General features: G+C 40.1%; 7 protein-coding genes and 1 long non-coding RNA gene across 12 annotated transcripts; 1 reads left to right on the forward strand and 7 right to left on the reverse strand.

Moving 5' to 3' along the window:
* Positions 1-649: 649 nt before the first annotated feature.
* On the reverse strand, positions 650-13,743 carry raver1 (ribonucleoprotein, PTB-binding 1). Of its 3 annotated transcripts, XM_084371809.1 has the most exons (15): positions 13,342-13,743; positions 12,260-12,326; positions 9,254-9,723; positions 6,814-7,005; positions 6,595-6,715; positions 6,409-6,509; positions 6,208-6,279; positions 5,793-5,871; positions 5,005-5,207; positions 4,796-4,877; positions 4,533-4,672; positions 4,277-4,348; positions 2,978-3,109; positions 2,687-2,752; positions 650-2,595 (listed from the first exon to the last, which is right to left on the reverse strand). In XM_084371809.1, the coding sequence occupies exons 1-15, from the start codon at positions 13,663-13,665 to the stop codon at positions 2,449-2,451; spliced, it is 2,268 nt and encodes a 755-aa protein (XP_084227935.1). In that variant the 5' UTR covers positions 13,666-13,743; the 3' UTR covers positions 650-2,448. The 3 variants fall into 3 exon arrangements, with proteins under 3 accessions (XP_084227935.1, XP_084227937.1, XP_084227936.1); XM_084371811.1 differs by lacking the exon at positions 6,208-6,279; XM_084371810.1 differs by lacking the exon at positions 6,208-6,279 and having other exon boundaries at positions 5,793-5,874.
* A 1,175-nt stretch (positions 13,744-14,918) lies between these two features.
* On the reverse strand, positions 14,919-26,477 carry tyk2 (tyrosine kinase 2). 2 transcript variants are annotated; one of them, XM_084371454.1, is made up of 24 exons: positions 26,314-26,477; positions 25,623-25,833; positions 25,387-25,510; positions 23,999-24,131; positions 23,709-23,872; positions 22,843-23,221; positions 22,560-22,745; positions 21,447-21,604; positions 21,235-21,352; positions 20,961-21,144; positions 20,736-20,851; positions 20,480-20,653; positions 20,300-20,387; positions 19,938-20,065; positions 19,334-19,469; positions 18,351-18,502; positions 18,101-18,251; positions 17,922-18,013; positions 17,652-17,838; positions 17,168-17,286; positions 16,012-16,184; positions 15,809-15,926; positions 15,598-15,708; positions 14,919-15,510 (listed from the first exon to the last, which is right to left on the reverse strand). In XM_084371454.1, exons 2-24 carry the CDS (start codon positions 25,804-25,806, stop codon positions 15,367-15,369), a joined length of 3,519 nt encoding a protein of 1,172 aa, XP_084227580.1. In that variant the 5' UTR covers positions 25,807-25,833; positions 26,314-26,477; the 3' UTR covers positions 14,919-15,366. The 2 variants fall into 2 exon arrangements, with proteins under 2 accessions (XP_084227580.1, XP_084227579.1); XM_084371453.1 differs by having other exon boundaries at positions 17,922-18,251.
* A 2,487-nt stretch (positions 26,478-28,964) lies between these two features.
* LOC311268276 (hsp90 co-chaperone Cdc37) lies at positions 28,965-34,192 on the reverse strand. The gene is made up of 9 exons (XM_084371825.1): positions 34,113-34,192; positions 33,805-33,927; positions 33,153-33,434; positions 31,513-31,618; positions 31,305-31,420; positions 31,048-31,170; positions 29,979-30,161; positions 29,815-29,886; positions 28,965-29,634 (listed from the first exon to the last, which is right to left on the reverse strand). Exons 2-9 carry the CDS (start codon positions 33,910-33,912, stop codon positions 29,494-29,496), a joined length of 1,131 nt encoding a protein of 376 aa, XP_084227951.1. The 5' UTR covers positions 33,913-33,927; positions 34,113-34,192; the 3' UTR covers positions 28,965-29,493.
* Positions 34,193-34,860: 668 nt separating this feature from the next.
* cmc4 (C-x(9)-C motif containing 4 homolog) lies at positions 34,861-36,535 on the reverse strand. Its single transcript, XM_084370847.1, has 3 exons — positions 36,416-36,535; positions 36,257-36,322; positions 34,861-36,165 (listed from the first exon to the last, which is right to left on the reverse strand). The coding sequence occupies exons 2-3, from the start codon at positions 36,318-36,320 to the stop codon at positions 36,026-36,028; spliced, it is 204 nt and encodes a 67-aa protein (XP_084226973.1). The 5' UTR covers positions 36,321-36,322; positions 36,416-36,535; the 3' UTR covers positions 34,861-36,025.
* Positions 36,536-37,304: 769 nt separating this feature from the next.
* LOC311267949 (transmembrane and immunoglobulin domain-containing protein 1-like) lies at positions 37,305-39,803 on the reverse strand. The gene is made up of 5 exons (XM_084371220.1): positions 39,590-39,803; positions 38,709-38,975; positions 38,190-38,522; positions 37,851-38,105; positions 37,305-37,768 (listed from the first exon to the last, which is right to left on the reverse strand). The coding sequence occupies exons 1-5, from the start codon at positions 39,639-39,641 to the stop codon at positions 37,761-37,763; spliced, it is 915 nt and encodes a 304-aa protein (XP_084227346.1). The 5' UTR covers positions 39,642-39,803; the 3' UTR covers positions 37,305-37,760.
* Positions 39,804-41,640: 1,837 nt separating this feature from the next.
* LOC311268806 (intercellular adhesion molecule 2-like) lies at positions 41,641-47,002 on the reverse strand. Of its 2 annotated transcripts, none has more exons than XM_084372678.1 (5): positions 46,601-47,002; positions 44,520-44,792; positions 44,067-44,402; positions 43,709-43,969; positions 41,641-43,434 (listed from the first exon to the last, which is right to left on the reverse strand). In XM_084372678.1, the coding sequence occupies exons 1-5, from the start codon at positions 46,638-46,640 to the stop codon at positions 43,277-43,279; spliced, it is 1,068 nt and encodes a 355-aa protein (XP_084228804.1). In that variant the 5' UTR covers positions 46,641-47,002; the 3' UTR covers positions 41,641-43,276. The 2 variants fall into 2 exon arrangements, with proteins under 2 accessions (XP_084228804.1, XP_084228805.1); XM_084372679.1 differs by lacking the exon at positions 41,641-43,434 and adding an exon at positions 43,451-43,600.
* A 1,133-nt stretch (positions 47,003-48,135) lies between these two features.
* LOC311268632 (hemicentin-1-like) lies at positions 48,136-60,461 on the reverse strand. The gene is made up of 11 exons (XM_084372375.1): positions 60,260-60,461; positions 58,105-58,380; positions 57,704-58,030; positions 57,071-57,289; positions 56,300-56,527; positions 55,930-56,193; positions 53,681-53,950; positions 53,404-53,592; positions 51,846-52,052; positions 51,375-51,611; positions 48,136-49,420 (listed from the first exon to the last, which is right to left on the reverse strand). The coding sequence occupies exons 1-11, from the start codon at positions 60,315-60,317 to the stop codon at positions 49,218-49,220; spliced, it is 2,478 nt and encodes an 825-aa protein (XP_084228501.1). The 5' UTR covers positions 60,318-60,461; the 3' UTR covers positions 48,136-49,217.
* LOC311268633 lies at positions 56,131-67,697 on the forward strand. Its single transcript, XR_014623990.1, has 3 exons — positions 56,131-56,216; positions 58,890-59,039; positions 66,759-67,697. It is a non-coding gene; the product is annotated as an uncharacterized lncRNA (long non-coding RNA).
* The last annotated feature ends 1,373 nt before the right edge of the window (positions 67,698-69,070 follow it).

A 69,070-nucleotide genomic window follows, 5' to 3' on the forward strand; every position in this document is an offset into this window, starting at 1 on the left:
ATGCTTCTACATGTCAGCAGCAAAGATATGACTTAAACATTTCACTGCTTGAAGATGACTTACATCATCCTGCTCTCAACCACACGTGCAGATTTATTTTGATATTTACTCTTGATAGTTTCTTTACTTTTTAAAGTGATAAATAGGTTCTCTGTGAAAAGACAATTTAAAAAAGGTCCAGTCTGTTAGATTTGGTGGACGTTCTGGGCTGGACTACCGGCTCGCTCTGTAGATTTAAAAGGTAATGGAAACACAATACCCAGTTTCAGGTGATGACACACTAAAAAAAGTTTAATTATGACTATTATACTACATTTCTGCCAATATGATCCAATTAAATCCATACACCGTACCTTTAAGTCTTTGATATTCACCATTTTGTGATGTGGATGGCTACATACTCTACAGGAAAATAAGCCTGAAGAGCAAATTATGCACTCTTAAAGGGGGGGGGGGAAAAGAAAAAATGGCTCCACACAGGTCATCCGGTTCCAAACCCTGAGACCCCTGATGATCAAGAGTGTTGGACAAAACACTAGAGCATGTCCCAAGAAACCAGTTAAATGTTGATGGTAAAATACATCATGAGCTGCAGTCCATAGCTTGTGTTTTGTTTTGTTTTTTTAAAAATGACGACTTTACAATTAGATGAGTTTAAATAACATTTACTTGCTCACATCACACACATACAGAGACAACCATGGCGGTACAGATGAGAAGATAGCAGTCAATCAAAAATGGATGATGGTCAAACAGTACAGCCGCATCTCTTGGTCTATACACAACATGAGCAGTCTGCTGTGGCGCCACTCTCGGTCACATCAGCTTTCAAACGTACAGGCAAACGACAAAAACACGAGAGAGAAGCAGCAAATTCATTCAAAACACCAGACCAGAGGCAGGTATGAGAAAAAGAAAACAAAAGTTTCGGACTCCGAAAAATGATCAAGCTTAACTATATACACAGCAAATAAACACAGAAATGGTAAATGTAGATGGAAGCCAACACAGGGCAGGATGATATTCACAGAGAACACTGTTAAGGCTCGAGTGTAGCTGCATTTCCTAGCAGAAGTCAGAGGTAATGGGTTTTCACAATCAAACTGTCAACCAGATAATTATCCACAAAAAAAAAAAAAAAAATTAAAAAGAACACAGACAGTCATGTCACTGACCAATCACCTGCCAAGAGCTTCCATTAGTACCCCCCCAGACAGATTTAACTCCCACCAGTACTGGAAAACTGAGGACAGGCTGCGTCCATCACTCCAGCTGCCGTCTACTCATCGAGAGGAGTCGAGCCTCTGAGAGAAGAGAGATGGTTAATGTTCCTGTATTCACCATCTGCTGGCAGCTCGAGAGATGGCACACAGCACATGTCCACCGCCCGCACCCACCCAACTCAACTATCGAGGTGTTTTACTTGGACATAAGACATTCAAAATTGACACAGAACTTCACATAAACACAAAAAATATTCAACTCATGGACATATGAGTGAGAGAAGACAAAATGGCATCTTACAGAGGTGAGAACAGGTGAGGGTTGTGACCTGTGCCCTCCAAGTGCATCACTCAACAACCAGTGTAGAGAACAGACCGAACAAGATGGAGGGTGTGGATGACAAGAAACAATGTGGCACAGAATGGTAAAAAAGTTTCACCATCATAAAACACACAGGCAGGTACATACAGCTGTCATTGGTGGATGGAAAGCTGAATGTTAACCAATGAGGAGGCCTGATCCAGAAATAGAGTCAAACAGCAAAATCTACAACCCTGTGGAAGAGAAAACAAGAAATACAACACAAAAACACCATCTCATACAAACTACTGAACTTTTTACATAGATTAAGAAGGCTGTGTAAAAAAAAAAAAAAAAAAAAAAGTAGCGCCTTTGGAATAAAGCTCGTGTTTTAATACTATGCAAGTCCCTTTGCCTGAAATTGTGGACAGCATCACTGTAGTGAGATGTCAACATACAAAGCAGCCTGTGGCTGCCACTGAAAACTGGTCAAACTATCTGTAGCTCTGCTGATACACCACACTCAACACAGGAATTAAAAAAATGCTCAAGAGAAAATACTTCATTTGCTAATTAACCATTTTTTTTCCTCACTGTACAGGTTTTTCAACAGGAAATTAAAAGTCAAATAAAAGAAAAAAAAAAGGGAAAAAGTAAAAACTTAATTTACCAACACACTAAAATCATATATACACACACAAACAGAAAAAAAAACAACCACCAAAAATTCCCATAGAGTGACACAACTGTCCAGATGGCAACAGGCTGCACTCCCCAGCGCCCTCCAGGGGTCACTCACAGGAGTACACAAGAGACAAATCCAAGGACCACCAAGCTCAAGTTCGTTAGAGGAGACCGGAGGAGGTGCCTTTGTGTCCTGGCTGTTGAAATGCTACTCATGCAGCAAGAAGCATTCAGCTGCTTTTAGAAAATACGCTTTCTCTTCAAGTAGGAGTCTGCATAATGGCCACCCAGACCCTGGGAGTGCTGGCCCACATAGCTGCCCTCAGGGCTTGGCTCTGGAGACGGGATCAGGCGGGAGAACACACGCTTGTGGCTACCAATGGGAGTCTGTAATTGGTAAAAACAAATAAAATCAAGCTTGATCTATGAGCAGTACATGTTTATTTAAAGATAAGACTGAAGAAAGTGTCTATATTACCTTCACAGCATTCCCCAGGCCTGGGGGGTAGTTGGCGTTGTGGCTCACAGGAGGCATTCCCACAGCCTGAGGACAAACAACCAACTCTCAGTGACCCAGACTCCTTCTACTGAGGCTCAAGCACTCACAGAGCAACATTAATTATTGAACACGGGCGTATTCTTGGAACCTAACCCTCCACTTTTATATCTTGTAGTGCTACCTTGATGTTTTCGCACTGACAAGTAATCAATAGTTTGAAACCAAAACAGAGGTGGATTTCAAAAAGAAAGTCCAAACCTTGAGGCTTACCCTGTTGAGCTGAGTGTTTGGGAGGCTGCTGTTATTGGAGGCCTCAGGCCCTGAGCTGAAGTAGGACAGGGGTGGACTGGGAGGGTAGCTGAAGTGAGAAAACCTGTCACTGTAGTCGGGGTGGCGTGAGAGCTGCAGAGACAATCAAGTTCACAACTTGTTTAGTATCAGACAGAATGCAAATGATTTGGTATCATCAAGTGTTTTTTGGCTTTAAATGCTGCATTACAGTAAATTAACGACATTTTCTAAACTAAAATGTTTGTTACTTTAACTACTTTCCACATTGAAGATAAATATTTTAAGTATTAGTAGAAATCCCTACAATATTGTTGCAATACTGAGATCAAAGTATTTGGTCAATAATATTGTGAAATTTAATGTTTTTCTTAAAAACAAACCAAAAAAAAGAACATTTACACCATGTTGTCATAGCCAGAAACTGTGATAACGGAAATTTCTTGGTCATTGAATGAGCCAAATACTATAAAACACTTCCATCAGGAAAAGTAAAGTACGCCTAAGATTAGAGTCCAACCAAATACTCTACTACTACTACTACTACTACTACTACTACTACTCTATACTTTTGAGGCCGAGTCTGATAGTAGGGAGTAAAAAATCCTGATGGATAACCTGCCCAACATTTGTTTTTTGTTTTTTTAAATGACTCCTCAAATGTGCTTTACACAAAAAGTACGCAACAGAATACTGAGACAGTAAACTTAATTGTGAATTTAATCATTTTAAATCACTCCAAGCACCCATTTCGGCATTATATTCTCTAAAAAATAAAAGTTTTATAGATCAGTGCATATCGACTAACATATATGCTGATACCGATATATTTGTGATAGGCCAATATCTGCGGATAATAACAGGCCACCTGATATATTAGTCCGGCTCCATCTAAAACTGTGATATTTCATCAAAATCACTTTATTCTACACATCTCCTTGTTTTTCAACGGTTTGCTCTAACCACAGCCTGCCTGTTAAAAAACAATGCTGTGCTCTGCTGGGCAACAGGAAAGCCATGAATGACTAGGCTGGGTGGAGCTTTTGCATAACCACGATTCAGTGAGTCAAGATGAACTATGTGAGGGGGAGGCAGAAGCCACGAAGAGATGGCAAGAGAGTTTCAAAGTAAAAATGCTAATATAATGAAAATATTGATGATGTCTGGCACCAGTGTTTCAGTAATGGATCACAAAAGGAAGCGATACAATATGTTGGTGCATCGATATTTTCTCCTACCCCTAATGCTCACACAGTCTTGAAATGGTTGACTAAACACTACCTGCTGACCGAATCCTGCCAAGGCCCCGGTATCGAGGTTCTCCTGCTGTTCATACAAGTGGGCCAGGGGATCCTGAAGAGAAACACCAGATGGGCATCAGACAGGATCACATCATACAGCCTACTGAATGAGCAGCTGCATTGTAAATTCATCAGGTCACCATCTAGTCAAGCAGAACTAATTAATGTCAAAGGAATAAAACTTCCATAAATAAAACGTCCTTCTACGGACGAAGCAGTGGATATCTGGTGGTTACCTGGTGAAGTGGAGGATATTCTGGGCTGTAGGAGTCCTGGTAGCGCAGGTTGTAGTTTGGCTGTATGCTCTGGTGAGTGTGCTGGTTGGACACATTACTTAGTGTAGGCCTCTTCCTATAGGGGTGAGGCCTGCAGCTTCCTGCAGAAGAATAAAGTCGACAGACATTACATGCTGGAATAAATTTACTCAAGTTGATGCAGCAAACAAGAACAGAATGCCAAGTAGGCAAATTAGAACCACGCAGTGCAAACAGCACCTTACCTGAGGGAAAAACATTGTTGACATTGAGGAAGGCGCCCTGAGGAAGGTTCACATCTTTCGGGGGATCTCCTAGTATGGATACCTGACAGGAGGGGAAAAGGTGACTCATTTTTGCCATAGGAAGAGAAACTCATTTACACTTGGGTAGAAAAGCTGGACAGGAGTAAAACAGGCAGAAAGCATATTATGCAAATTACATGGGTACTCACCCCTTGTGCTGTGAGGCCATCTGCCCCCATCATGCTACCCATCAGGGGCATGGAGATACCCTGCAGGGTGGGAGAGGAAGTCTGGGGGAAGGTGCACGCTGCTGTGGGGGACTCCTGCTCTCTTGCCAGGGCTCTGCCAAGTGGCACTGGCTTTAGGGGGTTTAGAGGATCCGTCTGAAGACCGAGACCTGGGACTACACCACCTGGGGGAATTAGATAGGAGGCATGTTGGTAAATTACAATTAATCAAATATTTAATTTTTAAAGCTTTTAAAAATTCAAGCACTTTCAAGGTACCTAAACCAAAAATGTCATCACATCCAAGTTGCTACTATAATGAAATGCCTAGAGGTACAGAATACTGTATATATACACACACACTACAGAGGACACGTGCATTCTGAGAACAGATGGTTGCCCTCATGACGCCAGGTTTAAGATGGAGCGACTCAGAACAGGAAAAACAACCCCTTTTCATTTTGGCGTTCGTGTCAGTCAATCTAGTCCTCTCCTCGTCAAACAATGCCTACAGACTTCTTTTCAGATGTTAAGATTTTTGGTTTCAATTAGTTGTTATGTAGATTAAATTAAGCATTTTCCAAATTTGAAGACTTTGTAAGAAAGCTAGTTTTACAGCTATGGAGTTCAACACAACATTAGGACTTGTATAGAGAGGACAGCCACAATAAACAAGCAGAGAGGGCTACAGATGTTTAGCATTATAAGCAAAGCAAAGACATGCAGTTTGTGGCTCAAGGAGCTACGGCTGGAGTGGGCGGATGCCAAACCTTGGGGCAGGTCTCCGAGCAGATGGACTCCCTGCTGGCCAGGCAGAGTGGCCAGAGGATTCTCCCCAATGAGTCCTGCCTGCTGGCCAAAAAGAGAGCAGAGTTCAGAGTCACAAGAGGGTCACACAGCCGGCTACGACACTCGAGCAGTGAAAGACTGCTGAACAACACGAGCACACTTAATTAAGGCTTACTCACCACATATGAAATTACGTCCTTACAGGACACTTTTTGTGCACAATGGAGTAGTGCACCTACCACATCACTCAGCACCACTCAAAAGTACACTCCACACACGCACACAAAAACAAACCTCACCCTTTCCTTACCTACGCTGGCATTGCGGTTTTTTAATCACCAATCACATAAAAATGACCACATCACACACTGACAGCCAAACACAAAGATCACTCACACAAGGCACGAGAGGGTTTTCTTTATTGTGCAGCACCTGAGCCCATAGGAGATGATTTCCCAGAAAGGCTTGCTAATAGTTAATAGGGAAAGAGCAGAGAATAGGGGGGAAAGTGTGTGTGAGTAGAAGAGGATGAATCAAAAAACAGGCTGGGTGGTAAGGAGGCACGAGCCAGGGCAAAAGGCAGAAAGGTGCTCATACCTGCTGGGCCTTGGCCTGGTTCTGAAGGAGCATCTGGAGCAGGGCGGCAGAGAGGGCGGGGTTGGCCAGCAGGGGCACTGTGGGGGCTGCCCCGAGGAGGCCTGCACACAAAGAGAACATCAAGATCCACAGCACCAGAACAAATCTTAAATTTAAGCCATTAAGAGCTGGAGAGACCCTCCTCACCTTGTTTGTGTCCCTGTGACAGTGGGTTGAACAGCATCTTGAGGGTGGCAGGGTTGTTGAGGCCCGTAAGTATCTGCATGGCCGTGGGATCAGGGAGGAGACCTTTACCCCTATTCACAGCCTTGAAGGGAGATGCAACAAGACAGCCAATCAGCACAAGTGCAATGACAAACTTAACTGTGGAGATGTGAATAAAGTACATCAGTTTGACTTAAATACCATGGTTTGAGCAGCAATCAACGCAGCCAACATGCTTCTTCCAGGAGGGCCAGGGGCACAGAAGGACACCCTTATGTGTGTCCCACCCAGTAGCCTGCCATCAGTGAGTCGCTGTGCCTCCTCGGCCATCTCAGCTGTGGCAAACTCCAACACCGCAAACCGCCGAAAACTTCCGTCTTGTCCCTGAGCCAACTGTGGAGTGTAAAAAAACAGTGGTTCTAGTCACAAAGACACACAATTACCAGAGTGCCAATAAATACATTACACAGACGCATGGTACAGGCTGCCTGGTTATAGGACTGTGGTTACACCCTGGATGTTCAGCACACCAGAGCTGCAATCATTAGTCAATCAATAGAAAAGAGAATCGATCAAGTCACTTTTCGAGCCAAAAATGTCAAATATTTGATGGTCCCAGCTTTTTAAATGTGCAGATTTGCTGCTTTTTCTTTGTCGGTCATGAAGAGTCTTTGGGTTATGGACTGTTGGTTGGACAAAAGAAGCAATGTGCAGATCGCACTTTGTGAAAAATGCTCATCACAATTTCTGCGAACCCAATTTTTACATTTTATGAATTTATGTATATTATGGACCGAACGATTAATTGTGAAAACAATCTGCAGATTAATCGATAATGAATATAATTGTTTTTCCGCTCACAGCACATGTGAGCACAACATTATCTAAAAGCACATTTATGTTGTAATGTATGTACATTATATAAATACCCTGAAATGAACCAGAATGTAAGCTCAAACCAAATTAAAAGCGATACCGAAAATCTCCCAAAAGAACAAGTTTTGTTTATTAGTAACAGTGATTCCTCTAACAGGTGGCAGGTAGGAAATTCTGTAGCACTGACAGGTTCTCATATAGCAGCCTCTCATTTAAGACGCAGGTAATTAACACTTCCTCCATGTTCTAAAAATTAAATGTCTAATTTTTTTTAAGTCTTTGGGATGTAGCAAAAGAAATTACCGTAAATACTGGGGACTGAAACTCATTTAGAGTTTGGCAAACTTAACTTTACCTACATATTTATATTTCCCCTGAGAAAAGTTCCAGATCAAATCGGAAAACTTTGTAAAAAATACCAAATCATCTCATGTTTACAATTACTAATAGATAAGTACTATTCTGCTGACCATATTGCTTTTAAATTTCCTCTTAAGGCCCTTTACTCATCAGTCACTAGATGTGGCTTCATGATTTAATAACACCAGGTTTCAACATTTCATAAGTGGGCCAGCTGTATCTTGTTAAATCTAGTGCTGGGAAACTACAAAGTTTCCATTAAATCATCACATGATCCTTAATCATCACTGCCTTTGCCACAATCGCTTAAAAACCCTGGAACCAGCAGAAACGTACCACCATGCGTGCTGTGCTAAAAGGACATCCCTCTCTCCCATTCCAGAAAAGCCGACTGAATGACACCACCTGGGGATGTCAGGTGGTCATCACCATAGAAACCAGCAATGCTCATCGCTATAGAAACTTTGAGTGGCCACAGGAAAACTGGGGTAAAGGTGAAAGGTACTGAAAAATCAAATATGGAGAGCAGTTTCTGCCATTTGTAAGCCTTCAGTGTCAACACTGCTATCTAACTATACGACAGACATGGCAGCACCAGCCTGGCAGCACAAACCTGGCATCAGCCAGAGCAAATCAAACATGAGCTCACAGATTCCCAGGCTGTGGCAGCACACAATCTCCGATATCAAAAAGCTCTCTGAAGTTTGGTTAGTATGGCCTTGCGTAGCATAAATCAACAGTGTCTACACACAGACAATGTGTTTACAAAGAGCTGCGACTACAGCTGGGAGGTTGTATTCTGCTTGGAAGTTAATGCTCAAAGAAAAGCACCATCAGGCTGAAAATAATGAGTGGTTTCAAAATTCATTAATTGGCAATTATTTTTTCCTACAGTCAGAAAATGTAAAGAAATCAGTTTTGTTATGATGAAGGACTCCCAGTGGACAATTTTCACATTTGACACTCTGACTAAGGCCTTAAAATACTACTACTACTAATAATAATAATAATAATAATAATAATAATAATAATAATAAGTATATTTATTATAGCTTTATGTCAATACACATTATGTATCTAAGCATTTTGGGATTTCTTCAAAATCACTTCTTAAATGCTAAAACTGCCAACAAAATCAAGTACCGAGATATTTTTTTGATGAAATACCTACATAAATCAATATTGTGACAATATTGTAGGGATGACTATTGGTTCACAAAAAAAGACTGGCTCAGAATACTTGCCAATTAATTTTCTATCGATCAACTAATTGATACATGGAATAAATGTTACAGCTTTAAAGTGGCATCACATTCATTATTCTTGGCATAAAATACAATCTACAAAATGTATTCTTCTAAAAATCATATCAGTTTCACGTGTGTTTGTGTGGGGTGAATTTGACCTGGCAGAAGACCGGTGCATGGGTGTCAGCCAGGGCGTTGCGGAGGTCTTGGGCTGTCAGCAGGCTCGGGGGCAAGCGGTCCACACACAGGCATTTAGAGTGCAGCAGTGGGTACGTGAGGGAGCCCACCTCAGTCCAGTGGACATACAGCATGCGGGAGCCCAGCTGCTTTCCCAGCAGCTCCGACTTGGCCCTGGCAGCAGAGTCCTTCTTCATGTACTCAACAAAGCCGTAGCCCTTGGAATGCCCCGTGGTGGCGCTGTACACCAGAAAGCAGCGCTCCAGGTTACCAAAGGGCCGCACCAGCTCCTCAAACTGCTGCTGGGTGAAAGCACAGGGCAGGTTGGCGATGCACAGCAGAGCGTCTGTTGGCTGCAGCTGCACAGAGATCTCCCTGTCCCGTAGCACATGCTGGTGGAAGTCTTTGATGGCACACTGCGCCTGTTCCCCATTGAGCAGTGTCACAAAGGCTGAGGGAGGAAGAGAGACCAACACAGTTTGGTGTGAAGTGAGGGACTGACATTTGTGCAGTCAGCATTCAGAGAAAGACATTTCCATACACAGCAGGTCACAGGTAGCAAACCTTGGTTGTGACACCGTTTCTCCTTCAGCAGGTCTGATAAAAGACAGCGCTCGTGGCACAATGTCACCACAAACCAGCTTTCATGTCACTGCGATATTCCCCTTATTGAGACTACAATGGTTGTCATAGCAGCTGAAAAGAATCAAAGGCATTTCATCTGACTGAGCATCGTGTTGATGGCTAAAAAGTCACATCTAGACCTGGATGACTTTTAATGTTATTGCTCCTGCTTTATAATGTGTAACAATGTGGACGCCTGTTGTTAAAGTGCAGAAAGGTTTACTAGAGCCCCACAGTGTGCTGCTTCATGTCAAGCAAACATCCTGCTACCCATGTTTTTGAAGGGAAGCAGACAGGGTGAGGGGGTTACAGGTATTTCTGACAGGAAAAAAAAAAAATGTAATATAAACTTTTTTCAAGCCAACTACTTTTTGTATGAAAGCCCCTTTAAAATTTGACTGGTTATCTTCTACAACAGTGTGGTAGACACCGTCGACACCCAGAATTCACCATCTGTCTCATGCAATTTTCTGGCAGTCCATTATTTTGAATCACTTTCTGGTTGAATATTACAGAGCTAGTCAACGTGTAAAAAGCATTTTAAATGCATTCTTTTAAGCCGATGTTTCTGACATATCAGTTCGCCTGATAAATCAGCTTTGACACTTCTAAACGTATGCTGATCTTTCATTCACTTAGACCAACGTAAACAAACAATTCCCCTGAATTAAGACACAGCTCACATTTTAGGTGTACAAGGTTGATTCACCCATTTTGGTACATTAATTGCAGAAAACAGTCGCCTTGATGCATACAAATTGATGACCTAATGTGTCTTGGTGACAAATAAGTTACACCACTTCAACAAAACTGATCAGTAACTGACGACAATATGCATGATGTCCTGAGAATATCACAACTATGTAAAAAGACTGCTGGGGCAGATGCTGATACTGATGTTAGGGAGTGAAAAATTCCAATACTATTTATACTGTAGGTTTAAAGAATATATGCTGTATAAACACATGTCATGCAACGATCCTACAAATGAGGTTATCAAAGACCTGGCACATAGATAACCGTGTAATGGTACCAAAAGTATTGTTTTCTGCATTAAAAAAGGTTTTCATATCAGTGGATAACAGACAAAATATTTGCTGATCCTGATGCATCAGCAGGGCTCAATGAACTACATGTGCTAGACAGATAGATAGATACTTTATCAGAATCAGAATACTTTATTAATCCCGGGGGAGATTAATATTATTATTGATCTCGAGGGAAATTCAAGGTCTCCAGTAGCATACAAATAGCGCTTTGCTTGCAGCAAGCATTTTTCTTGCACTCCGGCCATATAATTTCACCCCCTAAAACTAATACTAGTAGATAAGTTTCAACATGGGTGAAAAAATAAAATCTCACTGGAAATTTTTTTAGGATAACCTTTCTTACTGACAAACTTTCACAGCAGCTTATCGTCTCCACTAGAACTGCCAGAGTTAGCACAGTATTGTGCACAACACTGATTCAGTCACACCCCCACACAGCTTTAACACATACCAGCACAATAGAGACATAATTAGTGTAATTTACTTAAAGGCAGGGGTGCACTGATATATCAGCTGAACTTCGGTATTGGCCAATAACCACCTAGTTGACTACCATCGACATACAAGATGAAATCGACCGATAGCTGTTGTGTCACATCAGCTTGGCACTGGCACATTCATGAGCTACTAGCTCACGACATCCCTGCCTAAAGCTTGTAAAGCTACGCATCTGCTGAAATATTCTTATCAATGAGTGGGTAGGGTTTTGAAGCAACTTTACTTAAAAATAGTAAAGGTTACAATAAAGTTTGTTTCATGAATTTGTACGACAGTGTAGTGTAGGGCTGATAAAACTACATTCATTTAATTTATTTTGATCATCAGGATTTCTTTGTTTCTCTGGCACAACGTAGGGAATAAAATGAAATAAAAAACATCAGTATTGGCCAAGATATTCATAACCACTGCATCCCTAGTGAAGGACAGATAGTCACCACTGGTGATGAAATACTGGCGCACATAAGTGTAGGTGCAAAATTTTAATGAAAAAAGGGCTCCAGGAGCTTGTGTTCAGCATTTTCTTTAGAGTCAGGAACACTTTACTTCTCATGAACACAGCCATTCAGTTTGTGAAGCAATTCGTCCTTATCAGTTAGACTTAAGCCGATAGTGAAATCCAGACACCTCGAGTTGTTAAGAACCTTGGAAAAGAACCTTTTCATGAACAAAGCCCTTCAGATTGTAAAAGCAATGTGTCCTCAAGATTGTTGCAAACAGTGAACTGCTCTAAATGCAGACAACTTGAGTTGTTAATGCACCTTTCGATTGTGTTTGCCAAAATGACTAACATGACGGACGAGCAGTTAGACCCACCTGTGCCCTTGTATTTGTCAACAAAGCAGTACTTCAAGTCATAGTTTCCCAACAGCTCATGGACCTCCTGTGGGGAAAAAAAGGAAAAGACATTAATTACATCCACACACTAATATTCATCCTCGCATTGCATTGAAACCCTTTAGTATAATACACAAAACATTTAATTTTAACTTTGCCTTTATTTGATCATGGATTGCTTAATTGTAAATCTGGGTAATCACGTAATTAACTAATTAATGTCCACTGGGAAACTCGCAACAAGTGCACCTGCGGAGGGGTGAGGGGTGAATAACGGACTCATTGTTGCCGGAGAAATTGTTCTGCGCTGCTTTTGACATTCACAAACAAATGGCGATGCTGTCTAGCATTTTCTGAAACGTTTTGTCTCCACACCTTCCACCTTTTGTTATATTGCAACTCACATCTCGAACTGCCACTACGCACCCCCCACCCCTCAGTGTGAACAATGGTACCGCCCGCAGGCCCAGCGCTCCCACGAGTCAGGCACGTTCCCAAAAAATGTGGCATCATGAGTAAATCACTGCCTTGTTGATACAACCGCAAAAAAGACAACAGATGGACTCGTGAAAAAGCTCCAGTGCACCTGTAAAACTTAATTAGAGAGTATAATCACTGACAGTTTTGGCTCGGAGGCTTGAATACTGAATAAAACACGAATATCAAAGCGAGACAAACCGCTACCTTCGAGGCCGGACTCGCAGGTCATACAGGCCACAGATGACCATTATTGACAGTTATCTGTCCACCTGACAGTTAACCTAAACCGCGTTTGTCGGCGAGCCCAGAAAAAATAAAAACACAATACTAGTGGTGCTCGATAGCACCCAAAGGACCGCGTGTTGGCTTTTAGTTAAAACAGTTGTACTTTGTTTAAAAAAAAGGCAAAACATTGCATCAACCGAAGTCTGAGGCAGCTAACGAGTTAAATGGCTAGCAGGCTAGCATAGGTTGCATGGCAGGCATAACGGAGCTAGGCTAAGGTTAGCCAAACGGACCAATCAATCAATCAATCATCCAACGATATAAACCTCCAATCGGTTAGTACTTCTTACTCATACCTGGTTGCTAACGTCGGAGGGCAGATTTTTTATGATAATCTTTCTACGGTTGTAAAACTCCCGTCGAGTTCTCTCTAAGCGGCTCTCTATCTCTTCGGGGCTCAGTGATGTCAAGTCCTCGTCGACCCTCCGCTGACACTCGCGTTCCGATGTTGAGTCCTCTTCTCCGGGTTCGAGTTCGGGGTGCCGGCGGTCTCCGGGCATCCAGTTTTCGTGATCGGCACCGAGGTCGTAGTTCTCGTGAAGCGGGCGAGAGGCGAAACTGAGTCCGGTGTCTGTGCTTTCATCTCTGGCAGCTGTGCTAACAGACACGGCGGCCGCCATCACTCGGTTTGGTGGAAGTTTTGTCGGTCTGGATACTCACTGCGATTTGAGCAGTTTAAACAATACACACATGGCCCCAGCGCCGCTTCTCATTGGACGAGAGGGGGACGCATTCTCCATGACTACGACGTAATGGAGCGTGGGGGCGGGGCCACGGCTGTTTTCTCTGTATTCTACTACAAACTGGATTTAAATGGTACAGACTTCTCAGCGTGGCCTTAAAAACAGTGGGGGGCAGAGACATATACCTTATTTCAGGGGTTCCCCAGTTAATATGACAACAGCCAAGTAAAAAAAATAAAAAATAAAAAAACACGCTATTAAAAAGACAGTTGTACAGTTTTTTTAACCTATGCTATAAGCAAGTTGGATTTGATATAAAGATTTTGACTATTCAGATGATTAAATGGCTATTAATTATTATTTGATAACATCAACATCAGAATCAGACACTAGATGAATTAGATAGACATAGGGCACACGTACACATCTATAAATGCATCCAGCCATATGCATAACTTTAGTAATCATGTTTGTGTTGGTTTTGAATTATAAGATTATAAGATATGTGTATTTATTTGGATATGTGCTACTTTCATAGCTTTGTATGATAAAGTCCCAGCCTTTCAGTCCTTTCTATTGGAATAAAATAATAAAAGAATCACAAATCTGATTATGTATATATTATTTTTCTTGTCATGGCCTTGGATGTAGAGGGGCTGATGTTGTTGTGAAGTTACAGAAATCCTAAACTGGACTGTGGTAGCCTGTCTCAGCTGACTGATCAGTCTGTGCTGTTACTAAAGAATACAGAGACTCTGGTGTCTTTGGCAGTGGAGCATGCCTGATCCTCCAGGTCCAGAAAGGGACTCAAGGGGCCAGTAACAAAGCTATAAAAGCTGCTTGTTTATTGCTCAATGGAGACAGTAAGTCTGATGTTCCCACAATGCATAACAGCATCATAGTATGTAAGCAGTCTCCACCAATGGTAGCAATACTGGGCATGTCCAGTGATACATTCCTCATATTAGCCTTTAGCCTTTCCTTCAAACACATGGTGAGATGCTTGCAGCAGATCTGCTGTATTGACAGTGTGGTCGGTCGAATAATTTAGTCCAATTTTGGCACAGCAGTGTTCTTGTTGATGTTTGCCGTTCCCTGCACCAAGATCATGGATGCTTTAATTGTCTACAACTGGACCGGTGTGGTGAAGTCCATGTCCAAAAACATTTATATACTTTTTCATGAAAGAGTATGTTAGAAATGGTTTATTAGATTTTATATTTGTTTCTTTTGGTTTATACAAAATCAACATATAGTCAGAAAATTTACAAAACTTAAACATTAAGTGAAACATAGTAATCCCCCAACCTTACAGAAATTCTTAATACTTACTGTGATATATGTAAATCTATACTTTTTTATAAGACGAAAGCTGACACTGACTGCTTAAGGTACCACCATTCTTCTCATCAGCCAAGACAAAAATGCACTGATTGAGTTTATCATTGTATTAATATCACATATTAGAGGATAGCAGTGTGCTTATGTTAAAAACAAACCAGAAGTATAAAGACATCTATGTAAATGGAGGCAGCAGGCATTGCACAGCAGCAGACACATTACTGGCTATACTGTGATATAAGGTTGCCATGGTAGCAAAATGATGACATGTAGACAAGTAGATCTTCAGAGTGTTGATCAGCAGATCTGAGCCAAAGAAAAGTTTATATTAGAGTGCCAGTCAAATGTTCGGCGAATACCCTCGAACTTCTCAATGAGGGATCTGAATGTTGGTCGTTGTTTCGGATCTGCAGCCCAACACTGCTCCATTAACATCCTCACCTGTTGGTAAAAGAACAAAGAAATTATAAAAAATATCAGGCTGCTCATTACGCCACAAAGGGGCAATTCTTTTGCATGCTATGTTACCTCATGCGGGCAGTCTTTGGGACAAGTCAAACGCTTATTTCTCTCCAGCAGTTTAATGAGTACCATCACAGTCATCTGTCCCTGGGTTTCCTCCATCATTTCACCGAACTTCTACAAAAAGGACCACAGAAGAGTACACTGTACATTTAACTCTCTCACATGAGAATATATGCAGTTTTGAGCTTGTTATAAGAGGCCAGCAATGACGTACTGTTGGTGGGTTTTTGCGCGGGTCACAGCGCGTCAGGATCTCATACAACGTAACGCCAAAGGACCAAACGTCAGAGGAGAAGGAAAATTTACTCTCCTTCAAGCATTCAATGGCGTACCTATGCAGTACAAAAAACACAATTTAGTGGCTAAAGTCAACAAACAAAGCATTGAATCACACTGTAAAGTGCTGCATGAACTCACCAGAACACCGGGCTGTCCCCATGCTCACGGACACGGTAGTAGATCTCGCCTTCAGGGATGTATTTCGTCAGGCCAAAGTCTCCAATCTTTACCAAATTGTCACTGTCCACTAAGACATTGCGGGCAGCGAGGTCTCGATGGACGTATCTCTTTGAGTGCAGGTACTCCATACCCTTTAAAAGAGAACAACAGAAGTAAAAGATGGATACAATTACTAACGGGGCAATATGTGGATTTAAAGTTTCACTTTTAAATTTCAAATGTCAATTTGATGTAAATTTCAGGAATGTCTACTCCTGTAGCAAATTAGTTTGAGCCATGTTAGCAGCATATATTACTATTGCTACTGTGGCTTAGTACGCTCTGAAGGTTGCATGCCAGTGACTGTTGTCAGACTTCTGGCCCACTGTATTCAGGGCACGTTTCTCTATGTTCTTTTATGTTTTGTACAATGCCTTGCTTTAAAACCAATTGCCCTTCAGGGACAAAACAAAGTTGAAGTTGATGGCTCTAGGGATGACAATGTCTGTCTGTCTGAAATGTAATGAATTTTGGCACACAGTAGTTATAATCGTAATACCATATGTGATTCTATCTTTTCATCTAAACCTCAATTTGTCCATTACGTTCCCACCAGCCTTATCTGTACTTTGAGTTTAGTGCTGAATGTTTGAATGATAACACGCAAAACTAAGATTATGAATGTGGTAAATATCATATCTGCAAATCATCAGCATGTTAGCGTTGTCATTGTGAGCCTGTTAGCATGCCAACAATAACATTTACAGTACAGCCTCACAGAGCTACTAGCAGCTGTACAGTCCTCTAATATTAGAAGCATATTATAAACAAAAAAAGTTGTGGCAAACAACAGCGTGATGAGTGATTACTTCCTGGTAGACATTTTTCTGAGAGAAAACACAGTGTAACATAACGCGACTACAATTAAACCACTCAACGCAAACAAGAATTAATGGCAATACCCAGAACAAGATGAAATGATGGCTGAATGTGATCGACTATCTATTTAAGGCAATATCAAGTACTTGGAACTTTTCACACAACCTCCCACTGGATTACAGTTTACACACTGCACCAGGAATATTGAGGAAATCAAGTGGAAATGTACATGATGAGCACAAACTACAGAACTCACCTCACAGATCTGCTGAGCGAACATCAGGCACTGGGGCATGCTCAGTTTACGTTTTGGAAGGTAATCCTTCAGACTCCCCTTAGGAAGATACTCCATTATCAGCTGCACCACTTGTCCTCCTGTCAATGGAAAGTGCAACAGTGCTTTAATCCTCCTACTTCCATTGCTTTTTAAAGGCAAGAAGTACCCGTTGCCTATCCCGGTGGTTAAGGCACTGTGGTGATCAGCATGCTGTGTGTTGAAAACTCAAAATATTGACATACAATGGAAACCGTCTCGCACTCGAATAGTCCCGTCTCGAATAGATTTTCAATATTTACAGAAAAACAGCAGGGATCAAAAATCAATTCCCTGAATCATCCACTGAGCACTGCAGGCTAAAAGAGTGTATTGAGCGAGCTCTCCTTTGAACATGCAGACACTGCATGTTGACATTTTTTCAATGAACATATCTGAAGCAGACAGATGACAGCTGAGGACTCACCCAGTTCAGTACAACAGCCCTTGTACTTGACAATGTTGCTGTGATAAAGCGACTTCAGGATATCAATCTCCTTCATCCAGCTCTCCACATTACCACCCTCCTGTTTCAAAGCCTTCACTGCCACAGGTTCTCCTGTGCGATCGTTGGCCGGATCATACAAGTAGAGAGTCACCTTTCCGAAGTGACCCTGGAGACAGAACAATGAGCAGTGCATCACTTTAACATACAGGAATAAAGAAAACGCTGTGGTGATGTGGTATTAGAACTCACCTCTCCTAAATCTTTCATCCATTTCAGGTAGCGTTTATGAAACATGCTAGGGTCTTTGACAGGGAGAGTTTCACTTGGAGATATATCAGGATCTGTGTGCAGAAAAAAAAACACTATTAAAAAGGCACCAAGGGAGGTTGAAGGAAATACAGAAACTAAGGAGAGCAAGCAAAACCCACTTTTGATCATGATTTCAGTGAGCTTTCCGAGCACAGTGTGGAACGAAGGCCTCTCCGCAGGCTCGTAAGTCAAACACATGCTGATGAAGCTGGCCAGCTCCTGGGAGGATGGTTCAGCTAAACGGCCCATTTGCTGATAGAAGCACTCTTTCTGTTTGGGCCAAAAGGTTCTGGTGTTACAATTTGAAGTCAGAAGGATCAACTAGGAAGGTGCAGCCTGTGGCTATTGGAAGATAAATAAAGGGCCTACCTCAGACAATGTGCTGCCACTCATGGGAAGATCTCCGTTGTTGCAGATTTCGAGCAGCGTTGCTCCAAAGCTCCACTGGTCAGAAGTATTGCCAATGGATTCACCTCTGTCAACACACTCAGGCGCAATCCATGGGATACGCTCAAGACGCTCTGTAGTGCAGAATAGTAATAATAAAAAAGACAGGTTACATCTATTTAAAGCAATCAGCCTTTTGAAGAGAAACTCCATATAACAGCAGAATTTAATTCGATAGTCTAAAACCTGAATCAAATTACTTGTATGTGTACACATACAGCCAATAATGATTCTGAAAGTTTGATAAAACTGAACAAATGCTGCACATTATTGCTCTAATTTTACAGCTTTTCCAGCGTAATTCAAGTCTCTAGGAGCCCCCTCCCGAGATCTAAATCTAATCTAAATTGGTTCGGAAATATGTTATTCAAAACCTTTTTTTAAGCCAAGTCTTCACTGTAGCCAGTAAGCTGAAAAGCGTCAGCACGCACCCCATCTGAAGTGGGTGCACGAGCTCTACCATTTGTTGAGAGTGTAAAAAACACATTTTCAAATCAATTTGGGATCCCAGGGCTCCTAAAGACTACACAGGAGAATGAAGTATGAAAAAATAGTATTTTTATTTTTCGGGATCTTTATTTAAATTAAAATTGTACTACAACATAAAAGTACCTACAAAGAGTCTACAAAGTAGTTTTTTATGTATATTCAATGTTAGCAGCTGCAAAAAAAGGTTTTTTCTTTTGCTCATAGACTTCAGTATGTTGGACAGCCTTAAATGACAAATTGTGAGATAAAACAGCAAAACAACAGGAAGAAGAAGTGGTCGGGTTTTAGGTTTCCTGTTTCCTAAATCTGATTAAAATAAGGCAGAACTGCACAAAAACACAGCTAACCTGAGGCTGACTGAGGTTGGAGACCTTCTTGTATGATGACTTTAATTAACGTTTGTGTAGAGTACTAACCTTCCCGTGAAAGGACACTCAGAGCGATTCCTGGGTCGCTCAGCTTGACAAAAGGAGTGGTACCAGGCTCCAGACCGCGCCTCGCCACCAGAATGTTCTTGGCGCAGACGTTTCCATGAACAAGCCGACTGGTCTCCTACAATGACAAAAACGGTCCTGGCATTAACTTTTGAGGTCGTTCAAATAAGTTGAACCCATGTGATTAAATCTCCTGGTCATCAGGCAAAAATATGCTTCCCTTGCAGCACTTATCTTAAAGTTTGTTCAGATAATAAGATAATTTAACTTCCTGCCTGCAGCTCTGAATCAAAGCTTGGCGTCCAGTTCAAAAGCTGCACTTCCTGATTTAGTGAAATGGAAGGCTTTACCCAGAGGCGGAAAGCAGTCGATTGTAAATGTATTACTCACTTACACTGTGCTGTGTTTAAGTGGACACACGACAGGTGAATAATATAATGTAGTCATATCCTGTAATCCTGTAATAAACTGGGGAAGTTTCATGTTGATATCTATTAGTCTATACGTTTTTATTATTCAGCTGTCAAAGGTGAACTGAGAATTATGATAAGTGACACACAAGAAACAGAGTAGTGTTTGAACTCACAAGGTAACTCAGGGCACTGGCAAGTTGCTTTGCAACAATGAATTTCCACTGTGGAGTCACTGATGCCTTTTCTTTGTGAAGGAAAACATCCAAAGGCCCAAACTCCACAAATTCTTCTACCATGATGTCTGTAAAGGTAGAAACAAGTCTGAGAGGTCCAGTCTGTGCTAAAGCCAACAGTAAAAATGTAAACACGTAGCACACTCTTTGAAACAGAACTTGCTTCATGGTTTACTTGGTATTCAAATCATGAATTTGACTATAAACACACATCATGTGTGATGGGGAAGTACAGAACAAGGAAGTCACACACCTAAGAGAAGAAGTGTGTTTGAGGAGACTGAACATGTTGGTGCTCTTACTTTCAGATCCTTTGACTGACACGCCGTGTACAAACACCAGGTGGCTGTGGGATACCTGGCTCATGAGACTGGCAGTTTCAAAAAACGCCTGAAAAAGACAAAAGGAAGGAATGTTGAAAGGGTGCCACAGTTTTTCTTTCGAGTGTTGGTGACCGTTAATGCAAAGATTACGAGGCTTACTAGTGCAATATCTTTGTGGCTTTGGTCTAGACTCTTGAGAACCACTGCGATCTCCCTGCAGTTGTCAGAGTTGTTGTTGTTGCACTTGTCGTCCTCGTTGCCGTTTCCTTCACCTTTCACCCTCAGACGTCCCAAGTAGATGTTAGTTCTGGTCCCACGGCCCAAATGCTGCCCCTGCTCATAAACACAACACCCACTGGTCAGTCACAGAGCTGAGAACACAAAGCTTGTCAGGTGGGAACCGATGGCAAGTCACCTTTTTGATTTCTCCGTCCTTGATCTGGTGGAAGCGAAGGGTCATGTTCACGGACAGTGGGTCAGTCTGAACACCATGATCGACACCATGCCTCTTCACCAGAAGGTTGGATTTCTCTACATAATACGGACAAAACCCATGTCAGGAAATAATTAACCCCAAAAGCAGAAAACTTCAAACCACACTAGAGGATTTTGGCAGTATACATGTCCGGTAAACACAAACCTGATTGCCTTGGCAAACAGCACTTTTTGATTGTAAAGCTTTCCGAACCAGACTTGAGTACAAACGTCTTGAGGCTGTCTGTGAGCTCCTTCAAACTGGAGAATTCTTTGTCCCAGCCTTCCAGACAGAACTTCGAACCCTTGTACTGAATCCGAAACTGCTTGTGGCTTAGCGCCGATCCATTCTATGATGTACATACAAACACAGTAGCTGAAAATTTTCATCATGACCACACTGCAATAATTTCCAGAGAGGAGGGTGGTTGTCGACTTACCTCATTTTTGCTCAGGACAGCTAGGATGATGCGGTGATAGTCGAGAGCACTCCAACGTACGAGGAAAGCTCCCTCCTCCGCTGCCATCTTTTTCAGCATCAGTGGCACAAAATCATCTCTGGAGAAACACACCAGAGTTGTGATATAACACACCATGTTTCTCCATAGCTTATTTGTGTCTGTATGTGCATCTCTAAGGGGAGAAAACTCACTGCATAGGTCCATGCAGTCCATTTGCTTCACTCAGTAAGACCCTTGGGGGAGCCACTTCATGACAAACATAGTGGTGGGCGTCTGCAGTCAGCCGATAGTACCCATCTAGGAGGGAGACGAAGGAACGGGCCTCCTGGCTGGATTTCATCTGAACCTCCTACATACACACACAGAAACACCACTATTTTACGCAGAGCTCCCACCTACAGACACATGCAAATTCAAAACATCATACAATGCCTGAAGCTGCCAAAACCCAAAGCTCTTATAGTCAAACACATATAGAATTGGAGAATATATGTGAATCAGGGGCATCCATGCATACTGTACAATATGAACACTTTAAAGCATCTATAAGGACCTTTTATTATTGTTGATTCTGACGGCCCCTGTGGACAAAAGCGGTACTAGCCCAACCGCCTTCTGTCATAAAGATCTTGATCTGGCTGGTGTGTTGATCTTAAATATGCTATGAAGCCCCTGTCGGTGCCCAAGTGCTTTGCTGTACAAAGCAATGTTTTTTTAAACCCATCCCGAGAGATAAAGTGTCTATTTGTGGCTATGTAGAAACAATGACAGCGATATGATGATGGTGAAACTAAGTAAACTTTGTAAACATGTAATTCTACAGCTAACAGATTTGGTTGCTCGGTAATAGCAATTTTGGTGAGCTAACGCTGATGTTATCAACATTCCTTAGTAACGTTATGTCTTCATAATAACAACCAACAGCAAAAAAGTAGCTTGGTAGCAAGGCCAACATATAATGTTAAGTTGTGAGTCGGATGTTACGAGCAGCTTCTCCTCAATTCATCGTCAGCACTCCACCATAAAAAATACTTATAATAAAGAATAATTATAAAGAAATAGCTGACCTTCTCACTGATTGTCTTGTTTGCTTTTGTAGGTTGTATAGAGGCATCAGTATTAAAGACTGAGGCTGTTTTGTAACCAGTTAAAAGTTCCTTCTAGTGCGTTTAAAGACTGACCGATCCGATCAATAGCATGAGTAATAAACAGTAAATCAATAGGACTAATGTACCACAAGCACATTTACCAAATGAATTAATGTACTGCAGCTTTTATATAAAAGGGTAAACAAGCACTCTCACCATGCAGTGATTGTCCTGAGTGCTAATGCACACATTAGCTCCAGTAATGGCTATGTGAGTTATTTCAGGGAAATCACAGAAGGAGGTCCATTCACTGGGAGTGTTCTCATTCGGTTGGCTGGACGGTTGCTTTACTCTCCTCATGTAGTTCTGAGGGTCATTCCTGATGTAAGAGTTGGCCTGGGCCTAGGTGAAGAGACAGAAAGAAGAAATAGTCCTCACTAGCAGAATAACAACATGCCACAGAATGAGACCATGAGAAGCTTGACATTTTTTGACAAACCTTCTGAACAGACACCGCCCTCCACTGAATCCCGTTGGTTCCGGACACCCTTATTTCATGTGTGGCGGGAGCTATGTAGCTGTCTTTCGAGACGCCCTGCGCATGAGTGGTGTTGGAGTAAGAGCTACTCACAACCCCGTCCTTTCTCTGTTCCATGTGGGAAACAAGGAACGTCTCTATGCCAAAACGTGGCGCCAAGTGTTCGAGAGTTGAGATGTACTTATACATGATCTCGTGGGAGCCCAGCCGCCCTTTGGCCACAGTGTGCTGCTGGAAGGTCTTTACAAATTCTGCAAACACTCGTCGGATCCGGAGTTTTGTCAGGAAGTTGTCTTCATAAATGAGTTTGGCAAAAGACTTTGGAATGCAGCGTATGAAGCTGGAAAAAAAAAATATTATAATGTTAACCGGATCCTGTGTTTAAATTAGATTTGAAGAAGCTTTGATGATCCAAAGGGGATCCTGGATTATCACAGTAGCAGAAAATAGGACAGAAATAACAGTAAAAGCAACATATGCATCGTCAGAACATATTCTTTGTGGACAAATTTACAGATTCGGGTACAATTAGTCACGTACTGAGCAGTACAGACGATTAAAAATTCATATCTAAAATTACATATGCCTCCACTTAGTAGGGCTGGAATTATTGATTATTTTCACTACTGAATATGTTATCAATTAATCTGTTAGTGGTTTGGTCTATGAAATGTCAAACATTGTGAAAATGTGCATAGTGAAATGCCCGAGTTCCCGGGACATTACTTTACGCAACCTTCTATTCTCTTGAAAAGCAGTTCCTCTGACTCAGTTCCAGGCAATTTGGGTGGAAATGTTGCTTAATTCACTCCTTCCAGAGTAGTTACCTGACTTTTTTGGTAACATCTTGTAAGGTTTTGCCTGTTCGTAGTGCCTGGTGTGAGAGGTGAAGCACAGCCATCCCCAAGCTCTCGTTTTTGAAGCGACTAAGCTCCTCCTCCGACTCGATGTCTTCCATCTGCACTACTTCGTTCACAAATTCATATTTAGCCTTTGGGAGACACAGGAAACAAACAGATTAGGTACTTAACTACTGTGAACACAACAAATAAATGTGCATTTACTTAATACTCAGTAAACCATAGGGTAAGGGGTTAGGTTAAAGTTAAATACGAACCTGGGCGAATAAGTACTCCAAGGATGTGACTTCCAGCAGGGGAGAACCCCCCTGAGCTGTCCCCGATTTGTGAGCATAACGGGATACAGATGGCTCCTTCTCAGTTAGTCCGTGCCAATTCCGAAAGTAAAACCTAGTTACAAAGACACCAGACAACCGACGTGAAAATCCTCACTGTGTTTCATCCTCCCTGCCAGAGTCGGAGTATTTTGTAATTTGCATTTTGCCTGGCAGAAAAAATTATGATGGATTTTGTAACAAAACAATACATCAAGAGTTTGTATTTGTGTATTCTAAGTACTTAAAATACATCATTTAATATGTTTTTCTCAAAGAAGACACATTTTTATCCCCAAGTTTAAACTGTACAACAATCAGCTTTCAGACATTTTCTACTGACCCTGAAAATTCGGGTGAAGCTTTTTAGTCCACAATACATTTCTGGAGCTTCACAGCAAAACAGCGTCATTCTTCTCATAAACAACAAGTAGATGGGGACTTGTTTTAAGACATAAAAACACTCTATGCAACTCATCTGGCGTAACCCCGAGTCTCCTAAGAAGCCCTGAGATCCCAAAATGATTGGTTTAGATGTCATTTACACCCCTTTTTAAGCCAAAATCTTCTCTGTAGCTGCTAAGCTAAAGGCGTTAGCACCCTGGACCCGCTGTATCTATCCATTTTATGCATTTTCGTTTGTGTTGGGGTTTTTTTAGATTTAAAAAAAATCCCCACAGCTTCAGCTGTTCGGTAAAATGCTATTTTTGCTGTGACGCTCCAGAAATGTTTAGTGGATTGCAAAACTTCCCACTGACTTTCCATCGGCATGAGGGAGTAGACACTGACTGAAAAGTGTTCCTTAAAGTCAAACACATATTGAGGCTACTAAATGCCTTAAATGTGATAACATCAGCTTGTGCAGAATTTATTTTCAAATTACAAATTCCTTTATTTTAATGAAAGATATTTTTTCATACCAGTTTATTGTATTTTATTTTTATAATATTTATTAGGGCGACAGATGGGGCTTTTTTCAGGCTGGTACCTAGTATTTCCTTTTTCTTTTACTCTATACTTCCTCTCCACTACATTTATTTGATACATTTAGTCACTGGTTACTTGGCAGATTCAGATTGTTCAGTGTTTATAGGCTATTAATTGTGATGTGTTACCAATAAGGAAATTGTAAAAATTGTGTGAGAGGATGTTGCATCAGATCCAAAGTAGCACATTTTTAGATTAGTTTTTTTTTTTTTAATCTGCAATCTGACAGAAAAAACACCAATACTGATAATTGGAAAATGCTGAATATTGGTAATATTTATGAGCAGGTATTTGTATTTCTCTGTGCTTTAATAATACAGTATTATAACAACACACCGACTGACCTCATACTGTAGTAAACGACGAGGCTGGAGTTTTTCTCTGGACTGAAAACATGGTTCGGACTGTACCAGCAGCGTGTCAGCGGGTTGTACAGAGCAAACAACACATGGCACAGAGGACTTATCCCTGGGGAGCAAACACTGAGGTTACAAACACATTTGCCACCACCCACAACAAAATCAACTCCACTAAAACCTTTTGAGTTTAGGTCTGCGTGGGTGTGTTTGGTCACTCTCACCTAAAGTGTTTGCAGCTGAGATGCACAGCTCCTCAGCTGTGACTTCACCATTTTTGTGGGACAGATACCTCTCCCCTTCCTTGGTCCAGAAGAGGTAGACATGGATGCCCTGACCCTGAGGAGGCTCGGGCTGGTCTGGGAATGACCCCTGCCTTGAACGTGACGACCAGCCACTTCTAGACATGATGGGGGGGGGGGGTCAGGCAAAACTCTGACACACACACACACACACACACACACACACACACACACAGAAAGCATATGACTGTCAGGTTATGGAATCACGCAACATTACGCATGAAGGCCTACGTAAAAACAAACGTAACAACACCTTGCGCTTCTCGCAAACATTCGGTATTTCTCATTTTTACACGATGATTACTTAAGAAAAATAACTTTGTGGGTGAAGAATTGACGTAAATATACTGAAGCAACTTAAAACAAGTGACGTTATCAACGGACGTCAGGCCTTCCGGGGATTACACCATGTTTACGTTACACAATACATCGCAAAACAGAAACGCACGTCTGTGATTCACCGCATATAAATGTGTGTAAGACGCACGGAATGGCTCTAAACACGAGTCCTCGTATGTGTTTCAGTGTATCGGACGCCATGGAGAGAAAACACGTTACATAAACAAACATTGCTGGAGGAATACCCCTAAACTGTGACTCTCGTGAATCTTACCGTTTAACGACGACTTTTTTTTTGAAGATGTAGATTAAAAACCTGTCACGCAGAGATGAACCGACAGGCAAGCCTCATAATGAGCGTATTTCCCCTTCGCCCACACTCTCAGCTCTTCTTGAGAGACACGACCGACTGCTGCTGGCTGCTGCTTCCCGAAACCAACACGGTCACTCCCTCCTGCACACGCACGTATACACGGGCTGACCTTTCAAAATAAACGTCGAAGACCGAAGATGGTAAAAAAGTGATGAAAATAATTTGCACGTACACTACAGACTCAACTATGCAATGTATCACTGGTGTTTTGGAGGATTAAAAGAAAAAATATTTTTAGTTTATTCTCATATTTTATTTATATCTCAATCTGCAATCCCACATTAGGGATTTTAATTTGTGAGTAAAGAAAATTATGTAGAGGTTAGATGATTTGAACGGTCAGGATAACAATTATTTGATCGTTATTAACAATATTTTTTGCAATAAAGCACAAAGCAAACTTGAACACAGCATATTATAGGTCAAAGCAGCTACACCAACTACAGTCAACAACAGCAGGAAGACGAAGAGGAAAAGGAATTCCCCAGACTCCCTTAGAAAATCACTCAATTTTGCGAGTTGTTGAGTAAGGAAAAACTTTTCAAACTTTTTGAAGAGTTGTTTCTGACAAGTTCTTTATTATTTGCGCATTCTTGTAAATTCGGCATATGTCATAGCCTCGTGTTAGGTGCTGCAGCCCCCTCAGCACCCGAAATTACCGCATCAATGATTTTGTGTTAACATATTACTTTGGTAAGTAAAGTCACCCTTATGAATAGAACTTGCGTAAAAGTCTTATAGTATCTGATTTTAAATGATCAAAAGTACGAGTAAAAGTAAATAATGCATATATTTATATGTATGTACACACTGTACATTATGGGTCAACCGATTATCAACCTTATCAAGTCCGACATTCAGCATTTTTCCAGTTATCAGAATCACTCAAGTTTTTTTTAATCCAAGTGTCGAGTAGCAAAAAATGGAAATACAGGAAATTATTCAAGTAAATGTACTTAGTTACATTTCATCACCGCTCACATCGAAAATAAAATTCACAAACACAAAAGTTAATGCAATGTAATTCACCTGAGTAAATGTTATGATTTATATCTGCAAATATTACCTCCCTCCATTTGTTTAACAGTTACTAGTTTCTGTGCAGATGATTGTTATTATACAGCTATATTTAAAAAAAACTATCATACAATTATAAAATTGTTATAAATACTCAACATACACTGTAAAAGGGCATAATGCGAACTGGACATTCTGCACGAGTACTTTTTACATCCTGGCTAAGTTTCGTTATGACAGCACTGGTTTTTACACGTTGGCATCGGTAGTTTCACGCGAATAGAGGATCGGAGTACTTCTTTTCACAACTGAATGTTTATCATCCATCATAAATCATACATATATGAAGATATATACAGATACATATTAACAAAACTTACCTCCGTGGCCCCTGGCATGAAATGCTGGCTGGCTGGGTGGTGGTGGTGGAACTGCACGTGGGTGGTGTCCCTCCTGTGTCGTATTCTCAGTGTGAGGGTGTTTCATTTTGATTGAACATTTGTGGCCATCGGTTCAATGAATTCTCCCTTTTTTTCTAAACACATTGAATTTGTGTTGTGGAAACTGCATCAACAACTTTTACTATCAACAACCACCCTTTGACTTGATGTATGATGAAAATCACAGGGGTGATTAACAATAAAACACTTAAATGGGACGGGGTCATCATTCATTTATGATGTTCACTGGTTATTTTCTGTCTATAGAGAGGTTGAGCTGCCCTTCATTATTCAGTTTGTTTGCAATGTGAGGTTGCCTTGTTATTAGAGTCAGAGGCTTCCAGTCCTCATCATTTTAATACCCTCACACAAAAGCTTGGTGGAAAGTTTCCCATAGCCTCTGGCAGTATATAGTCTTTCTAAGATAGATAATGCCTTTGTATGAGTTGTTTCACCCAATAGTTGTTTATTTGTATAAAGTCAGATCTCACATCAGGCAATTTTCCAACCAACTCAACCCCCCTCCTTCAAAATAAAAGCATGGGAAGTGAAAGTAAAGCATCTAACCATACATTCAGGTGTGTGTCACATCACCTTAAAGGGCCCCATGATAGCAATCGCTCACATGACCTGCATGGACCCTTTTATCCACTGGGATTCTAGTTTAGATCAAAGATATCAGTCATCCCCAAACACTTCAAAGCTCACCCGTAGGACTCTTATTTCCATTTATATGCTTGAGGTTGGGCCATGTAAATTTACTGTATAAGTGGTGCAAGTGTGAGAACTCATCCTCAGGCCAAAATCGATGGGTTTTAATGCTTAGATGGAGAGATATCTATTTTCCCACAGGACACCTGAATGTCTATGTGGAGCAACTGTCACTTGTAAATACCAAATGCTTCATTAGAAACCCCCTGCGTAGATGCACCAGCTTCATATTAAAAAGCAGTCATTACCATGGCTAAAGGTCTCACGAATGGAACATTTTCCTGTGATTCTGTTATGACTCACATTTTTGACCTGTAACCGTATCATCTGAAGAGCATCTCACCCACACAGTGAGTTTTTAGACATAACCACAACACCCTGGTCTCGAGTTTTTGGATATAATTCCACCTTTAGTTAAGCAAGTTTGTAGAAAATGTCACTTTTGGGGGAATAACCATCTGATACATTGGCTGATTAAGGCCAAGAAAGTCAAACAAAATCTTAAATTTGGAAATGACAAGAAAAAATCATTGTATGCACAACGGGAAAATGTATAGAATGTTGTATAGAAGGTTTTTCCACCATACAACAGCAAAACCAGACAAGCATGTGTGCACGTACACACTCGCACAAACTGACAGGTGTATACAGGTAAATGTAAGAAGACAGCTTTAGTGATGTCCAAACAAATAAAAGACCTTAACACAAGCAGCAGTTTCTTTTCCAAGCAGGAATTACTGATGCATCGCAGTTGTGCAGCAAGGTAAAAGCTAATCCCTTAAGTCTCGGCTAAATATTTTAGAGAAGTTACTTCATTGTTCCTTGATTGGTAAACTAGTCATACACATAGTGGAGTTGCAATATAGCGGGTAAGTACATTTGCAGAAACAACAATTCATTTGATCAATGTTGGTCATTCCTTCTTAGTTTCTTCCTCCCCCTGTTTCACTTCTTCATAGGTACTATCTTCCTCTTTTTCATCTCCATCATCCGTCTTGGAGTTGGGGACCCAGAGACCCGACTCGATGCACCTTTTCATGTGAGCCTTCGCCTCCTAAATCGTGCAAAACAACGACATTTATTTACAGCCCCAAAGAAGAACAAAAATACACGTGAATCAGATAACTACACATTTTCGTAAATGAAATATGAGTCCCAGCAGATTCAATTGGTTTAAAGAGACTGCTGTTTATTGGAAACAGATAAAAACAAAACTGTAAACAAAGAAACCTACCGTTGGATCCATTTTGCTAATAACTTCTTGTAACATTCCAATGTCCTTGTCATCGAAGCATTTCTGCATCTCCTGCAAATTAGAAGAAATTTTGTGAGGGATTTTTTACTAACAAGAGAAGATAAAGGAGAGTACTGACGCTTCATGAAAACAGCAGAACTTACAGCTGGCAGGGACTCGTACACGTCAACAGGATCGAGCCCTCCTGGTCCCAAACGCTTTTGTCGCTCCTCCTCCTCATATTCCTTCATGGCCTTTTCTATGCGGATCTTCGCCCTGCCCCGAACCCGCTCCTTAAATGATTCCAGCTCGTCATTGAAAGCATCCTGGTACTGCTGATCTGCGGTCTGTGAGAGGACACATCATTTGGTGAGTTTGGGGCTATACCATTAAGCATTAATTGAACATTTCAGTGAATATTTGCATTTACTAGAGCGTTTCCAACAGATCCATTCATTCATTACATTCAACTCAAACATCATAGTCACGATAAAAATTAATACAAAGACAACAAGATCACAAGTTATTTCCTCATATGTGAAAATTAACAATTGTAGGGATGCACCGATTGTGAAATTCTAGGCCGGTACCTTTGTTTAAAATAACAATTTGGCTGATAGCCATGTTGTTTATTTTGTTTTTGTTATTTAAAACCCTGTTTGTACCAAATAAAAAAATAAATCTTCATTATAAAGAAGTGACTGAACTGTTTTAAAGTCATTCACTCCTTAATTACACAATCTTTGAAATAGCACAAATTCAATCAAACAAATTTATGGAAAAACCTTCAATCTAACCTTCTTTCACATGAAAAAGATTCTTTCCGTTTTCAAAACTGCTTCAAAAGCCTTTTTAGCCCGCTTTTAACCACCTACTCAGTGAGAAAAAAATGTCAGTATTATCACAGCCTTACAAACTGGCAGGATGTCACGAGCCAGTAGCATGGCATGAATGTGCAAGCACAAATTTGATCTGACATAACAGATAAATGTCGGCCACTGCCATTGGTGAATGTCATCTTACTTGCCGATTGGGTGATAGCAGTCAACAAAGTGAATATCTTCTGATACCGATGTTTGTCTGATTAATCAATGCATCCCTAACCAAATGCATATCAAATGCTGTTTTTGTAAGAATAATTTGCCTTGTACTTCTGATTCTAAGGAAACAAAAATAGTGTTTAGTTCATCTGTTTCTATTTAGATTTTGCAGCATCCAAACGCAGTTAGTCACCTTAATCTTGGCAAAGAATTGACGAAAGCAGCCGCGGGGGTCCACCTTGAGGCTTTTTGCCAACTCTAGAATGAACTGCATGACGATGGTCTGATGAGCCACTTGTTCCATCAATGCGTGTTTCTAAAAAAAAAAGAGAAGAATTTCTTGAGAAATATACAAATTTTAAAAAAGTAGAGAAGTTGTGGCAAATAAAGAGGATCCCTGAGTTATAGCCCATAAAATGCATGCAATGTATGGAATGTAATAGTGTTTACCTCCTCAACTTCAAGGTCAATGCACATGATGACCAGGTAGTTGGCAGTCTCTTCACATACTAGATGAGGGTTGTCAGAGAGGTACTTTTGGCTGTCATCCCAACGTCGCATCATGCCTACAGTACAGACAGCAATGAAGGTCAATCTCTACTTTCACTTCCTTTACCCTCTAACATACAGTAAATAACAAGTTGTCAGCTATCCTTACCGAAATGTTTGATTTGCTTCTCATTTTTCTCCACAAAGGTTTTATGCTTTTTCTCCTTCTCTTCTTCAGTCTCCTCAGAAGAATCAGGGATGACATTAACAATGCTCTGTGGAGGACAGGAGTGGCAGAGAATAATTATTACAGACTATGTCTCAAGGCCCGTAGAGAATGTCATTTCAGACATCACTGAAAATGAGGGGCTGATAAGAAGAAGTAATTAGTATGGGAAAAATTGAGAAGAATCTTTGGGTTACATTTCAAGATAATTAGTCTGTGTATTAATGTGTGACCCACTGCTATTCCTCCAGTCACATACCCATTTTCAAGTCATCACTTTTGTATAATAATTGATACAATAATTCCATGTGGCAGCCAAAACATGCAGTGGTGCCATTAAATACAACAGTGGCACTAGCCACCTTTCTACATAATTAGCTTGAGGCAAGCAAAAAACAGTCCTTATCATGATAGAAAGTAATGCTACTTCTGAGAGGACTAGATACACACCAATGCACTGTTATTCTGCTATTGAGAATGTGTAACTTGCAAGACATCACTTTTATACCTTTGAGAATCATTAAGGTCCACCCAGAAAAAAACATAAGCCCAAATTTAGGGCTATAAAAGGGCTTCATATTTTAATATCCAACAAATTCCAAACCAAAATAAACCAAAACCAACAGTAAATGTATCTGAGCATGTATTGATTTACAGCAAAAGCCCAATGAAGCTTATTCCTCAGTGCCACAGAACTCCGTCATCTAAAACACACTGAACACAACGAGTAGTTTATTCCTCTCAGTCGTGTAAACACAAAACTGCCTCCCTGAGTATGCTCAGTAATGTCTGTCAAACACAAAGCTTCTGTCCAGTGATCACAGGGATACAGCATTGTAAACTGACAATGTTCACTGTAAAGAAGAAATATGTTGCTCAACTGAACAGTGTAGCTTATTCAAGCAGTTTTAAGACAAAAAAGGAGTTCTATGCAGAAAAGGAATAAGCTATATCAGTCTCTGCGTACACCAATTTTACTTGGGTTTATACATGTTTGTGTATAATAACTGTATTTGTGTTCTATGCTTTGCTGTGTGGCATGAAGGAGTTACAAAATTTCATTTCGTTAGGCACACCAGTGCTGTTGAATTCTGTTATAGTGCTGCGTTGTATTACAGCAGGTGAAAACTATCACCCTGCGATACAGATTCAAATGGCAGTCTTGTTTGTCACGTTAAGTTTACAACAAGCGGTGCTGGATTTGTGAGGCTGATATTGATATTGATATTGATATTTGGGAGTCGAACATATTGGAAATATCAGCAAATGCTAATTTCTAAATAAACACCTAACATACTCGAACAACCTTGATGTGGATCTGTTAATAATGTATGACCACAGCACATACTAAGTGGGACACTTCACAATGCAAAAATCCACTTGACAGTGCTCTCTGGTGATGAAGACAAACATAATTTGGCATGTTTGGCCTGACCGATGTGTAGTCTTCCACTAAGGTGTACCAGTAACCGAGGCAACATCATTCACTGTTGCATAGTGTGAGGTATATTGCTCTCTTGCCCTACAAACACTCTCACTCTTTGAGTGTGGGTCCAGAGACCATCATTTTGAAGCAGCCTCACCTTGCTGAAACCATCCTTGCTGAGCGTATCTACATTCCATGGCATCTTCTTCTCATCCCGGTTGTGCTCATCCACCTTCTTCTCCCAGTCCCGCTCCTCTTTTTTCAGTTTCTTCTCATCAGCCTGGGCTTTGGTCAGCTCTGCTTTGGCATCATCCGATTTTGAAATGGACAGCTCTTGAACTTTCTTCTGTGCCTCTGCAACCTTACGCTTGCATTCACGCAGTGTCTTATTCATTTCTTCACCTCTTTTGTTAAAGTCTTCCATCCGCTCCACACGTGCCTGAAGTACAGGTAACACAACATCTGTCACTCACAACCACAGACATAAGCGATTCATTCATGTCCACCATCGTCTTTAATCATGTATCAATAGGTTTCGGGCTATCTGAAATACATTTGGTATTACAAAGTATTTTACTATAGTGGAGCTATACACTCTACCACTTGTTTTCTCAGATGTGGAGCTACTTACAAAACACTAAAGAAGTTGTAAGTTCTTAGATACTCGAATATAATCATTTGTAAATGTTTTCAGCACCAAAGTGAGCACAGGAAACGTTTAGCTGCTAGCTAAAGCTAACGCCTGCAGTGTAATCAGTGCACCACATATAACGTTGAACATCTTTAAATCTTGAGCCTTAAATGTGTACCTGGTGTCTCCATCTGAAGAGGCTGGGTGTGTCGATGTTTGGGTGGGTGTCATCTTCATCGTCAGACACCTCAATGTGGTCCCACACGCTGTAGTCTATCCCGGACATTATGCCACCTAGAACCTAACGTAAACAACGTTAGCTTGGAATATGTCTCTAAGGCTAAGTTAGTGGGCTAAACGAAGCTAACCCGAATCCTCAATCAAAAAAGCATACAACACAAGAACAGTGTTTGTTTCAGAAATGCGTATTTGTGTTCTCTGCAGCGGATGGCTGAGTTTAACCGGGACAAACTCGGGTAAACCTACCTAGCGTGTGCTAGCATGAGACCGCTACAGAATTCTAGAAAGATTTGCTGCTGCAAGTTTCCGCTTGACGTCAGTACGTCACTGCGTCACACAGACGTACGACGCCGGAAGCGCGAAAAGACGAGCTTTGCCTTCGTATCAAAAATAAAAGTTCATTCTCTATCTTTGTAAATTATTTTATTTTATTTTTTATTTCTTCTTCTTTGATAACATCGTTTTAATTTACTTATTGTTATTAATTAATATATCTTCACTTTTATATGTTTTGAGGAGTTTTTTTTGTTTTCAAAAACCTCCCTGGCATATGTTTATATGCTTTGCTTATGTGCCAATGCAGTATTACAAATACAGTTCTCGATTCTCAAACAATTGTACTCCTTCATACAAGAAACGGCTGTATTGAAAACATTTTCTCTGTTGATTCTATTTTTGGTTTTTTTGTTTACTTATTAGACAGAGAAGGGAATAAAATAAAAACAATCACTTATGCTTTTAAAGTTAATGATGAATGCATATCTACATCCAAATACATTTGTTACACTCAAGGATACATTTATGAAAATGGGGGGACTTGCCCTCGAACTTCTCCAGCATGCAATAGTAAAAACTGATCATACTTTGTATGTGTAAAGTCTTATCAGCCATTAATGTAATGAGTGAAAAATAAGTGAAAAGGAAAAGGAAATTTGGCTCTTTATTATTATTATTTTTCTTATTGAATGTTATTTGGAAATGTGGATGTTGAAAAAGATATTTTGAGGACAACACAATGACATACAAATGATTTTACAGTCAATAGGCTCAACATCAGTCCAGCAATCCAGAGCTTCTTTATAGACAATAAGCTGCCTGAGTTTGACATACAGCAATCACACAGATAACTTCTCAGTAAAAGAGACTGTACCAGTTTATTCAGAAACAACACATTCAGCAGTAATATGGTGAATGCCAATTCAGACAAACTGCTTCCTGCTCATGATGATTTGCACTTGTGGTATTTTTTTTAAAATTCCATTTCCTTTCCTGTGAAGCTCTGTAAAAACATTTTTTTTCCCCCAAAAAAAACAGTTTATTCAGCATTTTTTCAAATAGCAAACTGCCGTTTCTATTGTTTCACACATCTCATCGTATTTCCAAGCAGCAAACTTTAACAGGGAGAAAATAAATAAACATAAAATATGTTTGAGATCTGAAAACAAAAGCTGAAATGGCTCAATTATTATCTCCAATCACAAATTCAATGTATCACTCAATTAACTTTTTATTTGATCATATAATTTTACCCTTTGCATATACAAATTAGTCTCTTACAAACTGCCACCAGGTCACCAGACTTGTCCAGCCACAACAGTGGAGCTGTACACACATTCACACAGTCCTCAGTGTACAGTCTCTGGGTCTAATCGGCCACAAATAACTGCAATCATCTCTGTAGGTTTACCATAGAAGAGCAAGGGCTTTCACAGAACATGATTGTCTCTGAAGCTGGGTGCTGACATGCACAAACATGTGCCTCATACCTGATAACAGGGTGTGGACTCTGACATAAAAGCGGCAGTGAAAAAATCAGTTGAACTTCCCTTGAAGAAATAATACATTTGAAAGGTGACTGTGCCTGAGAGGTGTGACATTGAGACTTGTGATTAAAAACATTTATATTTGTCTCACTCCATTTACTGTGGGTGTGTCTGCTCCAGGTAATATCTGCAACCACATGTTTGTCTGGTATGAGAAAGGCTTATTCAAATTTAAATAATAAAGATAAATAAATCCTAGTTTAAGGCGTTTGTACACATTATAATCTTCCAAATTTTGTACAAACAACTCAGTCCACTGCACAACTGCAAAAGTGTTACAGTTAATAAAACACAATGTTTCAACCATTACTCCTATCTTCAGCATCCCACAGGGAGCTATGTGTTGCTTTTGTTATCCTCCCTGGGTTTTGAGTCCTTGAATCCGGAGCAGCAGACGGAGTTCCCGGCGGCTGTCTCGCAGCACCGCCGCATGTCCCTGATCACATCCTCACACATGCTCTCCACGTATTTGTTAGCTGCAGGAAGGGGACGAGGTTAGCTATAACGATAATGCGACACTTATTTCAGCAACATAAAATGTCATTAAAACTGTTGGGTTTCATGTACCTTGTAAACACATCTGAATTGCACATGCTTGTTTTTGACACGGGTCTTTCTGTTGCTTTGGCATACCTGGAAGGGAACAGACAGGGACAGTGTTCACAAGCTGTCCACTCAGAAAAGACACATCAGGTAACCACAGAGGACCCGACACCTGACGCCCACCTTTATCAGCCGAGCAGGCGGTGAGGTGGTTTTTGTGCTGCGGTCTTAAATGTAACGTCGTTTACTAATGCTAGCCGCCAATGCTAATGCTAATTCTACTTCCGCCTGCGGCTGAAGGGCAAATGTTTTGATCACGTGACGTGCGGCCAGCGAATCAAATGGTGCCTCAAAGAGCGCAACAGCGACATCTGGTGGTGGAAGGTCAGTATGACACAGGCGGTCAAATGAAACAATAAATGGCACAAATTGTTAAAAAAAAAAGTGTTTGTTTTTGTTATTACTATTTATTCCAGTGTTAATGTTTTCTTAAAGGGGCACTGTGTAGTTCTGGAAAAGTATTTCAAACTCAGAATTGTAATATTTAAAATATTAATGACAGAATAATACAAATACATGTATTTTTTCCACAACTTAATAAACAAGCTGTTCTCAGAGGAGAATAACATCCCCAGAAAGCTGTTTCAAGCTGGAGACGTGGCAGGGTCCGCCAAATGTAGACAAAATGAATTAATGTTAATTGTTTATTTATTTTAAGCATAAGAAATCAATCAGTGAAGATCTTTTGTTTCTGATTAAAATTTCTTCCCAAAACACTACATAGTGCACCTTTAAAGGACAAGTTCACCCAGCTTTACAGCAAAATGGTGTTGCAGCATTCTCCTAAACAAATGTAAAAGCAACAACCAATAAAAAAGAAAGATAAAAGAAAAACATAAGATCCATACATTTCCGGTTGCTTTTTTAAAAAAAGTTTTGTCCCCATCTACTTCAGCTTTTTATGAGATACTGCAACTCTGTTTTGCTACGAACCTCCAGAAATGCTTTTTGGACTACGAAACTTCACTTGATTCTCCATCGGCAAGGGGATGAGAAGATAACAGCCACGATATTAAAATGTTTCATTTTTACTTTTATTCATAAAGATAAGCAAATCAAGAAACGGTTCATATTTACAATAATGGACTGCTGATCTTCAACATTCGGTATTAAAATTTGTACATTAATGATAATGTAGTCATCATTGCTATATCCAGACGAGCTACGCGTTTGCTATGTTACAAGGTAAAATAAGTCTAGCAAAAATATACATTAGATACAGGATATCACATGGACAGCATACAAAGTGATCTATATCCCTAACCCCAAATCTACAATCTATCAGTTACCAAACATCGTATATTCAGATCTTTTAAAAAAAAATTAGATCTAATTCTGCCTGATAGCAAGATCCTCATAAATATCTGCTGAATGTCTTTTCTGTCTCCAAAGCTGCAACAGAAAAATCCCCTTAGTTGAGTTTTCCTTGTTTGTGTGGTCATCTGATCCCATCTGAAGATCTCATGTTTCAAACACCTAAATAAAAGCAAAAGAAGAGCAGATTAGGTTGCAGTTTAGCTTGCAGCTTGCACATGCACACTTCACAGATCCCTTTTACCTTTGGTATTGGCCTTGACAATGAACTGCTTGCTCTTCTTCTCCAGTGTATTGGAGGCGGTGCAGGTGTAGGTCCCTGGCAGCAGTGAGGAGAAGGTAAGAACTGCTTCATCCTCCATCGTCTCCTGAGTGGGATGGGAGGATTGCCAGCTGTAAACAGGTGTAGGGTTTCCTGTGGCAGTGCAGTTCAAGGTAATCTCAGTGCCTTCTATAAGCTCCAAAGCTTCTGGTTCAGGACTGAGGAACGTTGGGGGAACTAGAGGTAAAGATCACAGGGATTAGATCTACCATCATCATTGCATTATCTCTTTTTAAGATTGCGAATACCTTCGTGACTTACAGTACACAGAGGCATTAAGAGGCTCGGAGGTCACAGTAGGAGGTGGTTGTGGTCCCTCTGGTCCGAGCTCCAGCACTGCTACACACCTGTACTGTGCTCCATTCTCTGCTTTGGTTGGTGTGACGACGAGGATGGAGGACACTTGGACAGGCGAGGAAGATGTGAGGTCAGAGAAGGAGTGGTTGTAAACCTCGGTTTGCCCTCTGTACCACCTCAAGGTGAGGTACTGAACAGGAGCAATATTCTGAACCTCGCAGAGCAGCTGGTACTCTTTTCCTTCCACCATGGGGCCGGTGTGGTTCACGGGCCTGATGGAGACGCTATCTGGGGTTTCTAAACGGATAATAAACAAGTTCAAGTCATTAACCCGGTTCACGTGCCATCCATTTCTATAATGTGTCTCATAATTAAATCATGATCATCATGATCATAAATCACCATCATCATTAAACAATTCCCCTCGTGGATAATAAAGTATTTCTGATTCTGATTCTGATCTGATGACAGGAGTTGACTCACTGTAGAGGACGAGGTTGAGTTTCTCCTCACACTGCCTCGGAGCTGTGAAAAACACACCATAGCAGATAGGCTCCTCTATCCAGTCGATGAGACTGTCCACCTTCCACTGGACAGACAGGTCCTGTTGGGTATGTGAAGCACTGATGGCCGATTCCCAGCCAAGGACTCGCACGGGCCGAGCGGCCTCACAGCTGACCGACACCGGCTCCCCGAAGCCCACCACGACCCTGGAGGGCTTGAGGATCAGGGAGCAACCTTCTCCTGACACTGAGACATACAGGACAGCAGCAGCCATCATCATTACAGCCAGTTTCATCACCACCAACCTCTTGTAGCACTTTCATACAACAGAAACAAGCAGGCTGTATGTACCTGTTATGTAACTCTGTTACAACACACACAGGACAATCACAAGTAGCAAATCAGTAATTCTGCCTAATATTTCTGAAATACACACATGTAGCCTCACCTATGACTGAGTCTGTAGCTGTCTTGTTCATTATTTATTTCTACATTATGGCAACAAAACGTGCACTTTGTATGCCTATTTAATCTTCACAGAGTTAGACCTACAGTTCAACTGAAAACAAGCCATAATTAAGTATATAACGTTGCTACTTAGACACAAATACGCATATTTCAAGGCTACAAGGAGCTTTATCCCACACAACTCTGCAAGGAAAGTTTTTAAAGGAAAATCAAACCAATGCTTTACTTGTTGCACGGATGGTCGTTCACATCTACGCTCACATTATCACCGATTACAGGTCACAGTTAGCCTTCGTTTCGTTTATCACCACTTTCCAAAGAAAATGACTGCACCAAACATCAGCTATTATCCCAACAAGTGCGAGAAAAACATGTTGCCTTCAGCGGCTTACCTGAGTAAAACATGCACAGCGTCAGGATCCACTGGAGAAAGTTGTTTCCCATGTTATTTTCCTGCACCGAGCCGTCGATTAAGGGGCGAGAGAAAAGAAAAATTCCAACTTGGACAAGCTTGGCTACTCTGCAGGGAACTATGTTGGAACAAAAGGGCCTCCTTCATCCCAGCTGACTTTGGGGGTGGGGGGTAAAAGGGAAAGAGGGAAATTTAACAGGTGGCAGGCCTCAGAAAAACACAGGCCGAGCCTCTGAACTGAACTGCAGTGATCTTTCAGCAGGAAATGACATGCCAGCAAACACCACAGTGAGGTCTCACCAGCGCTTTACTGTGGAAATAATACTGTGTTTTGGATATAAAGTTAATACATACATTGCCTCTTTTCAATGTCCTCTTCATTAGAGCCAAATGTAGTCCAAAAAAAGAAGCAACCAATAGATTATTTATATTAATTGAGATGCCTTACAATAACCATCAATAATAAGAGGCACATTTATAGTTAATTAAACTTTAGGTAAGAGTTATTTCACTGTTGATAAACATTGAAATGCTTTATAAACCCTTACCTTATAATAATATAACCCTTATACATTTTGTTGTATAGTTGCAACTAATGTTTATAAAATGTTGCAAGTGGTTAATAAATACTGTGTTTCCTCTATAAACATTATTTGGGTTTATAAACCTTTACAGTTGCTTCATAAAGCATTTTATTGTTGACAGTGTAATCACTATTAACAAAACTTTAATTAAAGGTGCAATATGTTACTGAAAACAAATGGAGTAACTGCTAACTGCTGCTCGGTGTAGCTGCTTAACTAGTTAGCTAAGTTAGCCGTGCAGCTAGCAGTTCAGATTGGGAGCACGGAGCAGCCAGGGGTGGGTTGCTGTTTATACTGCTAGCACAGGAGCTTTGGCCCAGGACAGGCTGGGGTTAGCTGGTTAGCGTGCTAACTTCAGTAGAAAACCCTGTAAAACAATACAGCCTCGACATTAAAACTGCACGCACCTTTAATTCTAGATCAAGTTCAGATCATAAAACTACCTCTGTAGCCCAAACTTTCTTTTCTTTTCTTTCTAATCTGAGAATAACCTCTGACCATTGTACACTTCCTCTGAATGAGGACATAAATCTGAACTAGACTTTATTATTTATGATATCAAGGGGGTGATCTGATGACTTTTTTTAATGCTCCTCACATTCCAGCCTTAGGTGTGTCCATGTTACTTTCAAACCAACCATTTCATCTGTTGTCTTGTTCTCTGGCTGTGAGCAAAAGCCTGTTTTCACTTCTGCTTGCATGCTTGTCTCCTATTGCTTGTGAACTCCATGCTTTGTGAGATCCCAGCAGGGCAGGAGGAGTATTGGTGTTGTGCAGCATGTAGCTTGTAAGCCCCACACTGTGACCAGAATGCTACACAGCATATCCGCTCTGACCGCAACTGCAGTGCGAGAGAGCAAGTAATCGGATGCTTTTTCTGTGTATTTATGGAGAACACAGCTGGGAATCTCAATGCAGATTGCAGTACATGCTCACTTCACTTTGGATATGCTGCTCCTTCATGCTCTCTGGAGAAATATGTTTCAAGCTTGTGTGTCTATAATAATAACTTTTTTTTTTTTTTTTTTTTAACTCCATGACAAATTGAGCAATATCCACTCTGCCAGGTCGCTATAGCAACACAGTCAGAGCATACACAAACAGTGCTTTCTGGCGAAATCCTGTAGCAGGAATGACAGGGACTGAACATAAAGAACATGGTCCCAGGAAAAAAAAAGGTCCATATTGGCAGGATAACAAATTCTCTCCTTTACATTCACGTTGTTCAGCACTAATTAGTATGGCAGTCTCAGCACTGTATAAGACGGATTGAATGAGAGAGAGGGAGAAAGAGAGAGAGGTCCAAAGGGTTGACAAAGAGTGGCAGTGAAACACAGTAATGAAAGACACTGGTTTGACTTTGCCTCAATCAGTATTCTGCCTCAGGATGTCACTGACAGAGAACTTGGCTGATGTATACGCACACAAACACATTAACACAACAAACTGTCAGTCTAACACATGATTTTTAATGTCTCGTTCATGTGGTTCCACAAAAGCAACTGATTGCCTTATGAGATGAAGGCACATTTCAGAAATGGCATGATCAGTGCAAAAATAATTCAACATTTCAGAGCTTTATCAGTGCATACATACATCTTAACAAATACAGAACATGAAATGAGCTTTATCTATGAATAAAATGAATGATAACAATAAAAAACCTCACTGTCAACATTATGCGCCATTGCATAAAAAGCACCCTCAAATCATTACTCTAGCTGTATTGTAATGTCTGGAAAAATGTGGTAAAACTAAAAAATTACAAAATATACCTGAGCAATCATGTTTTGCCTTAAAATTCGGTCTTTGAAGCTATGGCTGAAAAAAAAAGATCAGCAACAAGGTAACAATGGCTGCTGACAGTTAAGTTGTACCGCTCCTTTAATCAATGACTTACAATCAGACAGTTAAAGTAATAAAAATTTTCCCAGAGGGAAGCTACTGGCCCACTACCACAGGCACACCCAAAGCACAGATGAGCTAAAACAAAAACATTGTCCTTACTTTGTTTTAAAATTAAAACTTCTTAAGCATGTGGTTGACAGCACACTTAATGAACAATAATTGGGCATTCATTGACATTTTTTTTTAAAAAGTATAAAAGTGTAGTGTAGTTCACTTTGGCTTTTAATAGTTCAGAGTGTTCAGTCTTTTGGTTTCTGAATGATTTCTGCATTGGTTAAGAATACAGCTCTGTTTTAATTGCAACCATAACATCTGTGATCTGTCTCAACTTAGAAAATACCCCTTTTCCATGTTAAAATGTCATCACCATTGAGTCACTGCTCTGACTCAATGGTGGAATAAACTTCCCACCGGTGTATACAAATTTAAAAGTAATTTGATTCAATCAGTGCGTTTACATGCAGCTAAGTAACGAGGGTTTGATTTAGCTCTTCACATTCATGTATGTGCAGGATAAGGACTTCAGAAAGTGAAAGTATTACTGTGATAGCAGAGTGCTATGATTAAAGCAGAGATAACTACTATTCACAATAATACCATCAAAACTGAAACTAACACTGGGCTACTTTTAATATCCTGACACATTCATGATCCGAGGAACAGCTGTGCTGTCTGCTTGTCCTCTTACTGTGCTGTCCTGCTGCTCTGAGACACATGCACACCCATGCACACCCACACGCACTCGCACACACACACACACACACACAGAAAAAATAATATGGAAGCAGTATTATTTCAACATCTGAAATAGGTGAGTCATGCTTCCAAAATAATGTCAGGGGTAGAACAGATACTGAGCAGCTGCATGTATATGAAGATCTACAGTTTTCATGTCATTTAAAGTAACCTGATTTCTTGAGTGCATGTAAATGCACTGTTTGTTAATATAACAAAGCTCATTAGTGGAGTTTTAAAGACAGCTGATAGGATAATGCGTTCTTAACACCACAGCGACCAAGAATTAGCAGAAGTACACCAAATCGCGCATGCAGAAGAGACCATGCCCCCAGAAGAAGAGACAAGAAACTGATACGTCTCTCCAAGCACATAAAACATTAAAAAGAATCACTGTCATTGTCAAGGCATGCAAAAGTGTATTAAAGAAAAAGTCAGGCTCATACAACTCCTGATGAGGTAGGCAATCCTCTCTGATAGTTGCTTTTGCTGCAAGAAAAGGTGCCTTCAGGTGTCACAAAAAAAAATCCGGCAACGAAGAGCACGGCTCCAACGAACGTAAATCCTCCGACCAAGCCTGCAAAGGTGGTTCGATCCCCTGTGAGAGACGGGAGTTTTGTTACATTCTCTCTGTCATCTGCTCAAAACTTCTGGTCTTTAAACAGAGGAGATTCTCTTTTTGTAATAAACTACACATCCCAGAGTAAAGATTGAAACAAAAAAGAGAGCCATTAAAATCCCAGCAGTGGTCCCAGGCTGACTACCTGGTGGAGAATAACAGCATGAAGGAATTATAGAATAATTAACACTGGAAGACAATGAAGGAGTGGAAAAAGCTCAGAAATATAATTAATTTAGTAACAATATCTTACTTTTAACTTCGATGACAGTGAAACGTTTGGTCGCGGTGCCTTGACCATTCCACGTAGTGCAGTTATAGGACCCTGGAATCTGGAGGGTAGGGCTCAGAATTGGTTGATTCAGCTTCTGATCCTTGTTCGCCTTTCGTACAGAGTCTGGGACATCCCAGCGATATTTCGGCATTGGGTTTGCTTTAGTAGTGCAATTTAAGCTCATTTTGCTACCAGCTGAAATTTCCACAATCTCATCTGACTTGGTGAAGACTGGAGGGTCTGAAGAAGTACAAAGAATATGAAGAAACAGTATTAAATGTGAAACATATCCAATCTCATCTGTGATGGTTACATTAAGATGGCATTAAAAACTTACACAGTACAGTCACTTCATGTGGCATTGATTTGACCGAGGCAGGATGTGGTGCTGTTGACATAAAGTTCAGCTCGGCCTCACACCAGATCCGAGTTCCATCATCATCTCTATGGGCCTTCAGCTCAAAGACAGACGATACATTGATCGGAGTGGATGCACTGATGTCGTCTGACTCATATCTCTGCGTAAAGCTAATATGTTTTCCCCTGTGCCAGTGCACAGTGAGGTTGCGTACCGGTGCAACATTAAAAATGTTACACTGCATGCTATATCCTTTGCCCTCTGCCATGAGGCCCATTTCACTCAGCTGAGACATAGACACAGTGTCCGGCATTTCTGTGTAAAAAAAAAAGTGAAAAAAGTGTTTGACCAAAATCATCCCAACACCAGTAGTATTGAATAATCAAAGAGGGTCTGCTTGGCAACCTTAGATACATTTGAAGTGCTGCTTACTGTAAACGGTGACTGGTAAGTATTCGTAACACTGATCCTTGGGGACGTTGACGTAGCATTGTGGGTTAAATTTCCAGTCTGTAACAGACTCGATGTTTAAGGTAACAGAAGAGACCCGACGTGTAAGTGGTACGCTTCCGATTGAAGACTCCCAGCCCATTCCTGTTATGTCCTTGGATGGTGAGCTGCAGTTGGCTGAAAAGGGGTCTCCAAATCTCACCACAACACTGGAAGGGCTCAGCTCAACAGAACAGGTAGAACTCACAGCTTTTCCTAGAAGTAAACAGTACGTATTAGAGCGTACAGTACAAACAGCCATGAACAACACAGTGTTTTAGACAGCATTGTTGTGCACAGTCTGGATTTTGACCCAGCAAAGGCACATGGGACACTTTGAATGGGAGTGGTCACCAGTTAAAAAAAAAGCAGTACTGGCTGGTCAGTTACAGCTGGATGATATGAAATAAACCTTAGTAACAATGTAAATGCATGTTTTTTAACTATAAAACTGTATAAATGCTAATTTCAGGCGCTTAAAGGGACCAAAATCAAATATGCATGTTTTTTGTCTTACCAGAAGTGCTATTTATCTATCTCAATTGTTTTTGTGTGAGTTGCAAAGTTTAGGGAATCTTGTCCAGAGAGGTGTTTACCTTCTCTCAAATATAATTAAACTAAACTAAACCCTTAGATTGTAGTGCTCAAAGCACCAAAAAAAAAAAACATATTTGAAAAACTCAACAACAATGTCTCTTTGTAGAACTCCTGACAGTTGCTGCAAGATCAGTGGTTATCAGAACTGATAAAACAAAAGTTACTATTTTTATGTGGTGTTGTGTTGAGGTTTGTTTACCACTGATATAGATCTATGCCATCCACAGACCTTAACCTACTCTGCTGGGTGGCACTGCAGGAAACACAAATTGTCAGGGGAACAGACTTCGACACAACATCATAACTTATATCGCGTCAATAACGGGGAATTGTAACTGTGTGCGTTGGAGGATATGTAAGTTCACAAGCTTGTAAGCACATGTGGATGAATCATTAATATTTCTTGCATTGCATTCGGCTCACATTCACACAGAATTGTTCTGTTAATGAAATAACATGTTTTTGTTAGAAATGCTTCATCTAAGTCTCATGTGTGGATCAGAATTACAATTAAAAGTTCTGGTGGACCCCAGGAGATTTTCAAATTTCAAATTAGAGCAGCGTCATTCTTGAGTTTGGGAATGGCTGCTCAGGATAATGCACATATTCTTGTGAGAAGTTGCATCTAGGAATCATTATCTCTGCAAATCACTGTGCAGGAGGAACCAAGAGTCTACTCATGGATGAGAGGCTAGGCAACTAAGCTTGCTATCATTACAGCTCGGCTGAGCAGGACCCTTTAACATTTCCATCCCGTGCTATTGCGGACACTAGCCTCTCATCCATGACTAGATGCTCGCCTCCTTCTGATGCAGTTAGCAGTTATTGTTCGGTAGAAAGATATTAGATCCTACATAAAACTGCTCACAACATGTAAAGTCTGTGGATTAATCTTGAGGAAATGAGTCATGATTTCTGGAAAGAGGCTCCTCAAGCCGAGATCTGGTTACATTATAGTCAAGAGAGGACTACGGCTCCATGTATCTCCAGAGCTCAGCAACTCACACCAAAACAATGCAGACGGATGAATAGCACAGAAATATGTATTTTTGATTTTGGAGTGAACTGTCCCTTTAAATAAATCAAAAAATCCTTACACCTGTTTAAAATGAATACAGAAACAATATCCAGAAGTGTCTGTAAAATTACACAGATTTGACAGTAAAACAAACTGTAGGAAACTTGTGAACTTTTGGATAATAACTTAAAAGTTTACACATGAGATGTAAGACATGTTTGACAGAAACCTGCGGTGGTTTATAAAAAAGCAAACATTAGATCATCAGATTAATGTTTAGCCAACAAAGGGCGTAGTCCACCGTGAGCAGTCGCAGCTGTAACTTTCACACTATCATAGGCCAGCGAGACACACATGCAAAGTTAATGTAGATCAATAAGATATAGCGAACACGACAGAAAGGAGTTACCTGTCCACGCCATGAAGACGCTCAAAATGAAGAACCGCATGTTGATTTCACCAGCGTGTCCAACCTGCAACTTTCTCACTGAATTCAGAAGCAAAACCGGTTCTGTTGACACATGAGTCGCTGTAGATACGTGCGCTTTCTGACTTCTCACGAGTCACTTTGAGTCCATAGAAAGTCCCGAAAGCAAAACTAGTCCTGTGGTGCGTTTTATGTTCCTCGGAAAATCCCCCCACGCGCTTCGCAGCGGAGCTGGGTGGATGTAAACAGCCTGCTACACACCTTTTATGAGAGATGAGGCGGGGCTGCACTGAAGCGAGGGTAGTATTAAAGGAATAGCTCGGTATTTTTTTCTGCTTTCTTGCTAAAATACCACTCATTTTACTCGTAAGGTAGCCGGCAGTCTGTTAGCTTAGCTCACCGTGAAGATTGGAGAAGGGAGACCAGTTGCCAGGCAACCAGTGGAGACTACAGGAAGTAGATCCTCCAGGAAGTAGATCCTCTTAAATCAACATTTCTGCATCAAAATGTGTTAAAAACGACCGTGCCTTTTGTTATATATGTTGTCGAGTTGTGAATTAAGATCATCCCAAAGGTTTCCAACGTTCAAACCCAGAGAAATCCTGATTTTATTCAAGGTAACGGTCTGTTTCATTTACCTGTTGCTTGAACTTCTGGGAGAGAGTCGCAGTGAGGGAAGGAAGCTGGTGAAATCTCATGTGAACACAACTTTAAAACATTTCCTCGTCTGTGAGCGTTTCTGCCAGACTGCTTAGATTTGCATCAGCAATGGTGGTTGCTACAGACGTGGGAAGTAACTAAGTACAAATACTTAAGTAGATTCTTCATGTATCTGTACTTTACTTTTGACACTTTTTATGTTCTCCCTACATTTGAGTTTTACTCCTTACATTTTCAAAACAGGCTCATTACTTTAGTCTAACTTTAGTTAGAAGTTGAATCAATCCTACTTTTACCAGTCTTTTTTTACACATCTGTACTCTTACTTGAGTAAAGAATGCGTATGCGCATGCATTGCCACCTCTGGTCGTTTAACAATGAGGACAGCAACTCCCATGATCCCATGCTGCTTAGGTCTTTTGTTTTGGTTAAGAGACACAGTCACACAGAGTAACATAAACTGCATACTTTGCATTTAACTCCCTGCCGTCAAGCAAATTCACATATCGCTGGCAGACTAGTCTTTGAATGTTTTCACTGCCTAGCAACATTAACTCTACAGCCACACATATTTCGTACGACCCTACTCTCCTCGTGCTCCAAAAGTCACATCTGGCAATTCAAATATCCGAAAGCAAAGTACAAAGTTGGCCTAGTTCTTGAGTACTTTAAATAACTGCAACGATATACAGTATATGGATGCAACATTTATTTCGATTGTCGTTGATCTGAAGTGGATATAAGCAGCCGTACAGTTGTTTGAAAACACAACAAAATCAGTCTTATTAGTTCTGATCATACATCAGTGCATGCCAGATATATTCTGATCTATTAGATTTCAATAATGAAGCAATCTGTTTGAAAAGCCATATTTTTAATATTAAAATAGTTTCAATACAGTCACAAATATTTACAGCCTTATTCACAAACGTGTTGCAATGTTCTCATGTCATTTATCACAGGTAGGATTTCATCTCTACTCGCTCATTCCAACATTTTCAACGTTTATATACCTGCAGTCCATTTTCAATACTAAATTGTTCCATCTTTACTTTTTCTCATAAATAAATATAAATGTCTTGCATTTACATAAAATATTATCCTGAATATACAGTTTGATAGGCATTAGGCAATAATGCCTGCAGTCATTCATACAAAAGCATTTAACTGTTGGACAAGACAATTTGTCCCATAGGGCCAGAGCCTGACACAGTATGGCACAACAAAGGCCCAGGCACAGAGAGGGCTACAAAATCAAGTGCAGAGTGGCTTACAAGCACTATAGTGAAGGGACAATGGGCTCAATGAAAAATGTGCACAAGCAATGGTGTCCACTAATAGAGCAATACTGGTCTCCTTTTTCACAGATTTAATGTCACACCTTCAGAGAGGCAGACAGGCATTTAAATCACATCAGGCTCACTTCTTATATGCTAAAGTCATGATCGCTTTGTAAAATAATTACATACAGAAATCTAAGTTTGAGTGAATATTAGGGGGCACAGTTCTTTTAAACAAGCATCATTGAATCCAAGGACAACAAAAACATTCATAATCATAACAAACTCCCTTTGTGCTCATAAAAAAAATATCAAAACAGTTTTTATGGCAGGTCAGAGCCAAAGTGTCCTTGCTCCTCCTCTTCTTTCTGTCCAGTGAAAAGCGGGCAAATCCAGTAGTAAATATACGATTGTACATCTCAAGCCAAAGGTTGCTCATTTTTTAATTACATTACTCCATGTGTGCTAAAATACTATTATATGTGAGAAAATAGACGACTGAGTGTGTAATGTTTGGCGGAAAAATCAGATTTCCAAACAGTCCGGCCAGCTGGTGGAGTGGTATTCAGGCTTTTAAACACTGTAGTTTGTGTTGGCAGAGAGATGCAGCTCATTCAGAGTGGTCAGCTATCCATCCTGTGCTATCAACACATGTACTGCTAAGACAGTTTGGTCATAGGAAACTGCATGTCCCAGCCGTTGTGAGCCACGTTGCCATTGTGCGTGCTGAGTTTGGCGTTTTTAAGATTATACCGGCGCATCTTGGTGTTCTTGTAGTAGATGGAGTAGATGAAGAGGAAGACGATGGAGATGGCAACAACAGCGACAGCCACAAATCCAGCTATGAGGGGAAGGTAGTCCTCTGTAATGAAACCAAACAGGAGACATATTAATGCTTAAGCATTTCAAAATAAATGGCTATAAATACAAATGTAACTGCCATGGATCAAATTTAGTCATTGCTGCCAGGGACTCGTGCTTGTCCAGGATTTCAAAGTAAGGCATATGCTTCCTGTCATAATCAATAATAAGTTATGAATATCTGAAAAAAACTTGATGCAGGGATATTGTAAACCCCAGGTTCAAGGTGATTTATTTGTCATTATAAAACAAAAGGTTGCATGACGAAATCAAATTTTGTAACTCAAAATAACAAACATCTGACATATCTAGTTATTAGGCCATATAAATAAACACATAGGCTTTGCACCTAATATTAATATAAACACCATGACTTATGAACTAGAGTGAGATTATTGGAAAGTTTTTTGCAAAGCAATCTTTCTTTGCATATTTTCCACGATGTAAAAATGGCTATTTTAGCTGCTCATGCATTTTAAAATGTGGTTGAGTGAAACCACCTGCATCCTTTGCTTCTGTTTTTCAGCTTGTACACACTTTACAAATAGGATGTAGGTGCATGAACATTATGAAAAGGTTGTTAATTATCAACTTTGATCGACATCTGACCTACCCTTAAAGGTCCAATTTGTAAGATAGTTGATCGCTGAGTCTTAGTCTGAACTCATCAAATACCGACACTTAGGGTTGGCAAGTCGGGCCAACCACCAACCCAAAGCATCAGTATTTGGCGAGTTGGGAATGAGACTCAACTACTACAAAGTGGACCTTTAAGAGCCGTCCATACCAAGAACAATAACTAAAAATACATAGTTCTTAAAACCATCCTAACTCAAGTAGAGTCCACTAAAAAGTATAACCACAGTGGCAAATGATATCATTAGGATCACTTTCAAAGCGATTTGATGAACACTAGAAACACTGACAGCCAATCAAAATCCATCTGAATTTACAGGGTGTCACATTCATGACTTATTAAACCGCTCATGTAACATAATATTAGGCTGTAAATTACACATTAAAAAATGTTGTTTTACCTGAGAGATAATGCCAAATGGGGTCTCTGAAGTGTGTTTTGTCTTTACTGATGTCCTCTTTGACGATCGCCAGGATAATTAATGTCGACTCGTACAAAAACTATAAATAAAGTTTGTCTTCAAACAACGACAACTCTTGTAACAGAGTGTTGGATTCTCCTAACTCCTCTCATCATTGAAGAATTTCTTGCACCCATATCTTTCTGGTTTTCTTTTTGTTTCTCAGCGCACAGTCATCGCTATCTACTTTCCTAAACGACTGACACAGCTCACATCGTTATCACAGGAAACACAGGCTAATTGCATTTGTATAATTATTGTGAAAACAAGGAAGCCGGTCTCATAATAACATCTGACAACAGAAGACGTGTTATTGTATAAAGAAGCTTGATATTTTCAACAAACCATACCAGAAGCTCCAAACATTTCACCGGCCTTCTGCCTTTTTGTGTCTGTCTTTGTGCGCAAACAGTGTAGTATGATAACGCTCAGAGACAATCACACAGAGATATTTTAAATACATTTATATGGCTGGAGAGAATCCTTCGCTCTGCTACACTGTTGATCATTTTCTGTCAACTTAAATTCACTAATGCGTCTCTTTATGTATTTGGTCTGATAAAGGGTTATAGATCACAGTGACACAGAGAAACTGTGCAGGGAATTACTAAATATAATAATTTGCAGATGTTAAAAACCTCAATCGAAAGTAGAAAAACATTCTAAGCAACAGAAACCCATTAAAATTCCTATACAGTTTGTATATGGGGAGAAGACTGGAATATGTATTTATTAGCCTTCAACTCTTCTGCCAGACATCTGGTTTCACTGAGGCACTTTATATATTTAGGAAAAAAAGATCTATTACATGTTTTAATAGAAAGGCCTGCATGTTTTCTTAAACAGAGTGTTGTTTACCTTCTAGAACCACTTTGACAACATGGTTGACTGCGCCGATATCATTGCTGGCGCTGCAGTTGTATAAACCCGCCTCAGTCACATTGAGAATCTTTCCAGGCACACGACCGTCTCGGCTGTCGAGCCACTGGATATTTGGAGGTGGGTTTCCATCAGCTTCACAGACAAGCTGCTCGGGATAACCTCTGAACAATGGGATTGATTCTGGAAGTTTTGTGGTATTAATGCTGGGCTTATCTGTTGAGAAATGATGGCAAATAGAGCAAAATGAGTATACTAATATGATAGTTAAGCGTTTTAAACTTTGTCCTGCATTTTTTCTTACTTAAAATAACAAGCTCCTGTGCACTACTGTTTTGAAAGTGTAAATGAAGTAATATCGTGATTGCCATGAAATGTCCATCATCACTTAGATCCTACAGTGCTGTCTTAATCATGACTACTGAGCAGTGATTGTAAATGTGATCTCACAGTTGACAGTGATGTTGATGGGACTGGACATCTTGTTTGTTCCATTAAGTCCAAGCCGCAACACAGCTTCGCATTTGATCTCCGCTCCGTTGTGTGTTTTGTTCAGAATGACCGTGATGGTCGTCGATACGTTCAACGGGGATCGAGTAACATTGATGTCACAGTCTGTGTTGTTCATGGGAAAGCAGCCAGTCACTTGCATTGTGTCTGATGGAAGAAAATGCAAAGTAAGAAAAAGACAATTCAAAACATTCTTCTGTTGTCTGTCACACTCTGTTCTGTCAACATGTCAACAGTGAAGTCTTATTTTACTTTAAACCACTTCTGGACTGAAAATAGACACTAAAACTTCTTACGGGTGCCAAAACTTTTGTAAAATTCGCTGTATTATATATTATGAGCCAGTAGAGACAGCGCTCAACCAAGTCCCACCCATCCTGGAGGGAAAAACAATTCATCGCTCTCCATTGACTTTGTGTTGCGTCAAAGTTCTGTCCGCTAACAAACAACAAAAAATGTCTAAAAGCTGATGTGTGATGGGATGAGTGGATACAGGAAATGTCATCAGCAGGAAGAATGGGAAAACTGTGGGATCCTTACAGTCAGTACGCTAACTTGTGTTTGCAGCGAGCATTTTGATTTAGAGCTGCAAAATACTTGTATCGTGTTGGTAAGAGTGTGAATTTTGCAGGTGGTGTGTTCAAGAAGCCACAAAAACCACCTGATTTTCTGATTGTTACAGTGTCTCAAAAGGAAACACAAACACTGATGCAAAAAAGAGATAAGTTGGTGAGAACCAGGGTTGAGAACCAGAAAAACTGTATCACTTTAACACATCTCACAGAACACAGCAGTCATAAAAATGTATTTCTACCAATCATGTTGGCTGTTTAATGAGCAATATATGATTAAAAAAAAGGAAATTACGCATTGCATCATTAGGATAACTGATGGTTATTGAAATTAACTTCAAATGTTCCACAATTTAACTAATCTACAGTATATCATCTCAATAAATGAACTGTGTAATATCTGTGGTCATTAAAGGTATAATTTGTAAAACATAGGCCATAATTTGAAGGTAGCTCCAACAACATTTATGTTTTACGTTTAATTAGGAAAATAGAAGTCAGAGTGTTTCATTACTTGAAATTTTGTGAGTTTATTTTGCTCATTAACGTCACTAATAGATGCCATGTGTCTGCCAGCTGGAACAACGGGTTGCTATCGGACTGTCGCCTCTTGCTGGTACAAAGTTGTATTACAGGGCAGAGTGGGCCGGGCCTAGCCAGTTAGCATGCTAACTTCAGTACACATCTCTGCAACACAGTACACAGACGTCTTTGACATATCGTTCACGCTCTTTTGATAATATAAGTTCATTTTGTGAATGTTTTTAACTAAAGTTCTGGCCATATCTTACATATTGCTCCTTTAATTTTGTGATTGTAAGTTTTAATTTGTCCTGCATAATGGTTCCACCTCATGATTATTAATTTATGTAAGCACATGTCTGTATTGTTGTGGACTACAAGGTTGACAAGCTCTTGTAGATTACCTTCACTTATGTTTCCCCACTTTTGATCGTCCTCATCTGATTTGAGGGTTGTATTCCCTAGGTACCACCGCACAGTGAGGTTTCTTGCAGGAGCAACGTTGGTAATGTCACACTGCAACTTGAACTTTTTGTCCTCCTCCACTGAGCTTGCGTTACCCACAAGGAGGATGGAGACACTGTCTGGTTTTTCTGGAGAGAAGTGTAAAAGAATCAGACATTTGGAAACACATTTAAAGTTGATGACGGTGAAAGTATGAAATAAATTAGCAATACGTACTGTAGAGAGTGAAGTCTAAATGTTTCTTGCATGTTCCTATCCCATCAAACGTCCCAGTACAAGCGGGCCTTGGGTCCCAGTCTTTTTGGGTGTCAGGAGTCCAAGTTGCACTCTCAGTTCTGGTGCCATGTGGAACCTCCCAGTATGGTCCTTTTCTTACGTTGCTGGATGCGTTGGCGTCTGACTTGCATTCGGCTGTCTCGGCGCTTTCTTCATATTGTATCACCATCCTGTCTGGACTCATTACGACGGGGCATTCTTTCGAAGCGTCTGTGGAACGTAGAGTGGGGGTGAGACATGTTATTCCAGTCCAAGTCACACACATCCATCATCTTAACACAACATTTCCACATCCAGCTCTCTGGTGAAACACTGCTGAACAAAAGCTGTGTGGCAGGAGGCAACAGGAAAAGGCTCAGGAAGGATATACCCCTCCCCGAGGAAAGTCTGCACTTACTGCCCACCATTCTTTGTGCTGGACCTTACAGCAACATACATATCAGTGAGATGTGTCACATTCCACCCAGCTTATTATTTATACCTAATATAAAGTGTAACAGTAATCCTAACAAAAAGATACTGTTTTATCATAAAACCATAGGTAACATTAGGTAATTTTCCAACTTATAAAACACACATACACAGGTATGATAGACAATAAATTAACTTTATGTTTTCTAGCGTCAAAAATTCAAATGTGTTAATCACCTTAATTTTTTTTAACCTATTGTGTGTATTACACGTTTCTAAATCTAAAAATATACTCCATATACTGAGACACACTTTGTTTTACATTAGTTCAAGTCTTTTTTTTGTGAATACACAGTTCCCTCTCAGTTCATCAGTATTCACAGTATTATCATGTGTGTGTAATATTCAGTTCATTACAAGCCTCCTCTTAACTTTTCTAACTTATCTCCTCGTCACAGAGCAGGCTACAGAAACAGACCCAAACAATCAACACACAACACTTTTCTCTCAGCCAAATCGAGACATGGACACAAAAGACATCATGAGCTCTGTAAGTAACCGTTAGCTCAACTAAGTGGCACAACTTACTCGACTGTGTCCCGTTAGAAAGCGACAGCAGCTCTAAAGTAAAAAGGACTGAAAGGAGACGAAGAGGGTTTAAATAATCCATTGGAGGGAAGTCTTCGAGGGTTTTTTTCCCAACAGTTGTCGGTCGTTTTCTGCGACAGTGAGCTTCTCTGTGGTTTCTGACGCTTCCCCTCAGCTGAATGGGACGAGCCAGCGGCGACTTGTTGACTTTTTTTGGGGAGGAAAGCTAAGCTAAGCTAAGCTAAGCTAAGGCTGCAGCACCGGAGAGGAAACTCGAAACAACCCTCCCCCTAACACTGGGTAGTGGGCACACACACACACACACACACACACACACACACACACACACCCTGTGTCTATAAATGGCGATGGAGGTACTGTAGCATAACAGCATTATGATAAATACATTGTTTACCACTGACAAATATAAGCTAACGCCCTTGTATGTAAAGCAGACTTCAGAATTAGCTACTTCAGAGCTTACAGGTTTTTTTTTCACAAAAATAAAAAATAATGTGGTTTCTTGACGCAAAGTCTAACAGTGTTTAACTTTAGCTTTTAAAGGGTTTGTAAATATTACAAAACAGCTCAGTACAAAACAAATACTAAGATCATATGCTAAGCCATGCTAACAGCTCTGTGATGCTGTACTGTCTGTGCTAAAATGCTAACATGTTAGCAGACTTGTTTACCATGTTTACAATCTTAAAAATCCAACATTTGCTAATATATATATATATATATATATATATATATATATATATATATATATATATATATATATTGTGTGTGTGTATACTGTGTACTGTGTTGGGCACAGCGAGACAGCAGTGCTTTGAGCTAAGTGCTAACATTAGGTTTAGCGTTTAGCAGACTTCTTTACCATGTTCATCTTAGTTAAGTGTGCTAACATGCTAATATTTGCTAATTTGCAAGAATGAATGCAATATGTTTTGAAAGTATTCAGATATTTCAGTCTTCTTGACCAACCAACATCATCTATATAGCCAAAGCCATGTGACTAGCATGGCTGACAAACAAAGAGCTGGCATACATTATATAATAAAAATAATACAGTTGACATTGTTATGTAATGTAAAGAGCAGGCTACCAATCATAGAGAAGCTCTGATTTATTTAATAAGCCTATTGCATTACACTAAAGTAGTAGATACATGATATTGACCTTACCTTTTACAGTGACTCTGACTGTTTTAGAGACATTTCCTCTGTCATTCCAGGCATGACATGTGTAGGAGCCCATGTTGTAAGCATTGGCATTGCGGATGAGCAGACGGGACACTCCATCTTCATTTGTTTCCATCACATTGGAAACCCGGAAATAAGTCCAGGAATAATTTGGTCGTGGGTTGCCCATGGAGGAGCACTTAAACCCCACAGTAGAACCAACATCGACTTCAGAGTCTTCAAGCTCAAGTATCTGCGATGGAGGGTCTAGAGACACCATTTTAAACAATGTAAGTCAGAGAGAAAGCAAATGCTCCAGTTTAACAACTCGTGCTAATTATAGGTATTTAAAATATTCATCAAAATAACTTACATAGGACAGTAATCTCGACTGTGTGCGTGACACTTGACCGACTGTTTGAAGCCGTGATCAGGTACTGCCCTGCATCACTTCTCGTCAGTAATTTAGGAAGATCCTCCACCTCGTCTTCTTTAGACCAGGTGATCTTAGGTGTAGGATAACCCACAGCAAAGCAGGTAAGATTGTGAGGAGCGTTCTCAGATGCAGTGTAATTGCTTGGGCATGTCAACTCTGGTCCATCTGAAAGCACAAAAACACTTTAGACTTACAGGGGAGTAAATATACATCACCCAGCCAGTAGTGGTAGAATGAAACCAAGTACAATCACTCAAGTGCAGTACTGAAGTACAATTTGAGATACTTGTATTTTACATGGATATTTCTATTTCATGTTACTTTGTATGTAAACTCTCTTGCACTTAAGAGGCAAATGTTGTCATTTTTACTTCACTATATCTATCAGATTAATACAGTATAATGTATTATTACATTTTTTAATAGTAGCCAAAAATGTGTTAAAATTAGCATCACTGCAACTGACTACAGCAGTAAAATGCTTCTTACACATTAATGCATAAGTAATGATATAAATATATATGAATAAAAATTAACTTAAATACAATTTCAATCATCTCCATGTTCTGTGTCCACAGCACTACATTTTAGAGCCAAATATTGTACATTTGGCTTCACTTATTTTTTTGATAACTTTAGTTATCACTGAAGAATTCCAGAAACAAAATGTTTTCGTTGTTTGTATTGAAGACTGAATGTGATACTCACACACTACGTTAACCTGGAGGACCTTTTCAACATAGGAAAAGCCCTCAGCTTGTACAGTGTAATTCCCTTTATCATCCCTCTTCAGTGGGACGGTCGAGTTTGTCAGCCGTCCATCTTTCCGCCAACTGACAAAAGGAGGGGGATTTCCTGTCGCACTGCAAAGCGTCTCCAAAGTATCCCCCTCCAGTAGCTCAGCAGAACACTCTAAATCCGGTCCAACTAAACAGAAACATGTAAAGCAATGATTTATGATATTTTACTTTTATTTAACAGATGAAAAGCAACTCTGACAGAAATTAGACAAGAGAACTGACTGAAATATGTGTTTTCCCCTTTAAGACGTACGGTCAATACCCAAAAACTAGTTCAACTTAGTATAGTAAAAAATAAGGCCATACAGCTTTTACTTTCATTAGCAATTAATCGGATGATTATTTTCTCAATTATTGGTTTATCTGAAACTGTCACAATTACACAAATTAAATAACAACTGTTGAGGCTCTAGTAAAAACAGAAATAGAAAAATGTAAATGTAATTCCAAACTCCAACATAACAGATTGATAAAACTTTAAACAACCTAAATATGGCATTAAGGACCATTTCACATAGGTGACTGCTCATGATATACTTACAGTGAACTGTAATTTGATACTCTCGAGAAGATACATTCAATTGTGGCCCTTCTGGCCCCAGGTCCAAATGTGCCTCGCATCTGAATGTTACTCCGTTGTCTTTTCTTGACGGCTTAAAGTTGTAGACAGATGACTGATTCACCGGTGGCTTACTGGTATTGTTAAAAGTGTCTGTATGCACTATTGTATCTTCTTTGTACCACCTTACACTGAGATTCTGAACAGGTGCTATATCGTTGATGCCACATGTGATTTCAAAGGTCTCGTTTTCGCCAATCACACCATGGATGTCACCGGTGGTGCTGATACTGATGGTCTCTGGGAATTCTGGAGAAGAAGAAGAGGTTATCAGACACCATCACAGCATCCGTGATGTACCGTGAAGATAGAAGCAGACTTACTGTAAAGTACAATTTTGGGTTCCAAGAGGCACTGTGTAAATTGACTCTCTCGTGATGGGTTGATGAAGCACTGGGGAGCGATTTCCCAGTCTGTTACCTCCTCCATAGTCCAGGTCAAATGATTGACCTTCTTCACACCTGTGCCTCCCTTTGTTGCCTCCCAGCCCATTCCTCTGAACTCTGTCGCTGATGTGCTGCAGTTGATTGAAACAGAGTCTCCATATTTCAGCACGACACCGGGGGGGCTCAACTCAATGGGACAGGAGGCGTGTACACCTGCAGCACGGAGGCAAAGTCACAGAAACACGTCATTGCAATGTTTGCCTTCTATTTATTGTCAGCACGTTAATTCAAATGGAGATTTTCAACAACTGCCTCCCACTTGGATTTTGAGTGCATGCCCACTGTATGTCAAAGACTTGTGGAAGCTGTGGTTATCTAAGAAAAAGGTTGAAAAATTGTGAATCAAGTCAAAAAGCTGAAATACATGTCTTCATTGTTAATTTTGTAAAATCCTTCATCACTGTATGATAGCCTACTAGTTTTACTCAAGGTACTCTGAAGCATCTCCTCCATCATCAGGCTACCATTTAATATTTCCTATTCAGAGGGAATATCTTGACTTAGTTGTGCAATATTTTAGTAAAAAAGACAGTAATCTTTCACTTTTTAGTTAAAGGTACAATATGTAGGAAAGTTAAAAACATTAAGAAATTAACAAAAAATATCTGCAGAATGAAAACGCAACAGTTTTGAAGTTATGATATCTTTGTATTGTGTTGCAGAGATATCTACTGAAGTGAGCATGCTAACCAGCTAGCAACAGCCCGTTCTGGTCCAACATTCCTGTGCTTGTGGCGTAAACACCAACACCTCCCTGGTGCCCCGAGCTCCCAGTCTGGACCACCAGATGCACGGGTAAATGTGCTGACTAGGTAAAGGCTCTGGTGATTACTCTGGTGATATGCTGCCCCCTGTTTGTTTTAAGTGGGAATTCAACAAGTGGCCAATTCTTACATATTGCACCGTTAAAAACAGCAATCTTTCAACTTTAAATTAAACACTCTCACTTTTTATTTTGAGCATGTTTGTCAGCAAAAAGTAAAAAAAGAAAAAAAACATGCCATGAAAAAGAAAACTGAGTTGAAAAGAACTAATTCGATTTCAGTAAACACTTAATTATTTATTAAAAGGAGGATATTAGTCAGTAAATTGAAGGGGAACTTCCAATTTTTGTTTTTTATTTTGTTTTTTTTGTTTGTTTGTTTTTAAACTTTAGTGCCAAGAACAATGAAAAACAGTCAGTCCAAGTACAAAAAGTGAATATCAGATTTCATATTTGGTAATACGTTTTGCTATACTCTGGCAGATATGCTAATAAATCTGCTACTACTTTCGACCCTTAATTACACACACATACACACACACAACCAAATAAATAAATAAATAAAAACAAAGGAAAAAGGTGGATATGTATGTGATGGAATAAATCTGATCTTTAAGAAGGTTTGCAATTAATGTAAGAAATATTTTCCGTACATGTTCCTCTAGATCTTTTCAATAGTGGAAAATCAAAGTCATGAAATAAATGCAGGCTCTTCTTTTTTTCATTCTGTACCGATAATGCCAGTAAATTGAGTTCAGTTTGTTACCTCAACTTCACATTAATTAATTAATTAATTAATTAATCATGGGGTTCTTATTTAATAGTTTTAGTTCAGATGTTTCTGCCTTCGTTCCTGCTGGACTCGAGGGTTTTTAATGTTCTCTCGAGGGATTATTCGGTGTCTTTGTTAAGGATTGTTTCAGTCTCAGCCTTGGATATGTGGAACTTCTTTGTTATGGCCAGTTTGCTCTCGGTGCGCTGAGCTGACTGTTTCTCTCACATTATACTGCTCCCTTCTGGTAAGAACAAAGTTCTGCATCTTTGGCATGTCGCCCTCTTACCTGTCGCTATTTTACAATAAATGATGAGCCCACGTGTCGATAACAGAAGCTCATTTGGCATTTTCACCTTCCAGTTTATTTCATAAAGATAATTTATTATTAAAACAGCTTTTGCCCCTTTGTGGAATGTCAAGACAAAAATATTGATCACAAACATGATGAAAATCTATAGACCATCGTTTCTGCCAAGAAAGTGTAAAGCGCCTACCTGTCGCAGTGAGGAGGACCCCCACAAAGAGCCGAACAAATGATGTCCTTCCACTCATTTGATTTGTTTACTCATCTAACCGGAACAATGTCCCTTCTGTCGTTTAGTCCAGCTCTGCTCAGCTGCTCTTGTGGGGCTGTGCTGTCCTGATCCCTCCGTAGTAAACCAGTGAAGTACATTCACAGGAGAGGGAGAGAGAGACACATGCTCTCTCTCTCTCCCTCTCCCTCTCTCTCTCCCTCCCTCTCTCTCTCTCTCTCTCTCTCGTACAGTCGCACTACAGTGGTTTTTTGTGTGGGCTACTTATTCATGAGTCAGTCAGATTTAAAGCCTACACGAGAATTCAGCTGTACTGATTTGCTATATTTTTAGCACATTTACATTGATTCATGTTTGTATTTAGTCACGATTAATTCGATATCTTGTCAAACTGAAGAAATGTTTTAGTGTCTTTGTTCTGAGTGATTAAAAATGAGACTGAGACTGAGTGAGACTAGATTTACAGTGCCTATAAAAAGTGGATGTGTCCCCTTTTATTGCTTTTATAAATTAAAAAATCATGGTCAATATAATTTGGCTTTCTTGACAAAAAAACCCAAAACAACTCAAAGTGAAAACAGATTTCTATGAAGTAATGCCAATTAATCAATCACCCGCCTTTAAAGAGATAATTCAACAGAAGTCCGATCCAATAGAGAATTTGTGGCTGGTCTCGAAAAGGGCTGTTCACGCCTGATCCCCGTGCAGCCTCACAGAGCTCGAGCAGGTTTACCAAGAAGCGCAGTGTCCAGACGTGCAGGCCTGATTGAGACCTATCCACACAGACTCAGTGCGTATACTAAACACTGACTTGAAGGGGGTGAATACTTATGCAGTCACTTATTTTGCATTATATATTTTTAATTAATTCACATTACTTTGTAGAAATCTGTTTTCACTTTGACATTAAAGAGGATTTTCTTTTAAATTATTGTCAAAAAGACAGATTATATTGATCATGATTCCATTTATAAAAGCAATAAAATAGGAAAAATCCAAAGGGGGGTGTATACTTCTCAAAGGCACTGTACTCTTAAGTTTCTTTTTAAATTACTACAAATGAAATCAAAAGACATGAAGGATTACACATCCTTTATTCTGATTTTCTTGAAATTACCTTCTAGGATCAACTGTACATTGAAGTTATCTTAACATATTTGAAGTATTTTTTATGGGGTTTGTATATGAAAATATAGGCCTGTTTTACTGATTTGTTGACAGATATTACAAATATTAAATAACTTTGCGCAGCTGCTGAATTTTCCCAAAGAAAAGAAGATAAAAATCATATTGCAAATAGGAACAGTTGTTCTGTTTTCTCTCTTTAACACATCTGACTGTGTGGAAAATTTCTGCAGAGACAAAAGAAAGGAAAAGAGAAGCAAAGAAATTGCTTACCACTCTCTTTTTTTTTTTTCCAAGTTTGATGCACTGCTGCAGTGTAAACCCGTCAGCAGATGATAGGATAGCTAACTTAAACTCTTGTGCCTGATTAAATTCAAGGTGCAGATGTTTGCAGACATATGTAAAATAACATGACACAATGGGTTTGTTTTCCTCCTTTCTTCCCCAGTTTTTTCACCAGCCACCACTTATATTTAGGTTAAAATCTAGACTGAATTTATTTCACCACATGAATGAAACAGACACCTACATGATGTTCTGTTTCACAGCTAGAAATACAAAACCCATATGTTAAGGAGCACATTTGATGACAGCGATGGTATCATGCTTCTTTTCTCAATCAAGCTAAACCATCAAAAATGATTTGTATGCATGCGGTTTCATTATGCCCACACTTCTTGAGGTCACCAGCGCATAGATTCACACCCACACACCCACATTTTGAGACAGATTGAGTGTTCGCAGCTCTACCAGTATCAAACAAATGTTTTTGGTAAGATAACATTGTTGCAACTCATGGTGAATTGTGAGTCATGAGTCAGAAATTGGATATGACTTATGTTGTTTATTAAGATCCACTGAGCTTTGTAGTGAGATAAACATGTTGGCTAATTTCCTCACAACATTTTTTCAGCCAACAAGGCCTCTTTCACTTTCAGGAAGAAGTAAATTTGATCTGTGGAATTTCCACACAGTCACATCCTGTTTTTGGTTGTTTCCAATTTCCAGAAGTGTGGGATATTCCAGGATTTGCAGGATATTAATTCCTTGAAATGGGGAGCTCTTGCCCTCCTGCACTGATGTGATGGTTATAGGGATTCTAATGCTGAGTCACCCTAGGTTGATAGCTTTGCGGGAGGTACATCTTCAGCGATAAATAAAAAATCTAGGGGCTGAGACACTGATTTTGTAGGAGTGCAGGGGGAACGAACAGTAATCACATCCTCCCTTAGCTCTTGTGACCCATGGAAATGATGAATAAAAAGCAGAACAATGTGTTTGCACTTAAATTAGGGAATGTGAGAATGCTGAGAATAAACAGCTGCACACAGCAAGACGTCTTTAATCCAGTAAGGGTCAAAGGTTGTTTCAGCAGTCCATCGGATGGGAGCAGAAGGGCATGATAGAAGACGATACGCAGCAAGGGAGTCCCTGAAAGACAAACAGGGGGCTTCATTTAAGAAAACAAGCATTGAGATTCCAGTCATGTTGCTAAAACACTCCCTACTCACAAAAACATAAAACATGCATTACTCTTTCCTCCAGTCTCACTCCAGGAGGGTTTTGCACACAGTCATATCACGCTCAGAGGGTTGCTATGCAGATTTCAATAAAATGTTATTGGTGTCAAGCCAGTGGTAAGCTTTAATCTCCTGACAATGGGTCTGTGTTTCCCAGCAGCTAAACCAGAGGAACTGAAAACTGAACAAAGATTATTGGAACAGAACTGAAGTGTTCAAAAGTGTGTTTGACTCTCCGAAATGTTATCAAGCATGCAGTGTGATCACTATCAGCTTTAAACTTGCATGTAGCGACCTCAGAGAGCCCAGCCGGCCACCTTTAAAGAATTTCCGGCTCATTTCTATTAACTTTGCTCAGATGTTTTACACTAGTCAGTCACATAGTATTTAATGGTCTGAAAAATAGCAGTGTTTGTATGGGAGGGTTTTTTCTCAAGATAAAGGGTTTCTTTTAAGTGGTGGTGATGATATACGCTGATGCTGATCTGTTTCCAGCAGCGTACAGAGGAGATAGAGAAATAGGAAAGAGAAGGGACAATGGATTCCCCTTCCATCAAAATTTCTGCATGTTCAAGACAATAAGACTCATTAATGCTGTTCAAAAGATTATCATGGTTTGAGTAATGTCTCAAGTCTGTTTTCCTCCCAGAAGACAGACAAAACTTCCGTTCTTTGAAGGATGAAGGGAAATTCCCCAACAAAATAAGAAGAAAACTGAAAGTGATGGAATAAAAGATTGAAAAGAGAAAGAGAGTGAACTATGTCATTAACGTCATTACGATTTAAAAGTAAACTTCAAATAGCGTCAACGAGGCTCCAGGTGATAACGTAACCTCTTTAAAACTTTTCCTGTGACAAAGAGGAAATGGCTGTAAAAGGAAAGGAAAAACACTTGACTGCATGTATCCAGAGACTAATGACTTGTCGGCGCACTGATAGGATGTCCTTGTACTTTAGAGAAAAGCCTACATCAGCTTTGGATGTTTGTGTTGTGTTTTTTTTCTCACCGTCTCCTTAAATCTATAAAACTGAGCCGGTATTTAACATTCAGCGGGTAGATTTGTGAAAACAGAGAAGAACACCAGAAACATTCACAGTGCAACAATATGAGTGTTGTCCATTTACTTACTGAAGCACAGCTTACTGTAATGTGATCATGGAAAATGCATGAGTCTAACAGAGGTCCCTCTGTGTCTGCAGATTCCTTGTGTCTCTGCTGGCATTTTGAAACAGTTTTCTTTATCTCGTGGAAGAGAGATGATGCCAGTGTCAGTGTCAGTGTCAGTGTGGTTGGATAGACTCAGGATTTCCTGAAATGGTTTTTACACATAGGAAATCATATATATTTATCTTCCCTCCACGTAGTGTAATTTTATCTTACTTCCTGGAAAACCAGCATGACGAATCAAACCGCACCGATTCAGTTTATTAGTTTAACTGGTTTCCACAGAGGATTTTAGTCATCCACTAGAGAGTATTCACCTCCCAGTTGTGTCTAAACTTGAATGAATTTCAGAGTAATACTAGAACTTCTATTTCATGTTCAAAACGCTGTTACGCAACAGAAGTAATTTATCTTCTAATTCCAGCGAAGTTTGATTTCAGTTTCCCCTCACATCCGCTGATTTCTGTTCAGACCTCACATTGCACACACTCTCCCACTGAGAGTTCAGAGTCTACATTCCACAACACTGAGTAAGATGAATTCCCCTGTCAAGCACTGCGCTCTTGCCTTGATCATTAAACTGAGCAGGGGTCAGTTCTGGAATGCATTTGCGCTTTTGGAAAGGATACTGCAAATAAGTACAGTCAATCTGATTTCACGCAAACTCTCCTGGCAACTTTCAGACAAGTTGAAACAATCCAGATGTAAACCTGCTTCATCGCTCATATCTGCCTTCAAAACCTTAACGTAAGAGCATTATAATAACTTTATATTAGCCTTTTACAACACACACCCAACCTTAATTTTACAAATGTACCTCCTTCTGGTAGCAATATGCATAAATCATTCAAGTGATTGAACAGTTTGGCTTCAGTATAGGCAAGAGCATACTAACGTTGTGAAAACAATCCTTGTGCACACAGATCCACAGAAATGACTGAAAATGCTGTATTGTGCATGCCAGGCCATGGCGGTGTAATGACGCAATTACACACCACGAAAAAACAACACCTGTCTGCGCACGTTTTCAACAGAGCGGTGAGCCATCATTTCACAGTAAGGGTGCAGAAAAACTACACTTGGCTGGAGGAACGTTAATAAACTAAGTACAGTCAGCAGCACAAAGCTCAATAATCCCCCATTGTTCTTGTTGTTGAAGCTGGGCCGTGTCGTCACAGTTTTGATAGGAATTGCGTATTGCGTGCGTAATGACGTTAAAGTTGATTTTTGACTCCCAACTTGTCAAATAATGACACTTTGGGATTGTTGGACGGGTTGGCCGTCATCCCAAAACGTCATTATTTGAGGAGTTGGGAGTCAAAAATCAACCTTTCTTACAAATAGCACCTTTGAGGGTTGCGTTTTCAAATATCAAATCGCTCAATTCGTGGGAAATGCACACAGGCGGTATTCTGTCAGAACTTGCATAAGTTTGTGATGTCACAACTATACAGTCACTGCCCTCATCCATTTCCCAAGCACAACTGTGGTTACAAAAACACTGGCAGAGCTGATGAGGAAACACTGTGGCCAGAGTCTACTCAGTGCCTGCGGGAACTGACTAATCAAAGCAGACTGAGCTTTTCAGGAGAGGGGGAGTTTAAACGGAGCGTCCAGACAGAGGGTGAGTCGAGGTGCTGCAGCAATTGACAGTATGAGAAAAAAATTATCGTAACCAATTTTAGTAGACAACTAAAATATAGTATATAAAACTTAAAATGAGCATAGTATGGCACCTTTAGCTGTGTTCAACATCAACAAATTTAGTGCCAATCCAATCAGAAGACGTTGAGATATTTCCGTTTAATTGACAACTTTGACCTAATGCTGGTGTACAGGAAACATCAGGGCATCTCCAAAATTAGTAGGATTTATTCTTTGGGCATCACGAATGTCAAAAGTGTTGGACTGACTGACCCATAGACCAACATTGCTATCCTTCAAGACATGCCGCTAATATGGCTAAAAGCCAGGGCTCTTATTATCAACACAATTTATTTTTATTTTGCTGACCTTCTCTTGGTTGCCAAAACAAACTTCATTCATTAACCTGAAAAAGCATGACATAAGATTAAATAATCATATTGTAATTGGAAAGGGTAAGTGTGCTATATGCAGGAACCAGATAACAAGCAGGAAATATCCACTTAACTGCAGACAATTCTATGGAGTCCACAAAAGACAGGAAGAGTGTTTAAAGTCAGTGTGAGCCATGCAAGGTGGCAGCACAGACTGGAAGTCTCTCTTCCTGATCTTACTTCTTATCAGATGGCCTCCTGTCTGCTTACTGGACACCACATACCGTGGATCCTCCTGTCGCCTCTGTCTGTCTCTTCTGATTGTATTATAATCAGTTTACTTTCCACTATTTCACCTTGACCTTTGCTTAGAAAATACATCCTGTGGTTTCTATTATGCATTAAGTACATTTGGATCTCTGCCTACTGTTGCTGGCCTAAAACTCCCTCTTTCAGTTTTCTGTTTCAGTTCACCCCACCCCTTCCTTTCCACTGTAAGACTTTCTTTTTGCTCCTTTCTCCCGGCTCCTTTTAAATGCAACAGCTCTCTTCACTTGGAAATGAAGGAGAGCTGAACGTTTCAGCTGAGACTGAAGACCTCCTTTCACAGTAATTACATTGTTTTGTTCTAGTGTTTTGTGAAGGGAGGCTCACTCCTGTCCAGCTGAGTCATAGGAGAAGGCCTCTCCAAGAACAATCTGCCCCTTCAAGGCTCCCCCTTTGCTCAACTGTGTACCGACAACAATCAGATTCATCCAGAAACTCCAAGTTGGTGGGGGAGGATGACTCAAAGGATCTGCCACTATGACCCTTTGACAGGAACTGTAGAAGTCTGTGTCAGATTAAAGAAAACATTTTTTAGATAACGACAATACAGTGCACTTTCCTGAGAAATCACCTGACTCATCTTTCAAAGAAAATCATGTTTTTCCCCCCTCTTTTGCTCATTTACAACAATTCAAACAATAGCTAAGGAAAGCAACCTTGAATCAGTCCTACTCTGAAATACTTCAGCCTGACATGAAATGTGCTGACAGTGGGTTTCAGGTCCTCTTATTGAGGGAGGCTCTAACTACTCTATCTGGGCCTGATTGTCCCAAGAGAGGGTCATAACTTTACAACATAACGTTTGACATCATAGCCATATGGTAATGTTTAGGAGCTGCGTGATGGTGGACAGGCAAAGAGGTTAGACAGTCAGGTTCTTCTAACTAGACGTTTCTTCTTATTTTCCACAGAAACAATAAAAATGAATTGGCGAGTGATCATTTTAATTTGCCTCAGTTTGATTAGTTTTATCAGCAGAGGGAGAGAAAACTGGACGTGCAGTTTTAATAGATTGTGAGCGATGATGTCATGTGTTTTGGGAGTAATAAACTGTAAATATTTTTCCAGTTGAACGGCAGAGACCCTCCTACATCATCTGGCAGAGATTGCTCTGACGACAAGTCCTCCAACCCCTTTTGCATGATATCCCCCAAACCTACCGAAGACATCTGTTCATGAGGTTAAAAGTTTCCACAGGGACACAGAGAAACATATGTGAGTGTTTTATCTAATGGCTCTTTGTTCTGTCCAGGGGCTTCTTTTATTGCTTACACTGCAGAGGCCACTGCATGAAAGTCACTGATCTCTGGCTCCCCCACGTGTTGAAGGCAGCGAAGTGATCCTGAAGTAAATCAGACTGGACAATAAACGTCTTCACCTCCAGAGAAACATTTAAGATTCTTTGATCTGCCTATCTAATAACAAGATAACAACATTTTAAAAAAAGTCCAAGTGGGAATACTTTATTGTTTTACAGTATTTTTTTAAACACTCAACACCAGACCGCTCCTTGATTACTGGAAGTCACCACTAGATGACAGCATAGTGTCAAATCAAACATCCAGACTTCATCACACTCTCTTTAACCTCCATACAAATGTGATCCACTCTCCCTGAGCAGAGATTTGTGGGGCAGACAGGGCTTTTGGCAAAGTTGGAGGAGGGGGCTGCTGCTGCAAACAGTTGGATAACATATGGATTTGGGAAACCTCAGCAGGGGCAACCTCAGCGGTGGCAACCACATCGACCACATACGCTCACTCTGATGCCATAACAAAGCCTCTGGGAAAACCTAATTAGCAAGGTCAAAGCCAACTGAGTCGAAAAGTGGGATTCCTGTTAGTCAGATTTAATCTGAATTAATCGTTACTTGTGACGGGTGGGAGAGAACCTCACATGAGCTCAGATCAGAGGCCTCCATGTACTATTTATCTTAGCCATAAAGAGCAGCGGTGGGGGAAGTATGCACATCTTTTACTGAAGTAAAAGCAGCAATACTACGGTGTAAAAATACTCTGTTGCAAGTAAAAGTCATTTAAAATGACGTAAAAGTAGTTAAATAAAAGAATTAGCATCAAAAAGTACCAAAAATGAAAGAACTAATTATGCAGAATAACCCATTTCAGAATCACAGTGTATATCACTGGATAATATCATTGATGTATTAATGTATTCATCACTTTAATATTGCAGCTGGTAAAGTTGAAGCTAATCTTAATTACTTAACATACTACTGGGTGGCTTAACTTTTAATGATATGAGTCATTTATATGTTCAATATGTGTAATAGAGTAAAAAATACAATATTTACCACCAAAATTAGGTGGAGTTGACCTATAAAGTAGCATCCAGTGGAAGTGCTTAATACCTAAATCTTTTGTGCAGTACTTCAGTAAATGTACTTCATTAAAATCCAACACCATTGACATTTCCGTTAGTGTTGCAGGCTAACCTTAAACACACTTCAGGCAGGAAATGTGATTCAAAAACAGATTTCATGACCTGTCACATCATTCTACAAGATTCATCTTGTTTCACTTCAGAGGAACAAACAGATTTTTTGTTCCCATCAGTGCATCACACACTGTGGTTTTCACAGTGTTATGTGTCAAGTGAA

The sequence above is a fragment of the Pagrus pagrus genome (assembly GCF_965226575.1).
Source record: "Pagrus pagrus genome assembly, chromosome: 13".
Classification (NCBI taxonomy): domain Eukaryota; kingdom Metazoa; phylum Chordata; class Actinopteri; order Spariformes; family Sparidae; genus Pagrus; species Pagrus pagrus.

Excerpts from the sequence above, each read along its gene's own strand:
- raver1 (XM_084371809.1), bottom strand. The coding sequence starts at position 13,665 with ATGGCGGCCGCCGTGTCTGTTAGCACAGCTGCCAGAGATGAAAGCACA. Across the intron at positions 9,724-12,259 it reads TGACAAATACAAGGGCACAG|CCTTTGTGACACTGCTCAAT; the intron begins GTGGGTCTAACT and ends TTCCTCCCTCAG. Across the intron at positions 4,673-4,795 it reads CAACAATGTTTTTCCCTCAG|GAAGCTGCAGGCCTCACCCC; the intron begins GTAAGGTGCTGT and ends ATTCTTCTGCAG.
- tyk2 (XM_084371453.1), bottom strand. The coding sequence starts at position 25,806 with ATGTCTAGAAGTGGCTGGTCGTCACGTTCAAGGCAGGGGTCATTCCCA. Across the intron at positions 20,654-20,735 it reads AGGACGGAGAAATCAAAAAG|GGGCAGCATTTGGGCCGTGG; the intron begins GTGACTTGCCAT and ends GTTTATGAGCAG. Across the intron at positions 15,927-16,011 it reads GGGGACAGCCCGGTGTTCTG|GTACGCCATTGAATGCTTGA; the intron begins GTGAGTTCATGC and ends TGTACTGCATAG.
- LOC311268276 (XM_084371825.1), bottom strand. The coding sequence starts at position 33,912 with ATGTCCGGGATAGACTACAGCGTGTGGGACCACATTGAGGTGTCTGAC. Across the intron at positions 31,619-33,152 it reads GCAAGGATGGTTTCAGCAAG|AGCATTGTTAATGTCATCCC; the intron begins GTGAGGCTGCTT and ends TGTCCTCCACAG. Across the intron at positions 29,635-29,814 it reads TTAGCAAAATGGATCCAACG|GAGGCGAAGGCTCACATGAA; the intron begins GTAGGTTTCTTT and ends TGCACGATTTAG.
- cmc4 (XM_084370847.1), bottom strand. The coding sequence starts at position 36,320 with ATGCCAAAGCAACAGAAAGACCCGTGTCAAAAACAAGCATGTGCAATT. Across the intron at positions 36,166-36,256 it reads AATTCAGATGTGTTTACAAG|CTAACAAATACGTGGAGAGC; the intron begins GTACATGAAACC and ends CCCTTCCTGCAG.
- LOC311267949 (XM_084371220.1), bottom strand. The coding sequence starts at position 39,641 with ATGGGAAACAACTTTCTCCAGTGGATCCTGACGCTGTGCATGTTTTAC. Across the intron at positions 38,523-38,708 it reads ACTCAACCTCGTCCTCTACA|AAACCCCAGATAGCGTCTCC; the intron begins GTGAGTCAACTC and ends TTATCCGTTTAG. Across the intron at positions 38,106-38,189 it reads TCTTAATGCCTCTGTGTACT|TTCCCCCAACGTTCCTCAGT; the intron begins GTAAGTCACGAA and ends CTTTACCTCTAG.
- LOC311268806 (XM_084372678.1), bottom strand. The coding sequence starts at position 46,640 with ATGCGGTTCTTCATTTTGAGCGTCTTCATGGCGTGGACAG. Across the intron at positions 43,970-44,066 it reads ACATGAAGTGACTGTACTGT|ACCCTCCAGTCTTCACCAAG; the intron begins GTAAGTTTTTAA and ends GTACTTCTTCAG. Across the intron at positions 43,435-43,708 it reads CACTGTCATCGAAGTTAAAA|GGGATCGAACCACCTTTGCA; the intron begins GTAAGATATTGT and ends CGTCTCTCACAG.
- LOC311268632 (XM_084372375.1), bottom strand. The coding sequence starts at position 60,317 with ATGAGTGGAAGGACATCATTTGTTCGGCTCTTTGTGGGGGTCCTCCTC. Across the intron at positions 51,612-51,845 it reads CATCAACATCACTGTCAACT|ATAAGCCCAGCATTAATACC; the intron begins GTGAGATCACAT and ends ATTTCTCAACAG. Across the intron at positions 49,421-51,374 it reads TGTCAAAGTGGTTCTAGAAG|AGGACTACCTTCCCCTCATA; the intron begins GTAAACAACACT and ends GTTTCATTACAG.